The sequence below is a fragment of the Crotalus tigris genome, unplaced genomic scaffold, assembly GCF_016545835.1.
Source record: "Crotalus tigris isolate CLP2741 ecotype Arizona unplaced genomic scaffold, ASM1654583v1 scf7180000024429.2167931701:2281839, whole genome shotgun sequence".
Taxonomy (NCBI): Eukaryota; Metazoa; Chordata; class Lepidosauria; order Squamata; family Viperidae; genus Crotalus; species Crotalus tigris.
In genome coordinates, this window is record NW_024100596.1 from 1,775,539 (window position 1) to 1,847,627 (window position 72,089).

Below are 72,089 nucleotides of genomic sequence, written 5' to 3' on the forward strand. Positions count from 1 at the left end.
AACTTCATACACTTCTAACCAATGCAGAACTCTAGGCAGCTAATCCTCTCGCACTGCCAGAGCTCTTTTGTAGCCCACAATTTTGGGTGGTTTCAAACTAACTTGGTTCACAGTTCTGCACATTTAGCTAGCCTCATCTGAAATACCTGGCTTGATCTAAGTGGGTCCTACTCCTTGGAAATAATTTTTGCCTGGGGAAAATTAGCCTCCTTTTCATTGCCAGTTCCCAGCTCTTCTTTAATTATATGTAATAGTAGTACTATTAGTAATTTCAATTAAATGAAAATGAATGGAATCCCAACATTTCATTGCTTCATTATTTCTTCCAAGGGATATTCTGCAGCTAATTCATATATTTAATCAGTGCTTTTTTTCTTTAAAAAAAAAAAAAAGGTGCCGGAACTCACACACATCATACAACCCGCCTTGCCTACCCTACAAGGTTCCATCCAAAAAAGGTGCCGGAACTCCGTTCTGGGCGTTCTATGAGAAAAAAAAGCCCTATATTTAATTCTCACAAAGATTGTGAAGCAAGGCCTCTTGTGCTCCAATCCACAGAAGGAAAAGAAAAGATCAAGAAATTCAAGCTTCCACGTCTCACAAACACATCCACTTGGTAGCTACATACATGATCCATTGAAGAATTCTGTTAAAAAAAATAATTAAGGAATTTAATGTTAATATCACTGGCAAGAAAGATCTTGGAATATGCATTAAGTCATTGTTCAGTTTTGTCTGATTAAAATGGGTCTTGCTGCAATAGTTTTCTAACTGATACATGATAACTTTACCTTTTAAAAAAGTCATTAGGCCAATGCAAGGCTTCAATATACACTTTTGCATTGGCCTAATGGCTTTTTTAAAAGGTAAAGTTATCATGTATCAATTAGAAAGCTGTTGCAGCAAGACCCATTAATTTTTTTAACAGAATTCTTCAATAGATCATATATGTAGCTACCAGGATTTTATTTCTTCATTAAACAGTCTCCTGACTGGCTTTTGGAATGCAGGTGGATGCGTTTGTGAGACGTGGAAGCTTGAATTTCTCGATTTTTCTTTTCCTTCTGTGAATTGGAGCACAAGGGGCCTGCTTCACAATCTGTGTGAGAATTAAATATATGAATTAGCTACAGAATATCCCTTGGAAGAAATAATGAAGCAAGAGGATTGCATGATTTATGAGTAACCTGTAGCTTGTGAACTGTATACTAGACTCTATCCACATTCAATTAGCTGATCAGCTACAGGTAGTCTCAATTTAAGACCACAATTGAGCCCCAAATTTCTGTTGCCAAGTGAGAAATTTGTTAAGTGAATTTTGCCCAATTTTACGACCTTTCTTGCCACAATTGTTAAGTGAATCATTGTAGTTGTTAAGTTGGAAACACCATTGTTAAGTGAATCTGCCTTCCCCATTGACTTTGCTTGTCAGGTTGCAAAAGGGGATCACATGATCCCGGGATACTGCAACCGTCATAAATATGAGTCAGTTCCAAGCATCTGAATTTTGATCATGTGACCATGGGAATTCTGCAACCGTTGTAAGTGTGAAAAAGGGTGATAAGTCACCTTTTTTAGTGTTTTTGAACAGTCACTAAATGTATTGTTGTAAGTTAAGGACTACCTGTATTCGCAGATTACTCTTTATTTCCTGCTGTTAGTTTTGATCACGTTCCTTCACATCCCACCACCTTTCCTCTTCAGTTCTCCCCGGCAGTTTCCTCACACACCCTCATCCAGGAATGTTCCAATTGCATGCCTATTGTTGCTAGGTTCTTCCCAGGGGATTCTGTAGGCCTTTATCTATGGAACTGATATAGTGTTATGATTGTTACTAATATCACCGGTGGCCTGCTAGGTGGCAGCACTGAGCTGATAACATCTAGTTTTGGAAACCTAAGCAGCAAGATTTGGTCAGTGTTTGGAGGGGAGACCTTCAAGAAATCAGAAAATTCTATAAATAAAAAACAACAAAATCTCAGGCTAGTCACACCAAACCACCTCAGTATTTATGCTCCCAAATTAACATGGATATGTTAATGTAGTCCTTGGAATTCAAACTCAAATTATAAGGAATTTAATGTTAATGTCACTGGCGAGAAAGATCTTGGAATATGCATTAAGTCTTTGTTCAGCTGATTAAAATGGAATGTTCCAAATCAAATTGTTTGTATGCTCAAAATCAATTTACACCAATGTAAATTTGTGAACAACTGGCAGAGCGAGTTGCATTCAATCAAATATTCAATCAAAAATCTGTGGCCTGTTTAAAAGATATTCATGAATGCTTTTCAAATACGTAAAGAATATATAGATGGTCCTCGACTTACAACAGTTTGTTTAGTGACCATTCAAACTTACAACAGCATTGAAAAAAAGTGATTTATGACCGTTCTTCACACTTATGCCCATTGCAGCATCCCTATGATCACGTGATCAAAATTCAGATGCTTGACAACTGACTCATATTTATGACGGTTGCAGTGTCCCAGGGTCATGTGATCCCCTGTTGCAAACTTCTCACAAGCAAAATCAAAGGGAAGGCAGATTCACTTATTAGCTGAGCTACTAATTTATCAACTGCTACTAATTTATTTATTAATAATCAACTGCAGTGATTCACTTAACAAACAGGGCAAGAAAAGTCATAAAACAGAGCAAAACTCACTTAAATGTCTCATTTAGCAACATAAATTTGGGGTTCAGTTGTGGTTATAAGTTGAGGACTACCTGTACAAGTATTTAGCCATTCCAGAAGGACTATGATTTAGAAACACATAATATTTCCAAGTGTGTGTGTGTGTTTGTGTCTGTGTTTGAAAAAAATTAAATGAATGAATAATTCAAAAAAAATTAATGAATAAAAATAACATGAAAAATATATGGTAGAAAGATAAGAAAAAAGATGAAAAGATATAAGAATGAAAAAAAAGAAAAAGATACTAGAAAAAAGCTTCTGATCTTCTTCATAGCAGTTCTCCCACCCCCTATAAAATTTCATACATATTTCCCCACTCCTCATATTTAACAATTTTAATTAATAAAAACAAAAATCACTCATAACCCATACCACATCATTTTTAACCATTTTCACGAAAAACTCCAACTGCATATCTTTCCACCAGTAAAGTTGTCACTGGCTTTCTAATATTCTTCCCCCATTCCTCAAACATAATTTGTAACATCCCTGATGTAATGTTTTTTTCCTGATGTTTATTGGGTTAAGTGATTCTCTTTTCCCTTTTTTTCATTGCTTCCTTGATAAAGCCATCTTTCTCTTTTTTAAAATTTGTCCAACAAGGAAAAGAAACAGCCAAAATGGAGCCCTTCTTCCTTTACCCTTTTTTCTCTATGATCTTAATTCATTAGTGCCGTTCAACAAGTTCTATAGTGTATGCACTTTAATGGCAATCCCCGTTTTGTTTACAAAAAATGACCAATCATTTCATCTTGAAGAATCCAAACAGTCCTCTTTCCAACAAAGGTCTGCATTTTTTTTTAATTTAATTTGAAAATACTTTACAATAAGTTAGGGATTTAACTTCAGCCAAATCTTTTATCCATTTCTAATTGTCATAGTCCAAACTCTTAGAAAACCTTTCACTGTAGATTATTTTTAAATCCTTGTACTTATTTTTTTTGCATGTCCCCTTATTCATGCCCTGGATCATATTGTAGGAACACTCAACAAGAGGTCTCATTTTGCTGCTGCTTCAAAGATCTCTGTAGCCTTTAAATAAGGCAGGTGTATTTTACAAAGTGAAGTTAGGTCAGACACAGTGTCCATTACAGGCTTCGCTGAGGCTGCAAATGTCTATTTCTTCTTTGGCTTCTGGTGCTTTCTCCCAAGATGCCTGCAGGGTCTTTGCAGGCTTCCTTGTGAGGAGCTATCTTCCAAAGCACACGTGGCTGATCTCTTTGGCTTCTCCTTATCCAGAGAAATTCCACTAGTCTGAGATCACTGCACAGTCACAATTATCCACCTCAGTATCATTCCTGCTCTTCAAAGATGCATCGATTGCCACTTGGAAGCTCAGAAACTCATAATATTTCCATTTGATGGACTAGGAGGTAGGGAATGAAACTAAAACCCAAATTACATCTGATGTAAGATAAAGTACTCAGATAATCTCTGAACTGTTAGGTTTGCAGACATAGTATGCAAACAACCAGCATTTTATACAGTATGCACATTTAAATGCATTTTTATACAGTATGTGCATTTAAATACACAAGGACTGCTTATTTGAGCACGTGTTTGAATCACATCTAATCACTTATCTTATTTTAGTAGTGATGGATTTAGTTTATTAATGGCCAGAATGATGCAAGTGTTCCACAGACAGTCCTGTGGGGACCACTGAAATTAATTCAAAGAGTCGGGCTAACTGTATATATCACTACAATCTCACAGCCTGGTTCAGATGGAATAGACATAAAAGAATAAGTGTCAGAGAGGCACACAACTATTTGGTAGAATCAGATTTAAAGATGGAGAAAAGCAGTGAGAAGAGAATAAATTAGATATAGAGGTTAAGACATCAGGTACTGCAGGCTACTTCTGCTGACTGCCGGCTGATTGCATTTCGGCAATTCAATTCTCACTAGCTCAGTGTTGACTTGGCCTTCCATCCTTTCAAGTGGGGTAAAGTGGAGACCCAGACTGTTGGGAGCAATAGGCTGACTCTGTAAACCGCTTAGAGAGGGTTGTAAAAAAAGCACTGTGGTATATAAGTCTAAGTGCTTTTGCTCTCATGAGTTCTAGTCCTACCTTAAGCACAAAGGAGGCTGTGACCTTGGATCAGTCTCTCTCTCTTAGCCCTAAGAGGTAGGCAATGGCAAATTACTTCCAAAATCTTGCCAAGAAAACTTCAGGGATTTGTCCAGACAGTTACCAGCAGTCAAGACTAACCCGAAGGCTCGAAAAATAAAAAAAAAAACAATAAGAAATCCAGAATGACCCTCTTTTTTGTTGGTGATGGGGGGGTACAGTACCAGAAAATCTTCCTAAAGCACTTTTCCCATCCATAAAATGCAGAGTAAATTTACCTAGGCTGAACCGTTTTATTTACTGGCTGCTCAGTTACTATATTTGAATTATTGCCAGCTATTTGCAGAATAAATGTCAAGGCTCAGACAATCTGACCCAGATATTTACATTAATTTCACATGAATGTGGCTTATTCAGGATGCTACCTTCAGCAGCATAGGAAGTGAGTGAGAACATAGCTCAATCGTAAAGGCATTTAGTCTGGTTTGCAGAAAAAAAGCAGATTGGACGAGGGATCTTGTGAAGTATCTGAATGCTTCCCTAAACTTTTAGAACAAATGGGCTAATAATTAATGGATTTGTAAGTAGCGATCAGTAGGGTAGCAAACTTTAAAAAGAATGGATATCCTATGGCTCTCTAAACACTGCTGAACTAAAATATGTTTTTAATGGTTGGCCATTTCCTGCGAAGTTCAATATCTAGAAAACTACAGATTACCCACTCTTGCTTTAAAACACAAAGAATAATGAAATGCAGTATTTGCTCCATACAGACTCCTGCAAAGCAGTTTGGATAGATTTCTCATGCTTTGAGTAGCTGTTTGAAATAAACAGGGATTAATGTAACCTGCATCCCGTTGATTTCTAATAGTGGCTGAAAGGCTGAGTGTATAACAAGTAAGGCCTTTTCCTCAGTCTTCCTACTATGTCACTTCTTGACCCATGTCAGCCAAATGCCATTTTGTCTTTTGTTCCAACTTTTGTTCTAACTTTAATAGCCCCCTCCTCCCCATCTTGTTGCTGGGCCTAGTTTATGACAGCTCCTTTGTGAGGGGCAATGGGATCTTAATTTGTTCCGCCTCATTCCACATTCTTAGAAGAATTGCTAGAGAAAGCTTCACCTCACAGACCAGGATGACTGAGTGGCTGCTCTCTTTGCGTCTTATTGTATACAATCTCCTTGGATAAGAACTTTAAGGAGGGGGTCTCTGGTACAAGAGTTAGCCTAGCCGTAATAAATCCTTGAAGATCCTCACCAAGTCTTGAGTGTGTCAACATATGTAACTCTGATCACATTAATCTTTTGCTACTCGTGTCTTCTACTCCTTGGACCTTCTGTTCTCTAGGATTGATTTTAGATTGTGAAGTCCTTGAGGGCAGCTTGGCTCCTAATCTTTTCCTCACATAAATGCAAAGTATTGTGGAGGCTGATGTCGACTATGTAATCTACACTGGCAATTGTCATCCTGAAATGAAGATTGTATCAATACAATTTCAAAATATTATGTGCGGGTTGAGTCTTGTTATTTCAAAATGGTAAGCCAGCTTGCATCCTCCAAGTGAAAAACAGCACCAAGTACTCAACTTCTTGAAGTTTTTTTGCATGGAAAGGTATGCAAGATAAAATCTTTGCCTGGCATTGTACTTTCTCCCCATCGGTCCTGTGGAACCTTGAGCTCAATACCAGATTTGGCCAGCAGGGGCTGTTACAGGATTGGCTGTAATAATTATTATTATGGGTCTCATAGTCAGCCAGATCTTTACACTGTGTTTGACACTTTTGTCCACCTATCCCTATCCAGTCGTTCCCAAGGACCTGGGATAGACAAATGTTTCATGGTGTTAAAGATATTGTCACGGGATATAAGCTGTTCCAGGTACAGCTGCCTTTTGCAATTGACTGATGGTGAGTTTGTCAATGCCGATTGTATTCAAGGTGCCCCAGATTAATTGAAAATAATAATTATTCTTGTAATTCTCTTCTATCTCATCATCATCATTGTCATCCAAGGCCGGGAAGACACCCCCCCCCCATTTGACAAAATCTCATGCTGCATGTTGGAATTGTTCCTCTGAACAGTCAGTTGTCCCTTTGCATGAAAGGATCTTTGGGGGATGAAGAGCACTGAGAGAGGCAGTATCTCCAGTTCTGCCCTCCAGACTCAACATTTCTCCAAAATATCATTCCATTTCTTGAGTGCATTGTTCTCCTCCAAAGGATTTTCTCCCAAATACCACTCCATAGTTCTTAGAGAGGAATTAGCAGTAGGTATGAGTGAAAAGAGTAGCCAGACAAATGTTTCTTCCTCTGCTTATCCAAGAACTCTTGCAACCCTTGAGATGAAGATGAAATTTTGGGAGCCACAGCATGTTCCACAAATACTACCCTTTCTCTTCCTTCCACCCATCCATTCCAGGAAATGTAATTAAAAATACAATGAAACATGTCATTTTTAAATATACTTTATAAACATAAGCACAACCCAACCCTACCCCGCCTCCACTTTCTGCAAAAATTTACATGTGCAGAGTAAGTTAGAGTTGAACTTGATTCCTTGTGAATTCATGGACACATCTGTATAATTTTCTTGTCAATAATTTGGTACTGCCTTTTGACACACACATAAACACACACACACACACACACACACGTAGCAGACCACCCTGGGGTTTCTTGGTTTTTTATCCAAGTATCAGCACTGTTCAATTAAATTTAGTTTTTCAAGGTCAGCTAAGTTAGGTGGTGATCAAGTTTGCCTAAGTAAAACCATGTTTGATTGATGGTAGAAGGTCATTACCCTGACTGGAATTCATTGGCTTGGGTGACACCACAAAAAAAAAAAAAAAAAAAAGGACTCTCCCATTATCACAGAAAAAAAATGCTTCTTGTGGAAAACCGGAAGAATGGCATTTCTCAAAAACATTAAACTCTAAAAGCAGCTTTTAAGAGAAAAAGTAACTATACATACTGTATGTGTATCTTGGTGCATAATACATATACACAATTCTTCCCTTATTTTTCATATTATTCCCGTAATAAATAAACTTTGAATGTAAGATGCAGTAGGAGAAGCTTTCTCTCTTGATCTCAAGGTAACACAACCAACAGCTGAAAAGTGCTTTGAAGTTTTTATTTTCTGCAGCCACAGGGTGTTCTCTCAAAGGAAAGACAAAAATGATTTGCAAACACTTTTATCAAACTGGTTAAATACGTCATCTTACTGTATTAGTCATAAACAATATCAATTTAAGGTAAAAATAGCCTTGTTTTTGATCAGGCGTAGTTAATTTTAATGTGCTTCTTTCTCTGGGACTTTGAACAAGCAGCTTGCTTCTAATTCTTGGATAGTTGTTATGCGCAATTCATCTGTTTTTGTAATGGCTCCTAGCTTATTGTATTGTGCATCCTAAAACATCTGCTATTGTTTACTGATTTGGGGGTCCCACATTCGCCCCTATTGTTCTTATTGGTTTAAAAGCCATATTGTTTTGTTGTTGTTGAATAATTTACTGTTGAGTGTTTTTTACTTGTCTGCCTCATTGCTTTTAATGAATGCATTGATTATGCATGCACGATCAATGAATGGCCTGCATTAGCCTTTGAAGCTAGATTCAGAACCTCTTCTATTGCCTTGCCTAATATTTCCTTCCTTCCTTCCTTCCTTCCTTCCTTCCTTCCTTCCTTCCTTCCTTCCTTCCTTCCTTTCTTCCTTATTTTGCAGGCCCAGCAAACAATAATTTCAATTCATTTCCATTTGTGTGTATATGTGTGTATGTGAGACAGGGATGGTATATAGATAAACACACATATCTACATTAGACAGACCCAGGCCATCTTTTTTTTTTAGCCCATTTGTTTCAATAAGTTGTGGTTAACCAACAGAGAAGGGAAGGTGTGGTTCAGAAGTACAGAAAGAAAATCATAATGCAAGACAGGAATGTCCCTCATGGCAAGAAAACATTACTGACTGAAGTGCAACAGAGGCTTTGATATACAAGCTACACCAAGGTTCTGATTATTATTCTTACAAAAATTCCCTGAACCTTATAGCAGGATGGAAAAGACAAGAAAATCCCTTAAATCTTCTGCTTTCTCTCAAGACGTGAGCTCTTTATCTGATTAATCACCATTAGGCACAGTTTAAAGAAGTTACAGAAAAGGTACAGAAAAGAGCATGTAAAAAAACACATGTTTCTTCAAAAAGGGGAAAAAATGGATCCAGGAAACTACGGACCTATCAGCCCGACCTCAATACCTGGGAAGATTCTGGAAAAGATAATCAAGCAACGAATCAGCGAACACCTAGAGGCAAACAAAGTCATTACCAAAAGTCAACATGGATTTGTCAAAAACAGATCATGCCAGACAAATCTTTTTTTTATTCATTTTTTCCATACATATGATAGTAATTTTTCAAACAAAGTGCTGTCTGAGTTTACATGCTAATACATATTTAATTCCTAATCCTTTCTTCTTTCCTCCAACCAATGGTAAAATAAATCCCAAGTTTGATAATAGTCCGTTTCTTCTTTTTCTTTCAGTCTCATAGTCAATCTGTCCATCTCTGCGCATTCTAGTATTTTTTAAATTATTTCTTCATCTGATGGTATTCCTTCATTTTTCCAGTGTTGCGCAAATATAATTCTTGCCGCTGTTGTGACATGCAAAGTCAAGTATAAGCTTTGTTTATTAGTCTTTTCTGGCATTATACCTAATAGAAAAAGTTCAGGTTTAAAATCAACATGTTCTCCTAATATCTATTCTAGCCAAGTATGTATTTTTTTCCAATAATTTTTTACTTTATCACATGTCCACCAAACATAATAATACGTGCCTGACAAATCTTATTGCATTCTTTGACCAGGTGACAAAATTAGTGGACCAGAGGAATACTGTGGATATAATTTACTTGGACTTCACTAAGGCATTTGATAAAGTAGACCACAACCTATTACTTGATAAGATAGAAAAATGTGGGTTAGACAGCATCACCACCAGATGGATTCGTAGCTGGCTGACCAGCCGTACTCAGTGTGTGGTCCTCAATGGAACTGCATCTACACGGAGGGAAGCGTGTAGTGGGGTGCCCCAGGGCTCTGTTCTGGGCCCAGGGCTCTTCAACATCTTCATCAATCATTTGAATGAGGGGATAGATGGGGAACTCATCAAATTTGCAGATGACACCAAGCTGGCAGGAATAGCCAACACTCCAGAAGATAGGCTTAAGATATAGGAGGATCTTGACAGACTTGAACACTGGGTGCTATCTAACAAAATAAAATTCACTGGTGAAAAAAGTAAGGTTTAGGCATTTAGGCAAGAAAAAACAAATGCACAGGTATAGTATAGGTCGTACCTTGCTCAATAATAGTAACTGTGAGAGGGATCTTGAAGTCTTAGCTGACAATCACTTAAATATGAGCCAGCAGTGTGCTGTAGCTGCCAAAAAAGCCAGCACAGTGCTAGGCTGCATTAACGGAAGGTTAGAATCAAGAAGTGTTAATACCACTTTACAACGCCTCGCTAAGGACACGCTTGGAATACTGCATCCAGTTTTGGTCACCATGATGTAAAAAAGGCTCTAGAAAGTACAGAGAAGAGCAACAAAGATGATTAGGGGACTGGAGGCTAAAACATATAAAGAACGGTGGCTGGCATTGGGTATGTCTAATTTAGTGGAGAAAAGGACGAGGGGTGACACGAGAGCAGTGTTCCAATATCTCAGGGGCTGCCACAAAGAAGAGGGAGTCAAGTTATTCTCCAAAACACCTGAAGGCAGGACAAGAAGCAACGGATGGAAACTAATTGAGAGAAGCAACCTAGAACTAGTTAGAACAGTTAGAACAATTATCAGTGGAACAACCTGCTTCCAGAAGCTATGAATGCTCCAACACTGGCAGTTTTTAAGAAGAGACTAGACAACCATTTGTCTGCAATGGTATAGGGTTTCCTGCCTGAGCAGGGGGTTAGATGACCTCCAAGATCCCTTCCCACTTTATTATTATTATTATTATTAATATTATTATTATTATTGATCATCGCACAGTCAGCCAGATGTTCAGACTGGATTTGGCATTTTGTCTACCTATTATTATTATTATTATTATTATTATTATTATTATTATTATTAATCATCGCACAGTCAGCTAGATGTTCAGACTGGATTTGGCATTTTGTCTACCTATCGAGTCCTTACCCAGGACCTGGGATAGGCAGATGTGGATGTTTGATGGTATTACAGATATCGTCGCAGGATGGAAGCAGTAAGGCTGCCTTTTGCAATTGACTAATAGCGAATTTGTCAATGCCAATGGTGTTCAAGTGGTGCTCCAGTTGTTTTGGGATTGCACCCAAGAAGCCTATTACTATTGGTACTACCCTTGCTTGCTTTTGCCACAGTCTTTCTATTTCTATTTGTAGGTCTTTGTATTTTGTTATCTTCTCCAGTTTTTTCTCGTCTATTATGCTGTCTCCAGGCACTGCCACGTCCACTATCCAGACTTTTTTGTTTTTCTTATCGACAATTGTTAAGTCTGGGGTGTTATGTTGCAGGTGCTTGTCTGTTTGAATTCTGAAGTCCCAGAGCAGTTTAATTTTATCATTTTCTATGACTTTCTCTATTTTATGATCCCACCAGTTTTTGCTTACAGGCAAATGATATTTTTTGCAGATCTTCCAATGCACCATTGTTGCTACTTTGTCATGCCGCTGCTTGTAGTCAGTCTGTGCAATCTTCTTGCAACAGCTTACCAGGGTGGTCCACTGTTTCTTCAGCTTCTTTGCATAGGCGACACTTACTGTCTGTTGCTGTCTTCTCAATTTTGACTTTATATGCATTTGTCCTTAAGGCTTGGTCTTGTGCAGCCAAAATTAGTCCCTCAGTCTCTTTCTTCAATTTTTCTGCTCTTAGCCATTGCCAGGTCTTGTTAGTATCTGCTTTCCCAGCTATTTTTTTAATGTATTGGCCATGTGGTGCTTTGTCTTCCCATGCCTCTATTCTGTTCTTCATTTGGTCTTTCTTTTAGGCCAGTTTGGTCTCTCAGTAGTCAGTAAGCCTTCCTGATATACTAATTTCAGTGCATCTTCATCATTGTTCTTCAGATATTCTTCCAAAGCCATTTTTTCTTCTTCAACCATCTGATGTACTTGTAGCATTCCACACCCACCTATTTGCCTTGGTAGATAAAGTCTATCAATGTCACTGCGTGGATGAAGGGCATGATTCATTGTCATTATTTTTCTGGTCTGCCTATCCATTGCTTTTAGTTCTGCTTGAGTCCAGTCCACTATTCCAGCTGTGTACCTAATGACTGGGATTGCCCAGGTGTTGATTGCCTTTATGGTATTTCCTCCATTGAGTTTGGACTTTAAGAACTTCTTCACTCTTTTGATGTATTCACCTCTAATCTTTTTCTTGACTTCAGTGTGCTTGATGTTGTCAACTTGAAGGATACCCAAGTATTTGTAGTAATCTTCCTCATCCAGACTCCTAATGTTATTTTCGTGGGGCATCTTGATTCCTTCAGTTTTCACTACTTTTCCTCGTTTGATAGTAAGTGTGGCACATTTGTCCAAGCCAAACTCCATAACAATATCTTGGCTATATATATACGGACAGTGTGGAGCAGCGATTCTATTTCAGATGATGTTTTTCCATACAGCTTCAGATCATCTATGCAAAGGAGATGGGACAGTCTGGTAGATGTTTTTGATGTTTGATAGCCATTTCCTGAGTTATTCAGTATTGTTGACAGAGGAAACAGTGCAATAACAAATAGTAATGGTGACAATGAATCTCCTTGAAATATTCCTCTCTTAATATTAACCTCTCCCAGTCTCTCACCATTGCTCTGCAACTGTGTCTTTCATTGTGCCAACGATCTTTGCACAAATTTTCTGATGTTTCTACTGACTCCTGTTATTTCTAGGCATTTGATTATCCAGTCATGTGGCAGAGAGTCAAATGCCTTTTTGTAGTCAATCCATGCCACATTTAGGTTGGTCTTCCTTTTCTTGCAGTTTTCCAAGATCGTTTTGTCTATTAGGAGTTGATCTTTTGTTCCTCTGCTATTGGGGTGGTTTCCTTTCTGCTCAGGTGGAAAGAGATTGTTTTCAACTAGATGCTGTTGTACTGCATCAGCTACCACACCAGTTAGTAATTGTTGTTGTTGTTGTTGTTGTTGTTGTTGTTGTTGTTGTTGTTATTATTATGTTAGTTCAGGAATCCTCCCCTCAAGGCCTGTTATGCTGCCTCATCAGGCTGGAGATTGTTTCTGGGAGAAATGAGTGAAAAATATCAGGAATGCATACTAAGAATCTACAGAGAATCCTCGACTTGCAAATATGCATTTAACGATGGTTTTAAGTTACTACTCCCTTGGGAAAAGTGACTTACAACCTGTCCTAGAAGACTGTTGCACCACACCACAGGCACATGATCATAATTTGGGCACTTGGCTCTCATTTACAATGTTTGCAGTGTTTTTTGGTCATATGATAGTGTTTTGTGACCTTCCCAGCCAGTTTCTAACAAGCAAAATCAATTGGGAAAGCCAGATTCACATAATAACCATGTGATTCACTAAACCACCACATGATTCATTTAATAACCATGGTAAAATTGTCATAAAATCAGGTCCAATCACATGATGACTGTATTGTTTAGCAACCAAAATGACCATGTGATTCCCTAAACCACCACAAGATTCATTTAATAATCATAATAAAAATGCCTTTAATTGCTCTGTTCTTTATCTAAAATGCAATACATTATCTAAAATCTGAAGGATTTTAAACTTTTCCCATAGATCTGAAGACAAAAGCATACTATATAAGGAGCTTAACCATGGAATAGTGAAATAATAGGAAGGTTTCATGAAAGAGAAGACAACCATTGTTTCATCTAGTGCATGGGTGTCAAACTCAACCGTGTTACGTGATGCATCATGATGAATCGCAATGTTTTTGCTTTTGCAGAGCTGGGGTGGGCGTGGCCTGTGTGTGACGCATCTGACCCGTGGGCCGCTAGTTTGACACCCCCGATCTAGTGGTTAAGGCACCAGGCTAGAAAGCGGGAGACTGTGAGTTCAAGTCCTGCCTCAGCTATAAAAGCCAGCTAGCTGGGTGAATTTGGGCCAGTCACTCTCAGCCAACTCTCCTCACCGGATTGTTGTGGGGAAAATAGGAGGTGGAAGATGGATAGGTTCACTGCCTTGAGTTATTTGTAAAAATAATAAAGGTGGGATATGAATAAATAAATAAAATGAAAAAGGAGTAAAAAGTAAAGAATTCTCTATTTGAAAGAGAATGCAAGATAGAGAAACTGCAAACATAGACAACTATTAGCAGAACAATCACTGCACAAAACACCACAGACCTATAAAATACCCGAGAGTTGGAAGTTTGCAATCCAAAGGACCCAATAATAAAAAAATATTTTACTCAGTAGCATTTGGTGTCACAATAAGATTTAAAATGGTATTTTTAGGAACTGACATTTATCAGCAGTAGAGCCAATCCCTGTCAAGCAGGAGACAAACGTGTTTCTTACTGATTCCAATTTCCAGGTTTCAGCACAAGTAACTTTGCCTTTTTCTATAACTGGATGTTGCAATATTGGCTAAGTCCAGGACCATCCAGATATAAAAGCAAGAATAAGTTGTTGGAGAAACAGAAACTTTGAGTATGATAGCTCAGGACATTTTCCAAAAAGCCAGGAACAAGCTCAATTTAGGGCATCCAACAGAAGGCATATTTTCCCAGAACCATCCACAAGGGGGGAACCTGCACAGTTAGACAGATAAAAAAGGGGGGGTTGGGTGGAAAAAAAGGAATCAATAAATTGAATAGCTTGCCCATATGTTCTGGAGAAAAATCTAAAATCCAGCACCATAAACATCCACCTTACTTTAGTCTGGAATTGGAAAGAGGTTCTTCCACTTCTGTAGGTGGACAAATATTTCTTCAATATATATATATATATATATATATATATATATATATATATATATATATATATATATACACACACATATACATATATATATATATATATATATATATATATATATATATATATATTCAAATTTCTTTTTTGTTGACAAAGAGTTAAAGAGTTATATTCCTTTGTTGTCAGGCTAAATTTGGTTAAACCTTTCCCAGATTTCTATTGCATTCCCTGAAAGGTTGGCTAATAGGATAGGCAGGTATTTAGCCCAATCCTGCTTTTCATTGTTACCAGAGCTTTTATGAAATTCTTGTAACCCATTTCATTCACCCAGGAAATGGGGAGGGTGAAGGAAGTCAGTCAGGACTGACTTCTGGTGACTGGTCAAGTCAAGTCAAGTCTGTGCAGCCATTTTGGCAAGGTTTTTCAGAAATGGTTTGTCATTCCCTCCTTCCTAAGGCTGAAAGAAACAGACTAGCCCAAGTCGCCCAGCTAGCCTTATGCCTTAGAACTCATGGTCTCCAAGTTTTTAGCTGGAACTATACCTTTCCACTCAAGAAGTCTTATAAAGCTCTTTCCTTACCTATTTGATGAAATGTGTTCTTCTGTTACTATTTATACTTATATTTCCAATCACGTGGCACAGTGTTTACAAGATGGACCTGCTTTTCTACAAGATTTACCTTGCGATATCTCCTGTGAGAAAACATAGCAAAATCACTAGAAAAATATAAAGAGAAAAATATAAAGCAATCCACTCAGTGATCAAAGGTTTTGCATGAGATATTGCAGATGGTCAAGTGTAAAAATGAGCAAAGTATAGAGGAAGAATAATAGGGTCAAAGAAGAGGAAGAAGAAGAAGAAGAAGAAGAAGAAGAAGAAGAAGAAGAAGAAGAAGAAGAAGAAGAAGAAGAAGAAGAAGAAGAAGAAGAAGAAGAAGAAGAAGAAGAAGAAGAAGAAGAAGACAGTAAATGAAATGTAGAAACTCCTACAATCCAACAGATCAGAAATAAAATATTAAAGGATGAAAAGAAAACAAAAATGATATCACTAAGGTCTCATGTTTGATGAGAAATATTTTCAATCAATAATCCTTCAGCATATCTAAATAGATGCTATAAAACACAAATTCAAGCTATTTTCCAAGGTGCCTGAAGGCAGGAGAAGAAGCAACGGATGGAAACTAATCACGGAGAGAAGCAACCTAGGACTAAGGAGAAACTTCCTGACAGTTAGAACAATTAACCAGTGGAACAACCTGCCTCCAGAAGTTGTGAATGCTCCAACACTGGAGATTTTTAAGGAGAGACTGGACAGCCATTTGTCTGAAATGATATAGGGTTTCCTGCCTGAACAGGGGGTTGGACTAAATGACCTCCAAGGTCCCTTCCAACTTCTTATTATTATTATTATTACTACTACTACTACTACTACTACTACTACTACTACTACTACTACTACTACTATAGTTTTCATGAGCTTATAGTTCCCAGAATAAAATTTATAATGGACAACTCCACATAGGGACCAATTGTATCTGCATTCAGAGTGTGTGATGCTGCTCCTAATGTTACAATTCAAAACCTGGCTTTTCTTAGTCAAAATTGTTTTACCATACCCAAAATGATTAATTATGTGGAAAAAAATCAGTCTAGTTTTAGTTCAAAGTGAAGAAAAATGCTGTTCCGGGAGCAACTATGACCTCCTTTTGTGAAAGACCTTCTGATAATAAACACATTATTATTTGAAAACATTCTTTCCTTACAGGAATTCAAAATAAAACAGTACATCACTCTTTTGAAGTACCTGAAATAAAAATTGACTTAGCAGTGGGTATCCAATGGAATCTTAAAGGATCTTTGTTAATCTTGCTCAGTGAAGACGTGCTGTATTCCAGTTTAGTCATTTCAGCTGCAAGAATCCTGATACTTATTGTTCCCTATTATTTCCCCAAAAGTTGTACCTGTAAAACTGTAAGGAAAAGGTCTGTGTACAGTATTTGCATAAGCCTTTTTCTCACAATTTGTTCAGAATGAAAAGTGGTACTTCAAACACATATCCACACATGTTTTTTATATAGACCATATATAGACAGTATTACATTTTTCCTAAAGTAACATCTCTCATTTGCTCATTATGTGGTATGTTAAAAGAGCAACCTACAAATCCCCCTCTCCAGCCATACAACATAATATTAAAGTGCCTCCACCCCATCTTTTCTCAGTACATTATCTTCCAACTCTCAGCCAACACTAAATTCAGATGATTTCCTAATTTCTCCTTTTGTATGACAGCCTTTTACCAGTTCTAACTCATCATATTCCATTTTTTTTGTAGAAAAGGTGTCACAAATACACATACAGTACATAAGAAATGAAGACAACAACATATTTGACAGGAATTATAGCAGATAGACCTGACAAAGAGCCAGTTTGATCTAGTGGTTAAGGTGCCAGACTAGAAACCAGATTTTCTAATCCAGATTTAAGCATGAAAGCCAGCTGGATGACTTTGGCCCAGTCCCTCTCTCTCAGCCCACTATCAGGCTTGGGCATTAAGTTCACCTGCCAATCAATAGTTGGTAGATTAAAAAAAAAAAAGCAGATCCTGCTCTTGTGGAGAAACACTTTGTTGTTGTTGTTAATTGCGAAGTCGTGTCCAACCCATCGCGACCCCATGGACAACGTTCCTCCAGGTCTTCCTGTCCTCTACCATCTTCTGGAGTCCATTTAAGTTCACACCTACTGCTTCAATGACTCCATCCAGCCATCTCATTCTCTGTCGTCCCCTTCTTCTATTGCCCTCAATCTTTCCCAGCATTAGGCCCTTCTCCAGTGAGTCCTTCCTTCTCATTAGGGGGCCAAAGTACTTGAGTTTCAACTTCAGGATCTGGCCTTCTAAAGAGCAGTCGGGGTTGATCTCTTCTAGGACTGACCGTTTTGAACGCCTTGCAGTCCAAGGGACTCGCAGGAGTCTTCTCCAGCACCACAGTTCAAAGGCCTCAATTCTTTTGCGCTCAGCCTTTCTTATGGTCCAACTTTCACAGCCATACATTGCAACTGGGAAAACCATGGCCTGGACTATACGCACTTTTGTTGGCAGAGTGATATCTCTGCTTTTTAGAATGCTGCCTAGATTTGCCATAGCTTTCCTCCCCAGGAGCAAGCGTCTTTTAATTTCTTGGCTGCAGTCCCCATCTGAGGTGATCTTTGAGCCCAGAAAAATAAAATCTGTCACTACCTCCATTTCTTCCCCATCTATTTGCCAGGAATTGAGAGGGCCGAATGCCATGATTTTGATTTTCTTAATGTTGAGTTTCAAGCCAACTTTTGCACTTTCCTTCTTCACCCGCATCAAGAGGCTCTTTAGTTCCTCTTCACTTTCTGCCATCAGAGTGGTATCATCTGCATATCTTAGGTTGTTGATATTTCTCCCGGCAATCTTAATTCCAACTTTTGATTCATCTAGCCCTGCCTTTCTCATGATGTGCTCTGCATATAAGTTAAATAGGCAGGGAGACAGTATACAGCCTTGCCGGACTCCTTTTCCAATTTTGAACCAATCAGTGGTTCCGTGTTCAGTTCTCACTGTTGCTTCTTGACCCGCATATAGGTTTCTCAAGAGACAAATGAGATGGTCTGGTACTCCCATCTCTTTAAGAACTTGCCACAATTTGTTGTGATCCACACAATCAAAGGCTTTTGCATAGTCAATGAAGCAGAAGTAGATGTTTTTTCTGGAACTCCCTAGCTTTCTCCATGATCCAGCGTATGTTGGCAATTTGATCTCTAGGTCCTCTGCCTGTTCGAAATCCTGCCTGCACTTCTGGTAGTTCTCGATCCACATACTGCTGGAGTCTAGCTTGTAGGATTTTAAGCATAATTTTACTAGCATGTGAAATGAGTGCAATGGTGTGATAGTTTGAACATTCTTTGGCATTGCCTTTCTTTGGAATTGGAATGTAAACTGACCTTTTCCAATCTTGTGGCCACTGTTGAGTTTTCCAAATTTGCTGACAAATTGAGTGTAGCACTTTTACTGCATCATCTTTTAAGATTTTGAATAGCTCAGCTGGAATAGTGTCACCTCCACTAGCTTTGTTGTTGCTCAGATTTTCTAAGGCCCATTTCACTTCACATTCTAGGATGTCTGGTTCGAGGTCAGTGACCAGCTCATTGTGGTTATCTGGGATGTTAAGCTCATTCTTGTATAGTTCTTCTGTGTAGTTTTGCCATCTCTTCTTAATCTCTTCTGCCTCTGTTAGGTCTCTGCCATTTTGGTCCTTTATCATGCCCATCTTTGCATGAAACGTTCCCTTCATATCTCAAATTTTCTTGAAGAGATCTCTGGTCCTCCCTATTCTGTTGTTTTCTTCTATTTCTTTGCACTGTTCATTTAAGAAGGCATTCTTATCTCTTCTAGCTACTCTCTGGAATTCTGCATTCAATTGGGTGTATCTTTCTCTTTCTCCTTTGCCTTTCGCTTCCCTTCTTTTCTCAGCTATTTGCAAAGCTTCCTCAGACAGCCATTTTGCTTTCTTGCATTTCTTTTTCTTTGGGATGGTTTTAGTTGCTACCTCTTATACAATGTTGCGAACTTCCATCCATAATTCTTCAGGCACTCTGTCTATCAGATCTAATTCCTTAAATCTATTTGTCACCTCTACTGTATATTCATCAGGAATATGATTTAGTTCATATCTGAGTGGCCTAGTGCTTTTCCCTACTTTTTTCAATTTAAGCCTAAATTTTGCAACGAGAAGCTCATGATCTGAGCCACAGTCAGCTCCTGGTCTTGTTTTTACTGACTGTATAGAGCTTCTCCATCTTTGGCTGCAGAGCACATAGTCAATCTGATTTCTATGTTGACCGTCTGGTGATGTCCATGTGTAGAGCCGTCTCTTGGGTTGTTGGAAAAGAGTGTTTGTTATGACCATCGTATTCTCTTGACAAAATTCTATTAGCCTGTGCCCTGCTTCATTTTGTACTCCAAGGCCAAACTTGCCTGTTATTCCGGTTATCTTTTGGCTTCCTACCTTAGCATTCCAATCCCCCATGATGATAAGGACATCATTTTTTGGTGTTAATTCTATAAGGTGCTGTAGGGCTTCATAGAACCGGTCAATTTCATCCTCTTCAGCACCAGTGGTTGGGGCATAGATTTGGACTACTGTGATATTGAATGGTTTGCCTTGGATTCGAATTGAGATCATTCTGTCATTTTGGGGATTGTATCCCAGTATTGCTTTTCCTATTCTTTTATTGACTATGAAGGCTACTCCATTTCTTCTGAGGGATTCTTGCCCACAGTAGTATACCTGATGGTCATCTGAGTTAAATTCACCCATTCCTGTCCATTTTAGTTCGCTGATTCCTAAGATGTCGATGTTCAGTCTTGTCATCTCTTTTTTGACTATGTCTAGCTTGCCTTGATTCATGGATCTTACATTCCAGGTTCCTATGGAGAAAAAATCTTTACAGCATCGGACTTTCCTTTCACCACCAGATATATCCACAGCTGAGCGTCCTTTCGGCTTTGGCCCAGTCGCTTCATTCTTTCTGGCGCTACTAGTACTAGCCCTCTGCTCTTCCCCAGTAGCATATTGGACACCTTCCGACCTGAGGGGCTCATCTTCCAGCGTCATATCTTTTTTCCTTTTAGTACTGTCCATGGGGTTTTCATGGCAAAGATACTGGAGTGGGTTGCCATTTCCTTCTCCAGTGGATCACATTTTGTCAGAACTCTCTGTTATGACCTGTCCGTCTTGGGTGGCCCTGCCCGGCATAGCTTATAGCTTCATTGAGTTACGTAAGCCCCTTCGCCACGACAAGGCAGTAATCCATAAAGGGGGGAGAAACACTAGGAAAAAAATAAAAAAGCAGATAGACCTAAATCCAAGGAATAGGAATTAAAATAACAACAATTCCAATGAATCAATAATCATTTACCAACCATTCTTTCCAAGATCTTAATTAAACCAAAAAAGGCCAACCCACCAACCACATGTGATGGATTTTCTCTCGTGCTGAGTGAATGTTTATGGATGGCAGGAGTCTTTCAAATCCTGCTCTTGGTGCTAATTGTAATAAACCAAAGAAAGAGAAGTGCTTTAGACAGAACAGCCCTCAGTGGGTGAAATCTGTTAATCGTATGGAATGTGCACACTTGTTTTCCACCGAGTACTTAACAAAGAGAAGTTAACAGTGCATTGTGTTCCAGGAAACAATTCTACAATCCATATACTTTTCCCCTCTTCCGTATGCTAATGTTCTATTTCTCACTTCTCCCTGACTTCTTCTATAAGTATGCCAGTCCATCTTTCTCAAAATGTCCCTGTGCTAAGAAACGGCAATTTCAAAGTTCCTTTTTGCTATTTTCTCTCATACCACAGACTTACACCCCTTGCAGTGCCCCTACCGAACTACATGACTAAACTGAGTACTCTGCCTCCTTATCTCATTTTCACCATAGTTACCCTAACCCAGGGGTAGGCAACCTTAGCTCTTTTATGACTTGTGGCTGGCTCAGGAATTCTGGGAGTTGAAGTCCACGAGTCATAAAAGAGCCAAGGTTGCCTACCCCTGCCCTAACCACTGATGGAAATTACACCAATACACATGGGGGGAAAGTGCCTCAGAGATTATGTACTCTTAGGTGAGGTGATCTCAGATACGAAATACGCATCTGCTGAGCCAATTACATGTAATTCATGCTACAACACTCACTCTCCACTGGATGAGTTTGATTCCCAGTTAAGGGGGGCTTATCTGGGATAGTTCACCACACACACACACACACACACACACACACACACACATACACACAACACAAAGCATATATTTGTGTGATCATCTTAGTGAAGGAAGGTCAAGGTTGGTGGCTCCTTGGTACAGGAAACCATCAAAGGTCTATTACAGTGACGGCGAACCTTTTAGAGACTGAGTGCCCAAACTGCAACCCAAAACCCACTTATGCATCGTCGAGTGCCGGGTGGGTGTGGCCCATTGGCTGGGTGTGGCCCATCGGGTGGGCGTGGCCCATTGGCTGGGCGTGGCTGCAGTGGTAACAGCAGACTGAGTGGGACTAAAAAGTTCAATCAATCAATTCCAACTTTGCAAGATTTTTTTTCCCCACAAACAGTTGAAATTGACTGATTGAACCTTTTTTTTTTTTTTTTGCACATGGCGGCGGAGGCCTAAAGCGAAAAGGTTTTATAAAACCCAGCTGAAGGCCTAGGACTGGGGCAACGGCACGCATGCCCACAGAGAGGGTTCTGAGTGCCGCCTCTGGCACCCGTGCCATAGGTTCGCCACCACTGATTTATTACTTTTCTCTATTTGACATCTTGAGTATTGTACTTCCAATCCTTGAAGCACGATAGGAGAGGACCTCTTTGCTGTGCTCAGCCTTCTCCCTAACAAGCTTAGCAAGTCTTCAGCCTGGTCAGATGCTGGAGTAGCATTAAGGTGAGAATCAGCTAAAATCAGCAGCATCAATTCAGTGGACATCTCTTGATCCCAGCATCCTTTGTGAGGCCAAAGCTGCAGAAAAAACTTTCTCTCTTGATCTTAATCTAACTCCACCAACAGCTAAAGAGTACTTGAAAGTTTTTTATTATCTTTAGCTACAGAGTGTTCTCTTAGAGAAGACAAAAATGAGATGCAAACAAGTACTTTTATCAAACTGGTGACATATGTCATCTTCCTGCTTGCCTTATAAGGAACAAATAGTTGATTTTTAGGATAAAAACAGTCTTGTCTTTGATCATGCATAATTATTTCTAAGTTGCTTCTTTCTCTGTGAATTTCAACAAAGAGAGCCAGATTCTCCTTATCACTTATTCTTTTTCCTGCCAGATGATGCTACTGTAATGGCTTCTCCCTTATTCTACCATAAAACCTATATATGGCTTTAGTTATGTATGTGAATGCTTACTGTCCTTCAAGTCCCAAAGTGCTTTTGACACTTCATGTTGTAAGTGCAATTCATGACAGCTTAAGAATTTAATGAGAAGCAAATAGGCATGTTTTGATTTTTTTTTTAATTTTAAAAAGAGAAATACATTTTGGCGGGGTGGGCTCATACCACATTTTAAACATAATATCCTCAACCCTCACAGCAATTCCAATCAAATATGTAGCTGTTTTTGGATTACCCAGATTTCCTCTACAATGGTATTGTACGAAGGATTTTGATTATTATTATTTTTTGCCAGTACTTAAGTCACTTCTTAAAATGCCTAATGCTCCTCCCCAAATGTATTTATTTATTTAAATTATTTATATGGCTTCCCATCTTACTGCGACTCTGTATGGTGGTGAAAAATGAAAGTGAAACAAAAGAAAAATAAAGTACTTAAGTAATTAAAAAAGTTACAACTGTGATCAATTAATATGTCACATGCCAGAGGTCCCAAACTATCATTCTTTCAATCAGAAAAAAAAGCAAAAACCAAATCAACCAATCAAAATTACTAACATGGCTGACCAAATGTCTGAGGGAGTAACTAGGTCTTTAGTACTTAATGAAAGGCCAACATGGTTGGAACCATTTGGGATTGGGGGGGGGGAGAGATGCTGTTCAATAAGGCAGGCCATAACAGAGAAGACACATCTCCTGGATCCCACAAGATGGCACTGTTTAATGGAAGGAACCTGGAGCACGCCAATTCTTGTGAAATGAGCAGAAACAATTGGAGGGGGTGGGTTTTAAATAACTTGACCTTGTGCTATGTAGGGCTTTATGAATGATAACCAGCATCTTGAATTGCACCTGGAAATTCAGTGGAAGTCAACACTGATCATGGAGAAGCAGTTTTATATGAGTGAACCATAGAACACACTGCTGCACTCTGGGCCAGTAGCAGCTTCCAAAGTCTTCAAGGGCAGCTCATGACAGCATATGACAATAATCCAAGCAGGGGGTAATGAAGGTATGAGTTATCGTAAGTAAGATCTTCCAAACTAAAAATGGGAGCAATTGGCCCACAATGTCTTCGGAGATTCTCAATCATCGAAGTCATGGTAGTCCAACTGGACTTTCTTGGGTTTTTCCCCCTTTATATTTATATCCCTTAGCAATCATCTGGTCGTTAGCACTCTGCACGTAGGTCATTAGCTCTCTGAGAGTTCTTGAGACCACTTGGGGATTTATCTGTACCCTCAGGGTCACCTGAATCAGAGGTCTGTGGAATCAAATATATGTGGAATCAAATATGTATCTGCTGAAAGGACTGTGTTGCAGACTTGTGTATGTACGATAGATACACATTCTATCCTACAGATATAGCATGTTTCCACGAAAACAAGACCCGGTCTTTTGCTTTTGTTTTTTTGCCTCCAAAAGAAGCACTAGGTCTTATTTTCGAGGGATGTCTTTTCCACTCACCTCGCCGCAGTGGCGCCGACAGCCCAGCCAGCGCACTTCTTCTGCGGCTGAAGGAGCAGCTTCATTCTGCAGGTAAGAATGGAGTTCTGGCCTGCATTTCGCAGTCAGAGGCCTTTCCGGAAGGCCTCTGCAGCCAAGAATCGAGCTACAGATTACGAAATGCTGGGGGAAGCTGCTGAAGACGTGGGCCGGTGAGGAGAGGCGGGTGTCGATTCATGTAAGGCCTGGTAAGTAGGTGTGGGGCACATAGGGCAGCTTCACATCCCCACCTCAGCTTGATTTTTAGGCATGTGCCTTGTCCCAAAACTAGGGCTTATTTGGGGGGTAGGGCTTATATTAGGCCCACCCCCCAAAATCAAGCTAGGGCTTATTTTCAGGGTAAGTCTTTCAGGGAAACACGGTACCACCTATCTCCTGTCTACCACACAGTCCTTTCAGCAGTCCCAAGGAGATTCCATACCCATTTGCACTCTAATTCAGGTTTCCCTGAGGCTGGCCTCAACGACTCTCAGAGAGCTAATGACTAACCTTCAAAGCGCTATTGACCAGATGATTGCTAAGGAATATAAATCCATTTGCCACCATTCATCCAGAACTGAGAAAGCTTCTTGGATAAGAAGCTAAATGTCTTCAAGGAAAAAACCAAGAAAGACCAGTTGCCTTTTGAAAAGCACCTTTGGAAAAACTGGCCCACATAATTAAAGTGCAACAAAGAAGACCCCCCCCCCTAAATTGCATACCAATGATTTAGATGGTGTTCAGGTGAGTGCAACCCCATTTAGAATTGAGAATGGAAATATCCCAATCCTCAATCTTGCCAGGATTGAGTTGAAAACCTATTCTACCCCATCCAAACCCACATGCTGAAAAACAACTTTGAAAACATTCCTTGGTCAACATGGGACAAAGATGTATAATTGGATATCATTGACATATTGATGAAACTTCACCCTATATCAACAGATATAGTCACCCAGCAGCTTCATTTAGAAATTAAAAAGGAACACAGTAGAGCCCTAAGGCACCATGCAAATCATGCCTTAAGGTTTGATCTCTTTCCATATCAATACCAACTGGAAACAGCCCAGAGGAATGAAGGAGAAGCATTGCATCACCATATTTCTCATTGCCAATCTTCTACTCAATCCAAAAGAATACCATGACAAGAATTAGGAAAATCTCACCATTTTCAAGAGGAAAAACTACTTTTGCTTCAGGTTTGCAGAGGTGTAGCTGAAAATGTGAAAACAAAATGAGAAAGTGGGGAAGGGAATTTTTTTTTTATGTGCCATTAAGTTAGTGTTGAACCACACAGATAGGCCTTCTGCAGGATGATCTGTCCCCAATCTGGTTCTTCAGACCTCCAAACCATGCACCCATCACTTTTGCACTATGTTCAGATACAAGAACGGCCAGTTGGGGACAGACCATCTTGGAGAAGGTCTGCTTATATGGTCACTAAGCATTTTCTTCAACGTCCAGGAATCCTAGCAGTATCTCAAATTGCACAGCACCTCCGACAACCTGGGGTGGTAAATAATATTTTGCATACCAAAAATATGCATCCCTCCCACCTCTAAACCCTGAAGCTATTAGACACCGCAAAGCCTGATTCTTACCAAAGTCATCAAACATTAATTCCTCTCAAGGAAAGCTCTGTATCTCTAGAACATGTTAAGGCTCATCTGTTCCAACTACTGATCCACAGGAAACCTTGAAGACTGAGGCAGGATTACTTTGGGGAGGTAGACATCTATCCAATTGAGGAATAGATCCAAACAAATTTGTACAGGATGAACACACAGCTTCCCCATGGATTGGGTTTCCTAAGGGCATTTGATTGATTGACTGATTGATTGATTGGTTGGTTGGTTGGCTGATTGATGAGCTGCCCTTTTCACCTAGAGGTGACTCTGGGTGGCTTACAAATGTTAAAATTGGTGGACATTAAAATGGTAACACAATAAATAACAATAAGTACAGTTAAAAGATGGGGGGAGAGCACGAAGCACACAGAAAGAAGTGGGGGCTTTTCTTAATCCAATCACCACCTCCAGAATGTCGCAACCCCGTTGGGGCTCCAGGCCAACTGCAAAACCAGATCATCAAGGACCTTACAGAAGGTCAGCAGGGGGAGCACAGATCTTACTGGGGGGGGGGATGTACAATGTTCCAAAGGATAGGATTACAGCAGAAATGGCTCTTCTCCTGGACCTCATCAGCTGAAATTCCTTGATCGACGGTGTCCACAGCATGCCCTGTCTGCAGGCAAGGGCACATGGCAGGGCAGTCCTATTGGGGTAAGATGGTTCTTCAGATAACATGGACCTATGCCATGAAGGGCTTTAAAGGTGATAACCAACATCTTGAAATGCATCTGGAAACAAACTGCAGCCAATGCAGCTCACAAAATAGTGGTGCAACATGGACCACTCTAGGAGCCAAATTACTGCCCACGCTGCTGCAATCTGTACCAGATGTAGCTTTTGAATACTCTCCAAAGGTAGCCCTATGTAAAGTGTATTGCAATAGTCCAGGGGTGAGGTGACCAGGGCTTGAATGACTGTGCATAAGGACTCCCAATTGAGGAAAGGTTGCAACTGGTGCACAACAGTGTTGTGCAAAGGCTCTCCTAGCTGCAATTGCCCCCTGCTCTTTGAGCAGGAGTCACAAGTCTAGGAGAACCCCTAAGTTGTGGACTCGGTCTGTCTGGGGTAGTGTCACCCCATCCAGAATTAAGTTGGCTAAAGTTGTGGATCTTGAAGATCCATGCAGCCAGAGCCATTCAATCTTGCCAAGGTTCAGCCAAAGCCTATTGTCTCCCATCCAGGCCCCCACAGCCTCCAGGCACCATACTTTTATGCTGTTTACTGATGTATTGTTCTTTGTATATCGCCCAGGATAATGATATACAAAATGGGCAGCTCTACAAATCTTTTAAATAAATAAATAACTCATCAGCTCCTGCTATTAAATTAATTTGAGAAAATCCCGATTTTACCATCCTACTTGAGGCTCCTTTAAGAAAATTAAAAAGTGCCCTCAACATTTTCTGGTTATGGTTACGGGCTTCCTCAGACATTATCGTAGGGATAGCAGAGACAGTAGATTATATGATTGATTATTATGACATCAGCTTCTATCTATTGAATTCCAGTTTTGATACTGCTGGACTCCAAGTGACTCTAGATCATGGGTGTCAAACTCGCCATGTCACGTGATGTGTTGCGACTTTTTTTTTTTGCATTGTTGGACCTGGGGTCCATATGATGGCCTCCATATGATGCAACAGGCCCACAGGCCGGCAGTTTGACACCCCTGCTCTAGATGGTTCACGTATAACATAAAAACCAATAACCAAATGGAATCCAGGTACAGCATACAGATAAAAAACAAAGTAATAGACGTAACTCTATCTGTCTCACCAGGACATGGGAGAACAGCAGGGTGGAAGCCATAAAGATTTCAAGGGCAATCTCATTCCAAAAGGCAGGTGCTGCAACAGAGAAGGTGCACCTCCTGGGTCCTGATTCATGATACTGTTTAATGGAAGGGGTAAGTATCCACCAACTCCACCAGCATGTACAGGCTAGGCAGAAACCATGGAAAATAGGTGTTCTCAAGTAACCCGGTCCTTTGCTGTGTAGGGCTTTACAGATCATAACCAGCACCTACAATATAATCCGTACACTTTTTGAGTGAACTTAGAGTTGATTAAGAGCTTAAGAAAATGAAGCAGTCACATTTAATTCACTTCTGTGGAAGTTGACTACAAACATACAGTGATGACAAAAAAAAGTGCTCGGGGTGAGCTTAAATAACCCTTTCCATTTGTTTCGGAGCATACCTTAGATTTCATTTGAAAAGGATTATAGCCCAAGATGGGAAGAGTATATATTAAATGAGTATGAAGTTGCCATGATATTGTGAGAAATATTATGGTTTCACACTGAAAGATATACCTGATCTTGCAGGAAATAATTTTTAATGTAGAATATGGCATCCCTGCTTGGCTGGGACTATGCAAACAGATCAGCTCAAATATATATTTCTGAAGTTATGCTAAACATGTTAGAAAAAAGTAAAGCAGAACTCAAAGTTTCACAGTACAACGAAATGAGTGAAATTTAAGAGCCAATCTTAGACTCAACTTATTGGGCTGGCCATTCTGCCATGGGACTGATGCGTCTAAAAAAATAAGGCTAGCATCTTTGAATAGAAGAGTCCAAGGGAACATGCAATGCCAAATCAAGTGTACTCTGGAAAAAAAAACCCCAAATATTATGAGAAAGGATTTCAAGACAGTAACTGTATTCTGGCAGAGTAGGCATGATTTGTCCTTTGAAGCAGGACATATGTTTGTCTGCACAGTACATTCAAGCACATAATGAAGTTTTAAAAAGTGCAGGTTTCAGGCGATCACACTGGTGCAGTAATTAAAGTTTATCTTCATGATTTTTTTTTATTTGGGAAGCCTATAAAGCCGAGCAATCAGTGGTGGGATTCAAATATGTGAACAACCAGTTCTCTGTGTGGATGCTGCTTCCAGACATCCATTCTGGGTCTGGGCAAAAAAAAATTAGCTACCGGTTCTGCCGAACTGGTGCGAACTGGCTGAATCCCACCACTGGAGATGGTAGACAAGATGGGACAGAAACCCAAACTCTATACTTCAGTCTGTAGCATTTAAAACAATAATATGATAGTATGACATGTAATAAACTCTGTTCATTTAACTACTTCTTTTCACATAAACATAAATACGAGAAAGAGGGAAAACCCAGTGGAACCAAGGAAATTTATTTCTTAAGTCTGAAGGGAGATGCTTTTTTTTAAAAAAAAAAAAATCCTATCAAAAAAATAGAAGTAAGCATGAGGACGGAGCATTTGGGACTAGAATCCTGTCTTCTGGGTTGCTAAATCTTTATTTCCTTGTTCAAATCTAGAAATGCAAAAGGCAGCAATATCTCCCCTGAAGAATAAATTCATCCATCCATTTGACTGTATAATCTCAGGATTCCATCATTTCTTGTAAGGAATACCTATTGCTCTCAGACTTGAATCTCTGGAGCTTTAAAACTCCAAAAGACTCACATCTAGGATGCCTAAACAAGATTCCTAACTGGTTTCCTTCATTTATCTCTGCCACCCTCCCCCCTCTATCCCTGGTTTAATCTGATTAATGTAGATTGCTGGACCTCATTTCAACATTACACACAGTTCTTTGCACACTGGTATTTTTTGAAAATATGCTTAGCTACAGCAATAACATAAAAATGGCCAGAGACAACAACATCCCGCAACTTCGCTCTGGTTTTCATAATTCTCCTCCCCTAATCTTTATGTTGGATAACAAACTTTACCAATTCTCAATATCCAAAAAGAGGATTATTTTACTGCTAGAGGCATCAATCTTTCTACAACCATATTTGCTCAATAGTGGAGCAGCAGAAGTTCTATTTACAACCAGACCCTTCTCTTTTAAGTTGAGTTGCCAGCGCTGCTATCTGGTAGGTAGGGAAAGAAACACATGACAACATATGGGGGGGGGGAATGGAAGGTAGGAGCACCCAGGAGGGTGTGGCCCAGCAGGCATCTCGTCCAGTGTTCTATACCAGTGGTTCTCAACCTGTGGGTCGGGACTCCATTTGGGGTCGAACGACCATTTCACGGGGGTCGCCAAACAACGCAGTCCGCCATTTTTTCCCCTTTTCCTTAGCTGTGCTACTACCTTTTATTCTATTGGCTTTTGAAAGCCAATAGAATAGACTCTCTTGAATAGAGTCTAATTCTATTGGCTTTCAAAAGCCAATAGGAATTGTCCAGGCTGTCTCTGCCCTGCTGAGCCCGCCAAAAGTCCCATTCTGTAAACGGTGCTGCACCAGTTGAGTAGTCCTCGACTTACGAGCGGTTGAGTAGTCCTTGACTTACGACCGGTTGGGGGTCGCGGCATTAAAAAGGTTGAGAACCACTGTTCTATACTGTAACCTCTCCTTTCAAAGGGGTAGGCAACCTTGGTTCTTTTATGACTCTTGGATTTCAACTCCCAAAATTCCTGAGCCAGCCATACTGAGGGGAAAGGGAGAAGTTTCCAAGCTGAAACATGCTGGCTCAGGAATTCTGGGAGTTGAAGTCCACGAGTCATAAAAGAGCCAAGGTTGCCTACCCCTGCTTCAAACCAATAGCAAGAGGTCCTTTTGGCCAGAAGACAAAGGAAGAAACTGCAGGCTGTGTTAGGGTTGTTTGTAGCTTCTCTCTTTCACCAGACACACCCCGTATATGAGAAAAACTAGCAAATGCAAACCAGCTCCTTTAGTTCCAGCTAAGTCATAAACTGACCAGCTGCACTGATTGAAGGGGCCCGTTGTCCACCACCACTCTAAAGCCCTCTAAATCCTACACAATCCAAGGCAGCAGAGAGTTCAGAGTTTAAGGTAACTGCAAAGCCATAACTGCATTGTGATGTCATCAGTACTTCATTGATAATCACTAATAAACGTCTGTGGGCCACCCCATTGCTGTTTGGAAGGTTCTTCAAGGAATGGTAAACATAGCAAAGAGGTGTCCGGTGACTCAAATGCTTTCACAATGGCTGTTAATGTACAAGTAAAGGGGATGCCTTCATTCATCTCTTCCCCATTAAATCAGCCTGTCTCCATGCTGACCCAGTGGTGGTATTTCATCATTGCCAGCCATGTGAAGCTCAGACTGAGTTTTTCTGGAAACTGCACAGCTCCAGCCTTGTTCCAGATGTGTGGTGACTGTAAGAGAACCACAGTTTTTTCCCACTCAATCTCCACAGCAGAAGAAGCTTTCTGTGACAGAAATTCTCTATCAAAGAAAAAAAAAAGCTACATATACACAGGTGGTGCCACACTACGTTATAAGCCCTAATTTCCTCTAATATTTTGCCACAAAGGGCATCAAAAGAATGCTATGAAAATGATAAGCAGTTCTTCTCAGCAACCAAAGTTTTGGTGATCTACACGCCTACCTTCAAGAGCCAATTTGGTCTACAGATAATCCTTGCTGACTTGTTCACCAACCCAAAGTTACAAAACTGCTGAATGACGAGATTTAGGACCAATCCTTGTAGTTGTGGCTGTTGTAGAATCCCTACGGTCACATGATTGCTATTTGGGGACCTGGCAATTGGCTGTTGCAAATATAATGGTCATGGTGTACTTTGGTGATCATCATTTTCTAATCTTCCAACAAGGATGGGGAAGCCAGCAGGATGTCACAAATGACATTCAGTTGACATTGTGCATAACAACCATGCAGAATTCACTTAACAATAGCTACTGGAACCACCAGAACTATCACTATAAGTTGACATAGTCACATGACATCACATCATATGGCTTAGCGTTGGCATTACCAGTCCCAATTATCATTGTTAGGAAGGTCTACCTGTAGTAGTTAAAGCATCAAGATAGAAACCAGGAGATAATGTGTTCCAATCCTGCCTTAGGCAGGAAGCCAGCTGGATGACCTGGGGCCAGTCCCTTTCTCTCAGTCCTAGGAAGGTGACAAGGGCAAAGCGCTTCTAAAATCTTTCCACAAAATCTTTCTACACAGTCTTCTTCAGGCAGTCTCCAGCAGTGAATACCAACTTGAAGATGTGTGCACACATACAAGCTGAATGAAAAATCCCACCAAACATCATACTCATTAAACACAGATCCACCACTGACACTGGGACTTTTTCTAGTCCCCCTTTTAAAGCCATCAAATGGCACAATTGGCTGCCCCATTGTTAGCTTCATTTCTAAAGCAAAATTGGAGAGTCAGCCAAATCAGGTCTGGAGGAAAAAGACGATTTAAACCTTCCCTCTCCAATCCTGATAGGAACTATCCTTTTCTTGTAATCTTCCATATAGGGTTGGCAGAGAGCAAATTCCAGCTGGATCTTGATTACGACCACAAAGATGAAACAAATTTAAGGTTCTCTGCATCTGCCCCATTTCCAATACAAATGTCCATACCCTCGGTAGCTACTTGTTAACGAAAAATCAACCATGCCAGGTTGACTGACAAGATATGTTTAATTTGGTCATTTCCCCATTAGTTGCTGGATCAGGTCAATTACTGTGTAAACTACACTGCTGGCTGGCGCCCTGTTCCAAGCCAAACTGGTTTACATCTAGAGAAGCAGGTGGGACTTCTGAGCAAGTCATGATTTTAGGCTTGTTTCTTTATCATACAACTCTTTTAAAGTGGCAGAATGGTTAACGCTGATGGCCACAGTAACCCATGCAGGTTAGGTTGGGTTGGGGCAGGGGTAGGCAACCTCGGCTCTTTTATGACTCATGGACTTCAACTTCCAGAATTCCCAAGTCAGCACAGCTGACTGAGTTCTGGGAGTTGAAGTCCATGAGTCATAAAAGAGCCGAGGTTGCCTACCCCTGGGTTGAGGGATGTCAATACAACCAGAATGAGTTTATTTTATGAGAGTGATGATTTGAGACATTCTGAATGTTCTTAAAGCACTACTGACCAATCTGTAAGCAATCCAGAATATAGTCCTGGAAAACTCCACCCCAGAGCCTTCAGCCCTCAAATTCAGTACTGGGTCTCTTTTCCAGAGTCCAGGCGAAACGTTCAAGAGTTGGCTCTTCTCCGGTCCACTATTTTTAACTCCTCGCTGGGTTTTACTTTACCGGGACCAAGTCTAGGCCTGGAGCCTAAACCAGGGGTAGGCAACCTCGGCTCTTTTATGACTCATGGACTTCAACTCCCAGAATTCCTGGTCAGCTGACTCAGGAATTCTGGGAGTTGAAGTCCATGAGTCATAAAAGAGCCGAGGTTGCCTACACCTGGCCTAAACCCTACAGGTCACCTACTTCGGGGCAGAGGGCGAGAATCCCACCCTCCGCGCCTCGCCTTTCCTCTTGACTGACTCACACATAATCATCCCCCGCAGCTAAAAATAAACGGGTGGGGAAAAGGGAGGACGGAGGAAGCAACCGCTGCGAGCAGCGCAATTGCAACTAACTGCCTCGCGCGCCGTTAAAGCATCCCGCTCCGCCCCTGCTTCAAATCTCATCCGGGAAGGCCCCGGCTTGTGGGGAACCGGCACAGGCAAAGCCCACCAGCAAGCCTGCAGATTAGCCGACCCCGCCCTGGAAAGTCCCTGTCTTGCAGATGAAGCAGGCTGGGCGGTTTTTCCCTTCACGCCAGCTCGGCTGAGCGCTGCGCGAGGGGAAAACACGAGAAGGGGGGGGGGAATCAGGAGCTCCAGGGGCCGCGGCGCGCCCGGCCTCCAGCGGTCTGGAAACTTGAGGAGCGTCCCGTGGGCAAAGCAAATAATAAAGTTGCCAAACGCGGGAAACATCCACCCGCCGGTGGCGGCGCAACGCTTTTCACGGCGCATTAATGAAAAAAAGTTTGCCTCTTCTTACTCAGGATGGCTTCCTTGCTTAAGTCGTCTAAAATGATTTCAAACTGCGTTTTAGGCAGAGCTACCTCCAAGCTACACCTGCCCCGCGCGCGGTTTGCATGGGACTCTAGGGTGCTCCTGAGACTCGATGGGGAGGGTTGTATCTGGAGGGGGGGGAGGGAAGCGGGCTAATCGGCTTCGAATTCCATATTCTCATTTGCACGTGTACTTTCTGGCCCTGTGCGCTTAAGCCTCCAAAGGCAGTGCTGACCGTGATGAAATAGCCTTGCCTTCGTAAAAGAGTTTATATTTGCTTGTCATTTAATACTTAAGCCAAAAGCAGGCAAAGCCTGGACAGTCCACGAACCTTGCTTTGCAAACCAATCGTGCCGGCGCTCTAGCAAGCAATGACTCGGCCGCGCAGCTGGATCGCCGATCGGAGGCGCCAGCTCTGAACGCGTCAGCTGTTGCTATTCCACTGTACTTCGTCGGAAACCAGGCCACATTTCTGGTGCCTGCGGTACTTGCTCCAAGGCTTGCAAGCTGTAGTCTCGGTGCCCACGTGCCGGTCGAGTAAATTCTTATTTAGGAGCCATTTTCCTCCTCCCCGGACCTTTTGAACGTGCCCCCCTTTTATCTAGATGACTGCATAACAGTCCTAAGGAGAAACGCGTTCTCCTGGGTAAAATTCTTGCAATTCTATACAATGAATATAACGTTGGGAGCGCCAAGAATGTTTTTAAATGCTCGGACAATCGAGTAATATTTCCAATGGTACGGAAGAGGAAGACCGTAAAAAGACTTTCGCTTCGATCTTTTTTTAAAAGCAGAAAAGCGACTAATTGCCGGACCTTCTGTGCTTGTAAAGCGAGCAGGGAGCCCGTGTCCTTTTCAAGTTTTGCTATGGTTTTTCCAGCAGAGGATGAGGAAAATCCTCAAACGCTCGAGAACAAGCAAGCCCTTCATAGCTTTTTCCTGAAAAGACATTTGCAGGGTTGCTTTATTATTATTATTATTATTATTATTATTATTATTATTATTATTATTATTATTATTATTATTATTATTATTATTATTATTATTATTATTATTAAAAGCTAAAGGTTGCATATTCCACCTAGCCGAGGTTCAACACGTTTTAAAAGTTGAAGCTCTGCAGTCAGGAATAAACAGTTCCGATACAGGCAGAGGAACATTAGATAACTGTAGTAGACGATCTGTGGTTACTCCTCTATATTTCATTGTGAGATTTTGTACACAGCTTTTCGTGCGGGATGGAGTATCGAGGATCCCCATTGAAGGTTTTGAACCAGAGTTAGCACAGCGTATCTGTAAGAGAATCTGTGCATACAAGTACAGTATGTGTGTGTATCCCGGGAAGGGTGGCTACATATTCCTGGGCGCCTGGATGGCTATTGGAGGCTTATTACGCAATGAGCTCCTGCGGTTTAGAGTTTAATATCACTCTTTTACATTTCAGGCTGCTAGATACCATTTCTGCAAACGTGGGTGTAATGAGGCAGCGAGGGAGCACCGTCCCTCCTTCCCCTTCCCCTTCCCACGGGACGCGAGAAGCAGGACTCCTGCGAAAACGATGCTCATCCTAGGCTGCCCTTCGAAGGACGCTCCCAGCTGTTCGCTGCTGACACGCAGGGAAACCCCCCTTGCTTTCTCAATGGCTCCTAGTGGCCCGCTTGAAGGGGAGGGCGTCGTAGGTCTCTCGGGACAGCTGTTGGGGGGAGGGGGTAGACTAGATGGCCTTTTGATCTCGCCTCCCTGCATTGACTTTGTGTGACTCCCCAGCTCGGAAGGGAGGGGAAAGCCAAGGTGACCCACGCGTGCACAGGGTGGGACCGACGCCAGAGACGGGAGGAACTGCGAAGCAACCTCGGAGAGGGGGAATGGGAACCTGAAGCAGAGGATGAGCATTCAAGAGCGTGGAAGAGAAGCGCCTGGATTCGCAGCGTAAAAGGTAAGCGGGCGAGTTGAGACGTGAGAGATGAAGGACGAGAAAGCCCAAGTAAAATCTGCGGAGGAAGCGTGCAGAAACTTCCCCCCGCGAAAAGGGGGGAGGGGATCTGATGAGGACGAAGGTATCTGAAGAAAGTGACACCCCCCCCTCCCAAAGAAATTCCGACTGGGGACAAGAACAGAGAGGTCGTCGGCGGGAAGAGGGGGGTTCCGTGCCCGGCTTTGCGCTCGGGGAGGCTAGAGGCGCCGAACGCTGCCCGTGGGACCACGGCGGGACAGCGTTCACGCCCGTGGGTGTGGGCATTGCGCTCGAACCGCACCCGGAGGAATTGAACAGCTGCTTCCCGGCTTTGGCTGCCCCCGGATGGGGAGGGGAAAACCTCGCCCAGGCGAGGCTTTAGTGACTGCGAAGGAGCGAACGAGGGAAGGGGCAGGTAGATGAAGAGGAGAAGAAAGGGACCGGCCGGCGCACGGGTGAGAGGAGGGGAGGGCGTCCCGCCGGCTGCTGCGACGGGGAGCGCGCTCCTGCGTGGACAGTCCCGCAAAAGAAAGGGAAGAGGACCGCGCGGGCGGTTCTGTTAAATGGGCCACTCTGTGTTTTGGGAGGGAGATCTACCTCGCGGGGTCTCGGGAGAAGCTTTCCAGCTTAATCTGCGGAAAGGGATTTGGGCACGAGGTGCCTGGGAGGAAAGCTGCGATTGCTGGAGCCTCAAAGGAAGAAATCAGACAGGTAGAGTTCACTGCCTGGGTTCGCTGTTGTATTCCCATCTCTTCTCTCTTGTTTTCTTCTGGCAGGTCGCTTGTATCTTTAATAAGGCAGAAAACAGGCAGAAAAGCAACCAGTAAAATTGTCCTTCCATGTTGTACCACTGTACAGGGGATGTTGGTATCTAATGAATTTCTGGCTGTTATCCAGAGTTCATTCAAGAAAAAAAGGTTTGGACTCCGGAACAGATGGTGTCCATAGGATTAGGGTTATAGATTGGGGACAGCCTGCCTCCAAAAGCTGCATGCAGCAGGGTACAAAGAAGAACGTGTGTCTTCTTCTTTTTCTGCTTGTGAACATCTCAGGGGCATCTGGTTGGCCACTGTGAGAAGCAAAGTGCTGGACTAAGATGAGTCTTGGTCTAACCCAGTTGGGCCCTTGGATTCTTAAGGTCTTGTCTTTTTCACCTTTTGAGAAGAACTCTGTCCTACTCCTTTTTTCTTCCTTAGAAATCTATATCCAGGCTAATCTATGAAGCAGACATGGTTTAAATTGAATGAAAGAAGGGAGCTTCTGTTAGTAGCAAAAACAATGATTCAATATTGCTTGTAGAAAGCTGTGCAGAAGCCATGGTTTGACTTAAACTGGAGGGAATCCAATCCAGGAGGGTGAGGCTGGTCTTTTGTCTTAAGGGCCTTCTTTATTATTTGTTTTCATATTTATGAAAAGTTGCCATTGACAGCAAATGTTCTGAAAAGAAGCCTCCATAAGACATTCACGTACAATTATATAACAGTCCCTCACTCTAATGCTCCAAGAATAACCCACAAGAGGATGCCAGAATTGGGAAATGTTAATTTTTGGCTAGATGTATGTCCTCCTTCTGAAAGTTAAAGAATTGCCCATCTCTCCTTATTTTATCCTCATAACATTGTTTGAAGTAGACTGGGATGAACTCCATAGACATAAATTCTTGGTCCAGTCAATCCGTTCTCCATTACTCTGCACTACCTACCTTTATATACAATAGTACCCTTAGTTGAATTATCTGTTTCTTGGTTTGCACAAAATACAATAAACTAACCCAATATGCCACATGAAAACATATAGAAGGCTAAAACTAATCCGGCTTAATGCGCTGTCCACATGGGGCCACCAGGCCTCTCAATTGTCCACATTGTATGGGAGCCCAGCCACTGACTCCAAACAGCTTGCTTTCCACCTGGTTCTTAGCTTTCCCCTTTTGCAGGTTTTTCACCCCCATCCCTCCCTGGCAGGGACATGAGGGAGAGGGCGTCATCCAACCACACTAGAGAACCAACCCAACGCACCCAGATGGAGTTCAGCATGGCCCCGAGGAACCCCCATGTGAATACTTGCCTTTTTGCTGCTTGCCTCTGCCTTTGGAGAGGGTAAGTAACATGACTGTTGGGAGTTGAGGTGCCTATCCTGGAACAGGTAGCCTCAAGAGGATGCAGGTTTTGAAGTCGCTGTGAAGAACTTTGGGATCAGGGCAGAAGTCTCAAAGAAGAGCAGTCTACTCTAAGCACATTTCCCCACCTCCCCCTCTCTACAGAGCCAAAAATAGGGTGAGAACAGCCTCTGAGAACAGCCTCTGCAGCTATAGTCTCCATCCAATTATGCCCTTTTTATCCTTCCCCCTCCTGCTAAATATGAGCACAATTCCTAAGTGTCACAATTCCTAAGTGGGTTTGGAGTTTAAATTGAGGGAAGCAGAAAGTAGGGCTCCCAGAAGGTGATCTTAAAAATTATTCTTGGGATGAGCTGAAGCCTCTGAGCATGCTACAGAGAACCCTCTATACTCCAAGATGGTTAGAAAGAGAAGGGGGGGGGATCGTGGGAGAGGTGATTGGATGACAATTGATGCTGCTGTTACAGTTTTATTGTGGGAATAGTTAAGAAACGTGATTGGTGGAGTCCTCCAACCTTCCCATCAAGCATCACTTGCTGGTAGGACAAGTACCAATCACAGTCCCATCAGAGATTGGACCCAGATCGGGTGAGGGTAAAGGTGAGTGTTTGGGAGAATACTTTTATCCACCTGTCAGATCGTCAGGTGGGTTTCATCCATGAGCCAAGGATGGTTGCTATTGGTGCTGAATGTTGGGCAAGAGCTGTATATCATGTTTCTCCATCTCCGGTATCAGCAAGCAGCCATCATTAAGGGTGATTTTCATGTTGGCTAAAATAGATGCTGTAACAGCCCTGTGTATAACAACTATGGCAGGGGTAGGCAACCTTGGCTCTTTTATGACTCGTGGACTTCAACTCCCAGAATTCCTGAGCCAGCATGACTCAGCTTGGAACCTCTCCCTTTCCCCTCAGCATGGCTGGCTCAGGAATTCTGGGAGTTGAAGTCCACGAGTCATAAAAGAGCCAAGGTTGCCTAACCCTGAACTATGGGTATAGTTCTGATGTACATGTCTGGCTTCTCCTGAAAAGCCAGAAATTAGAATGGAGCTAAAATGGGCAGCTCTCATTAGCAGTGCTCCAGGATTAAGTAAGATATTTTTGTGAAACTTTCCAGTCTGCTTTATGCATTAATAGAGCCTTCCTCGCTCTAATCTCCCTTCCCCCCTCTCCCAGGTACTGGACTCAAAGTCTTATCATCTCTGACAAGTCCAGTGACAGGTAGTCTTTGAATTATGACCGCAATTGGGGTGAGAACTTCCATTGCTAAGTAAAGTGGTTGTTAAATGAGTTGCACTCAATTTATGACCTTTTTGCCATGGTTATTAAGTGAAACTGTCATTGTTATATGAAACAGACAGTCATTAAGCCGATCCAGCTTCCCCCATTGACCTTGGTTACTGGAAGTTGGTTGGGAAGGGTGCAGATGGTGATCATGTGACCTTGGGATATCGCAACTATCATTTGTTGCCAAGGGCCCAAATTTTTCATCATGTGAATACAGGAACATCTGTGACAGTAGGAAATGCGAAGAGCTGTCGTGAGTTACGCTTTCAGTCCCATCCTAACTTTCAACTGTCACTAAATGTACGGTTGTAAGTTGAAGACTACTCACATTGTGCTGGTTCAACACATTTAGCTACAAGGGCCAAGCTGAGGATTGGAGAAGGTTCCTGCTTCCGGCCTTGGAATGCTAACCCAGTGACCCCACTAGACTGGAAGGATCACTGGCCCAATGTCCTGTTCCATAACTCACAGGCAAGTGCCATCCTTTCCCTCCTGCAGACCAAGGACTTCTGCCTCTGAGAGTGGAACAGAAACCAGGAGGTTCCCTGTTTTAAACCCTTGCTGAAATTTGGAAATGGTGTGGCATGGGGATTTCTCCTTCTGTTTCTTTTCTTTCCAATCTTGAAAACAAGGCATTGCTTGTTAACCAGACAGACAGCAGATGAGAGGTGTGGATGATGTCAATTTGGAAGATCGAAGCTTTAAAGTTAGCAGAGAGAAAGAGGCGTAAGGCAACCATGTCTGCATGAAGTCACCTGCTTGCCGCTGTTGACTGACTAGGCAAGTGGCAAAGTGCAGTGGCGCATGAGAGGTCCTCTACTGGAGTGTTTTTTTGCAGAGGGCTTTCGAGAAAGAGGAATTTGCCTGATTCTTTTCTGATTTTTCAGGCTGCACAACAATTCAAGGGTCACCCTTTGCCTTTTGGGGGCACGTCAAGGGTTGCACTCCAAAAAGTGGGTAGATCTGGGATAAAATTAAATCTGCTTTAATTTAAACATAGTGATAGACATAGTGATAGCCATCTCCAAAGCACCTGAAGGCAGGACAAGAAGCAACGGATGGAAACTAATCAAGGAGAGAAGCAACCTAGAACTAAGGAGAAACTTTCTGACAGTTAGAACAATTAACCAATGGAACAACCTGCCTCCAGAAGTTGTGAATGCTCCAACACTGGAAGTTTTTAAGAAGAGACTGGACACCCATTTGTCTGACATGGTATAGGGTTTCCTGCCTGAGCAGGGGGTTGGACTAGATGACCTCCAAGGTCCCTTCCAACTTATTATTATTATTATTATTATTATCATCATCATCATCATCATCATTATCTCCTTTTGCCCATAAAAAAGAAAAATTTGGGAAAAGGTGGAGATTGGAGGTGGACTGTGTGCAACTTTGAGACCCAAGCTATGCCCTCCGCTGATGGCCTTTCCCCATCTCAGATGCTTTGAGGACACTCCCAACTTCAGAGAAGAAAAAGGTCCTTGCGGTCCTTTGGAGATCTACAGGCTCATTGCAGCTTCTGTAGGCTTTAATTAATGTATACAAGGACTGAAAGCTCCCCCCCCTTTTTTGGGGTGGGGGGGAATCCAATCCAGTGCATCGCACAGCCCTAATGGACAATACTAGGAGTGGAAGTTTTCCATTCTGCAGCAGCAGGAGTAGAAGCCATCGCACCACTCCCATAATCTATCACGTGATCACAAAAGCCCTGGGGAACTTAGCTAAGGTTTATGAGTAGCCACTAGATTATGATGAGCCAGTTGTAGCATAGTCCTCAGCTTGTTCACTCAGATGCATATTCCACTGGATTCAAACAGGTTTTATCCCCAAATTGTAGGAATGCAGTCTTCAAGTACAGGTCTGCTTCCTTAAGGGGTAAACCTCACTGCTTAATGTAGTTTACTTTCCAGAATGCAACCTGCCTTTTCGAATGCTGCAGCCGTGTTTTCTTGCACTACTGCTATGAATGAGAAATGTTTCTACGAATATGCATGTTCCGTACGCATATTCTTGTCCCGAGCGAAAAGTTGCTTTGGGGAGGGGTAGTTTGGTCCAGGGAGAAGGACTGAGGCAGTGCTTGATCTTCGGGAGAATTCATCTGTAGGCGTTTAGGAGGAAAGCATTTGTAGTTTATGTGAGATACTATGTGTGGTGGCAATAATAGGGCAGGCAGGAATTGTTAAAGCTATACATCCATTGCTATGAGGATGTCCTGTCTCCATGGGGTGGTTGCTATGGTGGCCTCTTCTCATCAGGAAACCTGGCTCCATTCCCTTTTCCCACATTCACATGTCTGTGTCTCCCACTGCCTGGGCTACTCCTACTCTATTCCCTCTGCTGCAGAGACACCCTGCTTTAGATCTGGGTGGGGCGCTGCCTTTTTGTCATGGGAACATCCTCCCCCTCCCCCTCCCCTATTTTTGGGTGCTGAGCCTTGGGGGGATACTTTTGATCTCCAACCTTGCTTTTATCTAGTGCCAGAGGGGGCCCAGGCAGGGAATTTCCCCTTGCAAACTCAACCACCCAGGTGCAGCCCTCTCCCATCGACGGTGGAGCCTGGCTGGATGGCCAGGAGGCTTTTGTACAACTCTGCACACGTGTGTTCGACAAAATGCACTTAGCCTGGCTCCGTGTGGAGAGAGAAGCCTGTGTGGAGTTAAAAATTAAAATGCAGGGGATCTGATTTTTCATTACCTATCTCTCCCCCACACCCTGTCCTTTGGCCTTCTGCCCCTATTTAAACCATCTAGAACAGGGGTGTCAAACTCGCAACGTCACGTGACGTGTCGCGACGTAGCGCGACTTTTTTTCCATGGCCAGCAATGGGGTGGGCGCGGTTTCGACATGACGCGTCCAGCCTGTGGGCCGGCAGTTTGACAGCCCTGATCTAGAAGCTTTTGTAATGGAACCAGGGTTGGTGGCCAGCACATCTAGATCCTCTTCTCTGTCATGGGCAGAGAGAAGAGGAAAATATATATGTATGCATGTATGTATGTAGGACGGTTGACTGTGGGAGGGCAGAGGGCGGGTAGACCGCTCACGTGCTCCATGGCTAGATTGTTAAACATCCATCTAGCTATATAAGCGGGTTTCTCTAACCACCAATTACCACTCTGATGATGTCAACAGAGGATTGACGAAAGCTAAGTTGTAGTTATTAAAAACATTTTTTCTATCCCGGAGTTCAGTGGCTCTATTGCATTTTTATGTATGTATGTATGTATGTATGTATGTATGTATGTATGTATGTATGTACAGGTAGTCCTCGACCTATGACCGTAATTGAGTCCAAAATGTCTGTTGCTAAGTGAAATATCCGTTGAGGTTTGCTCCATTTTATGACCTTTCTTGCCATAGTTGTTAAGTGAACTACCGCAGTTGTTAAGCTAGTAACACGGTTGTTAAGTGAATCTGGTTTCCCCATTGACTTTGCCTGTCAGAAGGTCACAAAAGGGGATCACGTGAGACTGCCACCGTCATAAATATGAACCAGTTGTCAAGCATCTGAATTTTGATCACATGAGGATGCTGCAATGATTGTAAGTGTGAAAAACGATCATAAGTCTCTTTTTTTCAGCACCGTTGTAACTTCAAATGGTCACTAAATGAACTGTTGTAAGTTGAGGGCTACCTGTATTTAAATTTATTGGCCGACCGACTTCAGTGGACTTTAGAATTTCAGAACAGTTCAACTTCATTCTTCAATTCTCACCCAAAAGTGGAGAATATACCTCCTATCTAAATTTGGTGAAAATACATGGAAAAGAAAGAATTTTGGTTCCTGGGGAAAGAGGCAGAAATGGTGCTGCTCCAGCATTTTGTGTGGCAAGTTACAAACTTCATTGGCAAGCCTTTCCTTCATTCACAAGCCTCTCCTTGTTGCTTGGTATTTAAACCAGAGAGCCTCTTCCATTTCCTGTTGGGTTAGATTATTTATATGGTAATACATTTATATATCCTCTAATAAAAAAGCATAGCACAATAAGCAGCTCCTACCAGCTATTACAGCTGATCACAACTATTCTGTTGTGTTCCCTGGTCTGGTGGTTAGTAAGAATTTGTGACTGGCCCTTAATTGGAGATCCTGGACACAGCCAAATGGCCATATTAAAGTAACATTCATCTGTTACTGCTGTGGTAGAAAAGTATTTCATGGAATGTACCTGTCCAGATTGATGAATCCTATTTTATCTCAGTAACAAGGGTGGCAACTGATGCTGCCATTACAGCTTTAATGTGGGAATAATTAAGAAATGTGATTGGTGGAGTCCTCCATCCTTGAATTTAAGCCTCTGGTGGCACAGTGATTAGAATGCAGTATTGCAGGCTGCCGACTGCAGACTGCCAGCAATTCGATCCTCACTATTCGATCCTCCATATTCAAGATGATTAGAGATAGGGGAGAATTGTGGGGAAAGCGATTGGATGACAGTGGATACTTCACTTACAGTTTTATTGTGGGAATAGTTAAGAAATGTGATTGATAGAGTCTTCCAACCTTCCCACTAAGTATCACTTGCTGGTAGGATAGCAAATACCAATCCTATTCCCATCAGGGATCAGACACAGTCGGAGGAGTGTAGGTGAGTGTTTGGGAGAGTACTTTTATCCACATGTGACATCCATCAAGTGGATGTCAGATGCACAGTCTATGACCCGTTGGCTAATTTTGAACACAGGTCTAGCATTTTTCTGAAAGAAAGCTAAACATATGTCCATGGATAAGGCAGAAGGGCATAGTATAGGGGTAGGCAACCTTGGCTCTTTTATGACTCGTGGACTTCAACTCCCAGAATTCCTGAGCCAGCCATGCTGAGGGAAAAGGGAGAGTTTCCAAGCTGAGCCATGCTGGCTCAGGAATTCTGGGAGTTGAAGTCCACAAGTCATAAAAGAGCCAAGGTTGCCTACCCCTGGCATAGTATAAAGCAGAATGGTCACTGATAATGAGCTACCTGCATCTTCATCTAGCGCTGCAATGGAATTCCAGTGATGGCAGCTAATCCAGTTTTGTTCCTGTGGCTGGCTGCACCTGGAAGTAGATGAAGATCAGCCGTGGTATTAGAGCAGAGCAGGCAAAATTGTGCCATTCCAAGCCTCAGGTAATTAAAATAGTAATAAGGACAGCCATATGAAATCCTTTGTTGGCAAAACAATGAAAAATAATAGTAATGTGGTAAATGCTGTAACATGCAGCTATCAGAACCCTGCTTTTTTTTCTTTTTTTTTTCTTTTTACACTGTAAATCACTTGAGAGCATTAGTCATACTGATCCGGAGCTGTTCTGAAAGAAAGCTAAACTCATGTTTAAAAAAAACAACAAGTATTTCAAAAATGTGCTAGAGCTTTACCTGCTAGGAGTAGAGTGCTGGTTAGATTTTTGAAAAGTGCTGGTCAAGCCATATGTGAGTAACGAAGTACCTAGATCAGGGGTAAGCAACCTTGGTTCTTTTATGACTCATGGACTTCAACTCCCAGAATTCCTGAGTCAGCACGGCTGGCTCAGGAATTCTGGGAGTTGAAGTCCACAAGTCATAAAAGAGCCAAGGTTGCCTACCCTTGACCTAGATCAATGTTTGATCACCTGAGAAGTCCACCCATTTTAAAGCGGCCAAATTGTAGCATCAACAATTTGTAGAAAAACACAGATGGTAGATGCCAAGTATCTGATCTTTCCCACAAACTAACCCAAATGGCTACTGTACTAAAGGCAGGCTTTCGGCAAGTGGCTGATAGGACCTTGGCAGATCCCAACTTGTCCGCATGCACAATCATGCTAGTGATGAATCATGTTAGATTGTATCAGTGGTCAAAATGGTTTCAGGAGAAGAACCTTTTCACTACTTTGAAATCAGATCAGCTAAAGATGACTCCAAATCACCTTAGCTCGGTGCTGAGGATGAGGCAAAGGCAACCCTGGTCTATGGTATGAGGGAATGGCCTTGGGAGACAGGGGGATGAGATGCTGCCTACGAAACAGTTAGATAAGGGGAGGGGGAGGGAGCCACTGTTGCATAACAGGCAGAGAAAAAAACTCAGAAAGGAACTCCTTCTAATGTACCAGGCTGTCAACAGAGGCAGCCAGAGATTTATACTTTCAGATTTGTAAGATTCTGTTAATGTTGCCTTGCAATAAAGTAGAATTGCCTCATCTGGTTGTGTTTCCTGTCTGATCTACCTGGAAATCTGACACCTTGGGAGGACACAGGATTAAAAAAAAAGTGGTTACCAGGCATGTTGATGCTACAATTAGGGTGTCAGCCTTCCCAGACAAACCAGATAAGAAATACAACTGGATAAACTAATTCTACTTAATTGTAAGGTTACATTAACAGAATCTTGCAAGTCTGAAAGTACAAACTTCCCACCCTCACTTTTAATGGCTTGATCCGTTAGGGCAGGCCTTTCCTAAGTTTCTTTCTCTGACCATTAAGCCACTGGGGGCTCCTGCCTCTCTTGTCTGATTTTTTCCAATGAGCGTCTTTTTCTCTCATTTGCCAGAGTGATCCACACACTCCATTAGGGAATGCACAATTGAACCTATTCTCTCCCTCTCCCTCTTCCCCCCTCTCTCTTCCTCCCTCCCTCCCTCCCTCCCTCCTTCTCTCTCTCTCCCTCCCTCTCTCTCCCTCCCTCTCTCTCTCCCTCCCTCCCTCCTCTCTCTCCCCTCCCTCCATCTCTCTCTCTCCCTCCCTCTCCCTCTTCCCCCCCTCTCTTCCTCCCTCCCTCCCTCCTTCTCTCTCTCTCTCCCTCCCTCCTTCTCTCTCCCCTCCCTCCTTCTCTCTCCCTCCCTCTCCCTCTTCCCCATCTCTTTTCCTCTCTCCCTCCCTCCTTCTCTCTCTCTCCCTCCCTCCCTCTCTCCCTCCCCCTCTCTCTCTCTCTCTCTCTCTCTCTCTCTCTCTCTCTCTCTCTCTCTCTCATTCCTAAGCCTAGGTCATTCTTGCTCTAAGATCAAGCAATAAAATGCTTCCTGACCATTTTCTGTTTTCTTCTCAAGCCAAGATTTCATTTTCCTTTTTCTCTCTTAGAATGCTGGGCCACAGTCCCTTGGGGCCCAAAGTGCTGGCGGAATCTGTCCTGAATTCTAATGCCATGTGCATGACCCTGCCCTGGCTGACCCGGCGCCAATTTGGACTCTGTGTACGCAGCCCAGAAGCAATGGCTTCAGCTTTACAGGGCATTCACCTTGCCCTCCATGAGTGCCGACACCAGCTGCAAGAGAGGCGCTGGAATTGTTCCGACCTGAGCAGTGGGAGCACTGTGCTTCTTAACAGTGCCATTCTGAAGAGAGGTGAGAAGAGGGTTAAGTGGGAGAAAATGCTGGGCTTGGGACAACCCTTTCGTTGGGGTTGGTGGGCAATAAAATTGGGAGTTGGTTCATCTCTCACTGCCCACGGTTCCCCTTCTATCCTCTCCTTTCCCCCTTTACTGATCTAGTGTCCACAGAAATGAAGTAACGTGGGATTACCGAAGAACAAGGAGGAATATCAGCATACCTGGGCGATTTGGCACGAATAGATCTATATTAAAAATGTAAATGCAAGCATCCCGAAGGAAGATGCTGTGGATCTTTGTGTGTAAAAAAGGAACTTGCAGCATTTTGTTTTCAGGTCTAGCTGGTCTTCATTTAGTTACTAAGCCTCATGGATAAAGCCCTTAAAGTCTTCAAATATAAGTTGCTTCCAACATTTGATTTGTTTCATGAAGGTTTGTTGTAGGTCATTAGAAATTTAAAAGGGCTGGTGCGTGAAATTGACGTGGCTTATGAGCATCTGCATCTAGAAAGTATTGTGAGAATAAGAATCAGAAATCTGTCCTCTTCATTTAAAAAACGAGCTTTTGATTATCCCTCCTGGGTTATTTTTAAAATGCTACAGTAGGTATTAAAAGAGCCGTGGTAGTGCAATGGTTAGAATGCAGTACTGCAGGCTAAGTCACTGCTCACTCCAGGAGTTCGATTCTGACTGGCTCAAGGTAGACTCAGTCTTCCATCCTTCTGAGATTGGTAAAATAAGGACCCAGAGGCAATATGTTGACTCTGTAAACTGCTTAGAGAGGGCTGCAAAGCACTGTGAGTAAAAGGGTACAATCAGGTGCCTTAGTGGGTTTAGGGCACCAATTTTGCTTCTGATCTTGTCCTCCTCCCCAAAAGCCTGGGACAGTTATGCTCTTGAAAACTGTGGATTTGTCAACACAGTTTAGATATTCTCTGGAAGCTGAAAACTGGATATGGTCACCTGAGCCTTGCGTTGCCACCCCTGATTTAACTATTAATCCAGTTTGGATGTTGAAACCAAAAATAGAGCATTCCAGTTGTCCAGTGTCTGGAAAACACTGAGATAAAGGGCTGACTTTTGGAGAACAGTAGGTAACTTTAATTGTACATCCTTCTTCCATAAACCAACTGAAGTCTGTGGGCTACAAGCCAAGGTTTCTTGAGGCCTGGGTAAGAATAATTAGCATTTAGGTCCATCACAGCTGAAAAGCACCAGTTGGGAATCTTGATCTAAGCCAGAAGTCCCCAACCTTTACTGCTAGGTAGCCCGGTGGGGGGAGGGGGAAAGGGGGCCAGCCGGCCACTTGTGCAAGCCAAGCACATGCACACTGGCCCGCTGCTTGTGCAACCTGAGCTGCGCGTGCACATACCCAGGCCAGCCACTCACGTGGCCTGGTTCTGAATAAGCCACAGCCTGGTAGTGGGCTACGGCCCAGGAGTTGGGGACTCCTGATCTAAGCTATCTGAAATGAATTCTTCCTTCATTGTACAATGTAGCCAACTATCTTCAGTTTGAAAGTAAAATTGGTTGCACCAAGAAGAGGAACAAGTAAAGGTGGTAGGGGCAGAATGTAATTCCTGTAGGGCTGCTGTCAGCAAATAGCATCTTTGAGCTGCTCAGAATTGCTTTGAACTGGGAGATGGTAAATTTGATGATAATAATCTTTGCCCCATCACCTCAAACTGGCTTATTGATAACTCCCACCAAATAGGAGCAGCAGCAGCCACCAGCTGTTCCTTTTCTTTACATCAGTAAGAATCCTGCTGCTAAGCCTGGGCTTCTTTGGTTGGCTCACTCTCATCAGCTCCTTCCTCTGTTCCTGTATCTGTGTTGCAGAGGGAGGATCCTTAGCTGTGAACTCCAACTCCTAGCATCCCTCGCCATTAGCTGGGAAGAATGCTGAGAGTTGAAGTTTAGCAACCTTAGGAGGACCATCATCCTTTTAAGGAATGGACAAACCTGACAATAACTGCTTGGGCACAGTCTTCAGAAAAGGGATAATTTGAAGAAGATTCTTGACCACAAGTGGAGTTGGGAAAAGGCACTCTTGATGGATTCCTGACTTGAAAGGGTATGAGCAAGAGGAATCCTGCCAAAAACAGCAGTAACAGCAATTCATTGCTTTTGCCTCTTTTCCCCCCTAGCTGGACCAACAACTGGGAGCAGTGAATAGCAATGATTCTGATGTCTCTCTACATCTGTGTTCTGTGGGTGGCATGGCAGCAAGCATCGGCTCCCAAGTGGAGGGAGCAGCTGAGAGCATTTTGCTAAGCCTGCCTGGTCACGGCTGCCCTTCTTTACTCCCCTGCCTTTCTTCCCAGGTGCTGCCTCACCCAGGCCTCTTGCCTTGGCTGTGTTAAGAGTGGCCAACACCTGAGTCCAGAGGCAAATTGGCAAGCAGCTCTTTTCTTTTGTCCTTTGCATCTCTTTTATTAATTGAGCTTTGAAGGAGCCGGTTCTAAATTTAAACCCGAGTTCAAAGCAAGGCCTCTGGGCAGGCAAGAGCTGGAGCAAGCTCCAAACCAAGCACCTGGGTGAGCCGCTGCTTGATGTGTCAGCTGCTGCTTGATGTGTCATGAGTTTGGTGGGGCTCATCTGTGTTCACAGGAATAGGAGAAGCATCAGGAGACTAAGGAAGAATGGATTAAGAAGGAAATGCCTAATAGGTACCAGGGATTAGAGGCATCGTGATGATAGATACCATGGCTAATTTACATTATAAAGCAAGTCTATCAATTTATAAACAACAATCAAGAAGAAAAATACCAACTCTAGGCATGTGTGATGCTTAGCAGTCCTAATGAGTTCAATGCAACATGAGTAGGAATACTCATGTTTTTCAACCTGATGTTCTCCAGACGTGTTGAATTGCAGTGTATTAACTCCCAACCTGCCCAACAGTGGTATCTGTGTGATTTTACAAAATGTTGAAGTCCAACATATCTGGAGGCATCAGCTTACAGAAGGCTGTAGACAAGGGCATATTTAGGCTATGGAGTAATTTAAGAGTAATTGTTTTTCCCAAGGGAATCCTGGAATTAGTGCATTAGTGAGGCAGGAAGATCCAGAAGTTCTTTAGGGAAGCAAGCTGTAACAACTCATTCAAACTGTGAAGATAAATTATTTTAGAGTAGATTTTCAAAGACCACCCACAGCTTTATTTCAGATTGAATTATTAGCTGTTTTATATGCACAAACATTTAATTTGATGAAAGGATGAGAATCCAGTTTTCTTGAATCTCAAATTGGGATTATCTCAGGTCTGGATTTAGGTATGAGAATGATGTAAAGTGGCAACTGTAGTTTTAAGTTTAAAAAAAGAACTGAAGGAATTGTGGTGGATTAAGGGAAACATTGACCTACTCTAAATGCCCAAGAGTCAACATCACACTGAACACGTGTACTTCTTATGTAAAGTCTTCTTGGCTTGAGCCTCTAGCAAATTTTATACTCTTCACTGTGTTTGCTTCCTAGGCTTCCGGGAAAGTGCATTTGTCTTCTCCTTGCTAGCAGCTGGTGTGACCCATGCAGTGGCAACTGCCTGCAGTCTTGGGGAACTGCAAAGTTGTGGCTGTGCCAGACAAGGCACAGAGAACCAGAAACTAAAACTCACCCAGCTGCAGTCTCTAAGCCGGGGCAAGAGCCTGCCCCCTGTGCCATCCTCGTTGTGGGGGCAACCTAGCCCGCAGGACACCTGGGAATGGGGTGGCTGCAGTGCAGATTTTGCCTATGCCCAGAGATTTGCCCGGCATTTTTTAGACCCACGAAGAAAACCCCGTGATGCTCATGCCCGGATGCAGCTACACAGTCACCGCGTGGGCAGAAAGGTAAGAGGCAGGGTTTTGGAGGATGGAAGGATGAAAGTCTATCAGTGGCATAATGAAAGAGTAATCATGGAGATAATCTTATTGCTACAATTCTGCCACAGTTGCATTACTTGGTGTTAGTGATAGTTAATCTATATCTGTTATCTGGTACAGTATTTAATATTCTCAGGATTCATATTTTTTTTAATGTTTATTGTTAATGTGTAGCTATCATAGACGTGGAGATGAGTTTGAGAACATAAAGCTGATCATACTAAATGTGGCTCGACTAAATTCAGATTATTTTCCCAAACCATGTGTTGAGACACTGTGGTGCGCAAGAGAAATACATTCGAACAACTTCCTACTCTCAGAGGGAAGGTGCCTGCTGTGTTTCTGCATGATTTATCATTCTCATTATGCCTGCTTCCATTCAATAATTCTACTGTATGTCTACATTAGATTTAGCAGAATTATTTGTGTTATTTATTCCCAGTATAGGGAGGCATTAAGATTTTCTTCTTTTGCATGAACCTCTGGTGGAGCTTGCTTCTATTAATCAGATAGTATGCTTGGAATAACTGATCCAACAGAAATGCAATCGCTTGGCTTCTCTAAATGAAAGTTTCTCATATGATAGAGTGAACTGTGCTTACATTGATGCAGATGACAATTCTCTTGGTAATAAGAAATTTGGGGGCAAGTTTATAGACCTGCTTAAAAAGGTGTCTGAATACATCATCATCCAAAATTGAAGCATTCTGCAAAATTCAAACAAGAAAACTGGAAAGTTAGTTATTTTCTAAAAACACGAATGTGGGCTTATTTGATTCCTATATGAGAATATGTTCTGTTGTAGAACACTTTCCAGATTTATCCTGACTTCTTATAGATCAGTGGTTCTCAACCTGTGGGTCGGGACCCCATTTGGGGTCAAATGACCATTTCACGGGGGTCACCAAACCATGCTGTCCGCCATTTTTTTCCCTTTTCCCTAGCTGTCCTACTCCCTCTTATTGGTGGCCACACCCACTTGGGGGTCACTACAACATGGGGAACTGTATTATGGGGTCACGGCATTAGAAAGGTTGAGAATCACTGTTATAGATGCTTTATAACAGCGGTTCTCAACCTGTGGGTCGGGACCCCATTTGGGGTCGAATGACCATTTCACGGGGGTCGCCAAACAATGCAGTCCGCCATTTTTTTCCCCCTTTTCCTTAGCTGTGCTACTCCCTTTTATTCTATTGGCTTTTGAAAGCCAATAGAATAGACTCTCTTGAATGATTCTATTGGCTTTCAAAAGCCAATAGGAATTGTCCAGACTGTCTCTGCCCTGCTGAGCCCGCCAAAAGTCCCATTCTGCAAACGGTGCTGCACCAGTTGAGTAGTCCTTGACTTACGACCGGTTGAGTAGTCCTCGACTTACGACCGGTTGGGGGTCGCGGCATTAAAAAGGTTGAGAATCACTGCTTTATAAGTATTCAGGCTATAATGGATAGAACTTGGCACAGCAATAAAATAGGTTTCAGAATGAATTAAACTGATCTCCAAAATCAACTGCTTTGGATAGACCTGTTCTCTATTAAGTTATCCAGTACCTTTACAAGTCACCCAGTAAGTGGCCATCACTATGTCTTGTGGCAAAGAATTACTCAGGTTCATTATTCACTATGAAGTCGTGCTTTCTGAGATCTACTTTAAATCTTCTCATCCACCTTGTAGGATAGCATTTGTAGCATTTTGAGACAAGATGAAGAACTTTTCATTATGCCATGGGTGTTTTTATTCATCTATTATATCCCTCTCTTTTTTTCCCCAAGCTAAAGAGTTTGGAAGAGTTTTGTCTTCATAGGGCAGGGCTTTTCAACCTTTTCGCCCATTGTACCACTTTTAGGATATGGCAACATCCGAGTACCACGTCACCTAGCAAGGTGTCAGAAACTTGATGACAAAAAAAGGAAAAAAGTGATAAAGTACAGGTAGTCCTCGACTTACAACTGTTCGGTTAGCGACTGTTCGAAGTTACAGTGGCACTGAAAAAAGTGCCCCCCAAGCCACAGCCGAGCAAGACACCTGCCTGCCCTCGTGGCGGGGTTCTTCCTCCTGTCCAAGGTTTTCATTGTTGTGAGCATTTCTGTTGAGGATTGGCAGTGGGGGTGGGGTGGGGGTGTTTGGTTTTTATTCCCCCCCCATCTGCTGGGTGGTTGCAGCAGGTTTTGGTCACTTCACATGACCCTGGGACATTGTGACCGTCATAAATATGAATCAGTTGCCAAGCATCTGAATGTAAATCACAAGACCCTGGAGATGCTGCAACATTCCAGCTGATCGGCGTTTCTTCTGGGCTCAGAAGGCCAGGATCAGTGCTACTTTCCAGCTGATTGATGCTTCTTCAGGGCTCAGCTGGAGCCTAGCGTTGATCCTGGTGCTTCCACTGAGCCCTGACAGCCCCGAAGAAGCGTCAATCAGCTGGAAAGCGGCACTGATCCTGGTGCTTCCACTGAGGCCTGACAGCACTGCAACTCCAGCCATCTCTCGCTCAGGCTTGTGGGGTGCTGCCACCAGTTCAGCTCATTCCCCTCCCCTGCTACCACTTTTCTAGGATGGTCACGTACCACCTGCCAGGTGTCAATGTACCACAGGTGGTACTTGTACCACTGGTTGAAAAGCCCTGTCATAGGGGATGTTTGAATTTATGTCCTCCTCTTAACATATTTTTTCCAGCTCTGTTATATTTTTCCCCAAATGTGGCAACAAAAGTCTATCCAGCTCTCACGCCAGATGTGTATATACTGTACATTTATATAGGGTTATGATAGGGTTAGCTTTTTTATTCTGTATCTTTTCTAATCCTCTCCAGCGTGAAATCTGTCTTTTCTATACTGAATAGTCAACACTTTCACTGAACTACCCAGTACAATCCCAAGATCATTTTCCTGGTTGGTTAAAGACGGCTCAAAGCCCACCAGCGTAAATGTGAAATTAGAGGGTTTTGTTCCAACATGTATCACTTAACACTCACTTAAATTGAATTCCATTTGCTGTTTGGCTGACCATTCACCCAGCTTGAAGAGATCCTTCTGGTGCTCATCACAATTCCACCTAGTTTTTAACCTCTTAGAATATGTCAGTGTCATCCATAAACTCAGCCAGCTCATTGCTTAGTTCTCAAGATTGTTCATGAATATCCTTGTGGGATACTCCACTTCTTTCCTCTTTGAGAAAATTATCCATTTAATCCTATTTTGGGGATTTTTTAAAAAACCAGTTAGTTTTTAAAGGGCACATCCTCTTATCCATTGATGCTAAGTTTACTCAAAAAGCTTTGGAAAGGAAATTTGTTAGAGAATTTTAATTTCTCTATTGGTAAAAAAATAAATCAGAAGCTCTCACAGTTGACTGCATTTAGCTGATTCAAATAACTTTATATTTATATAAAATTATTTAAAATACCATTCTTCTTTACAGCAACATAGCTTAACGAAGACTTCTTACAGAGACAGACCAGAGACAAAACCTTGAGACTGGAAATCCAGCTCCTAACTCAATACTCTTTTGCACAGACTCAGTAGCCCTTTCTTCTCATTGGCTGACTGAGTTACCACATGACTCTTCCTGTTCATGAATATTCCAACGCTCCTCCCTTCATGACAGGAAGAGACATCAGACCTATTAACTTAATACATTTTTTAATAGTGAAAAACCTTGCGCCACTAACCTGGCCTTATACTGTATATCATTATTTGGCGATACCTTTTTCTTATATACCACATATTACAAACCTTTACCTTGCTGGCAGAATACCTGTCAGGTGGAATTCTTTTATTACATCGCTCTGACCTACGAGGTATTAACTGCTCCTGTCTCTCAAGTCTTTCTGGTTTCATGTCTTGTTCAGCCTCTCCTCCCTGAACATTGACATCTTCTATACTCATTTTTTCATCATTAGATGAGTTATTGTCACTAAACAGATCACTGTCATTAAGTGAGACATACCCAGAATTTGCATTAATTCTGTCCCAATTTTGTTCTGCAAAATTAGCAGACCTTGAAATTATAATTCTTTTACTTCCATCGCTAAAGCGATATCCTTTTGACCCTGGCTCATAGCCCACAAACCTGAGCTTTCTTGCCTTTTGCTGTCCCTTTCTTCTGATTGCTTTTGGAATATGTACCCATGCAGTACTTCCAAAAATTCTCAAATGTGCCAGTGATGGCTTTCTCCCATATAGAATGGCATATGGAGTATTATTAATGGAGGAACTCCACAGCCTGTTAACTATATAATTGGCAGTCAATATGGCTTCTCCCCAATATGACCTGCTCATACCAGAATCCTCTAATAATGAATCTTTCATTGTTTGCAAAACACCATTCCTTCTTTCAGCTACACCATTCTCTGCTGCTGTGTAAGGATTTGTACGTCTGTGTCTTATCCCCAACTGCCCCAACCATTGTTGGAATTTAGTTGACATAAATTCAGTACCTCTGTCAGTTTGCAACTGACACACTTGTTGTCTGTACCTTCTCTCTACAAAACTTACCCACTGTTTGAATTGTTGTAGCACCTCTGTCTTACCTCTAAGCAAGTAGCAAAACGAATACCTGCTATAATCATCAACAATTACCAGTGCATATTTTGCTCCTCCCAAACTGGCTTGCATAGGTCCCACCAGATCTGCATGGACCAGCTCTAGAACTCTTTTTGTTTGTCTTGTGCTATATTTACTAACTGGGAATGCCTTTGACTTCGATGCTTTGCATACTGCACAGTCCAAATATGTTTTGCATCCCTTCAAATTTAGCCCTTTTGCAAAATCTTGCATTTGCTGCAAAACTTTAAAGCTTGCATGGCCAAGTCTTCTATGTAGAAGATGAACACATGAATCATGCTCTGCAACATTCTTAAATATATGGGAACATTGAACCTTTTGTCCCTGCAATACATATAGATTATCTTCCTTTATGCCTTCTGCACAAATATTCCCATTCCTTTTGATGAGACATTTCCCATTTACAAAAATGACCTCAAAACCTTGTTTGTCTAAATTAGACACACTTAACAAATTATGTTCCATCTCAGGTACACAAAGCACATTGGTAAACTTTGATTCCAAATATGGAATTTTTACATCGCCTTTTCCAATGACTTTTGCTTTCTGGCCATTTGCCAAAGCCACAGCTTCTTGTGCTACTGGAACAAACCTGCAAAATAATTCAGTTATTAACAATTGTTTGACTTGCCCCACTATCTATTAGCCACTTGTCTCTGTTGTTGCTATAGCAAACTTGTGCAACACCAAAATGTTCCTTTTGCAAAACAGTCCTTTTTGGTTGTACAAATGTCCTTTGCTGCAAACAGTTCCTTTGCAAACAGTTCCTTTGCAAATGTGTGCTGGCTCCACAAATGTAGCAATTCTTTTTTTTTGCAAAGCTCTCTGCTTGCAAAATCTCTCTTTTGTTGCAATTTGGTCTGGGTCCGATCTGCTTGTTTCTTCTTCTCTGGAGACTTGCAGTCTGGACCCCCTCCTCAGGAATTTCTCCTCCTCGTGGCTGCTTCTAAAATGGCGTTTTTCTTCTTCATTAAGCAAATATGCCTTTAAAGCCTCACACTTTAAGTCTTATTCTTCTTTGCACTCAAATATTGCAGAAACTGTGTCCCAGGTTTTATCTAAACTGTTCAACACCAATAAAACCTTCTGGGACTCAGGGAATTTAATCCCACGTTGTTCTAAGTCCAAAAATAAACTTTGCATTTTATTTAAATGCTGTTCCACAGATTCACCTGGTTGCAAACAGGCTCTGTAAAATTTTCTTGACAATTGCACTATGTTGCAAGCAGAAACATTCACGTGCACAGCTCTCAATTTTAACCAAATCTCCTTTGCAGTCTTTAAATTTGCAACATTTAGAAATTGGTCATCATCTAAATTCAAGATAAGCCATAGCTTGATCATGGCTTTTCTGATCTGCTGCTGCAAACACTTGTGGATTTTCAACAATATACCACAGCTCTTTTGCTTTCAGCAAACATTCCATTTTTGCAGCCCACACAATGTAATTCTTCTGGCCCAAACGAGGCACAGAGTTTTCCTCAAATTCCATTGCAGCCATTCTGCTAATTCTGCCTTGTTCTTATACTTTCTAAACACAGGCAATTTCTTCCAGCTTTAAATTACAATGCAGTCCTTAGTAAGCTCTGGGCCCATAACCTGTTAGAGAATTTTAATTTCTCTATTGGTAAAAAAATAAATCAGAAGCTCTCACAGTTGACTGCATTTAGCTGATTCAAAAAACTTTATATAAAAATATTTACAATACCATTCTTCTTTACAGCAACATAGCTTAATGAAGGCTTCTTACAGAGACAAAAACTTTGAGACTGGAAATCCAACTCCTAACTCAATACTCTTTTGCACAGACTCAGTAGCCCTTTCTTCTCATTGGCTGACTGAGTTACCACATGACTCTTCCTATTCATGAATATTCCAACAAAATTTCTCAAAGGTTTTTTTTTTTTTTTTTTAATCCCGGTATAGTGTGTTGACAGAGTCAGCTGTATCCACATGCCTCTGGTGGGTACTCTCAAAAACCTCTAAAAGGTTAGAGAGGCCAGTGGCATACATGACTACATGAAAGCTATATATTGCAAGTACGTGTAGTCCTCAGCTTACAGCAGTTCATATAGTGACTGTTCAGAGTTACTACAGCACTGAAAACAGTGACTTACGATCATTTTTCACATTTATAACTGTTGTAGCATCCCCCTGGTCACATGACCAAAATTCGGATGCTTGGCAACTCATATTTGTAATGGTTACCGTGTCATGTGATCACCTTTTGCAACCTTCTGACAGGCAAAGCCAATTGGGAAACCAGATTCACTTAACAGCCTGATTACTAACTGCAATTATTCACTTAACAGCTGTGGCAAGGAAAATCATAACATGGGGCAAAACTCACTTAACAAATGTCTCACTTAGCAACCTAAATTTTGGGCTCAATTATGGTTGTGAATTGAGAACTCTGTACTCTCTAACAGCTATGGCACCAGTCACTGCTTATATTCTGAAAACTGTATTTCTTGAGATATGATCAGACATTAAGAATCATAGCATAGTATGTGTGTTGCACATTAATAGATTATGGTATATACTCAAAGATAAACCGAGAATTCTTTCTTTTCCCCTTCTTTCCTGCACTCTTCCCTTCCCCCTTCCCTCCCCTATTTTTCCAACTATTTGTTGTTTGTATTATTTTTCTATTTTATACTATAAACCAATAAAAAAGAGTAAAATAAAAACAAAAAACCCAAGAATTCTAAGTGCCAAAATGCACTCAGAATTTGGATTCTGTTTATCCACAGATGGGCTTATCCATGAATACACTGTTTGCTGTAATACTTTTTAAAAAATACTCATATACCAACATATACTCACGGATAAGCCCATCCATGGATAAGCTCTCAATTTTTTAAACTAAAATATCATAAAAAATAGATATTGTAATGCATGGATTGCCCAAGGATAATCCAATTGCGGAAATTAAAACATACCAACATTTTGAGCATTAGCTTATCTATGAGTGGCTCATTTTTGATTAAAATTTTGAGAGCTGGTTTATTCGTGGATGTGAGTATACGTGAGTATATACATCATTTTGGTATTAGAAGCTCAACTAGAAAGGTGGGGGAATTCTGGGAGATTCCAGACTAAAAAAAGACTGGCTTGCTCCATAGACTAAAGACAGTTGAGTTAACACTTCCAACTTATTTGGCTGATGCTTTCTTAGCTTTCTTATGTAAGTGCATGGCTTAATGATGGATTGGCTTGATAAAAGAAGTTTATCAAATATATGCTGGCCTTGGATTCTCTGAAAAACTTAGATATAGTTCAGTCAGCACCCCTCATCCCTTTCCATAGGTACTGCGCATTTCAACTCAGGGGATTTCAACCTTTTTCTACAGCTAACCTTCCCTTCTGATCTCTCTTGGCAGGTGGTGTCAGAGCTGAGCAAGCGCAGATGTAAATGTCACGGCCCCTCTGGGAGCTGCCAGTTTCGGACATGTTGGTTAGCAGCCCCAGATTTCCACCACGTGGGTTCCACCTTACGGGACCGAATGGACTATGCCACACTCTCACGGCTGGACAACAGAAACTCGGGAGCCTTCTGGCCACGACTCCACAGCTCCCATCTGGCCAAGCACCTCATCTTCTACGAATCCTCCCCTGATTTCTGTGAGCCAGATCCAAGCCTAGGTTCCTCAGGCACCCACGGTCGCCCTTGTGTCAAGAGCAGCCCACGGCCAGATGGCTGTAGCAGCCTGTGCTGTGGCCGTGGCCACAACATGCTGCAGGAGGTGCGAGCTCAGCGTTGCCAATGCCGTTTCCATTGGTGCTGCCATGTGCAGTGTGAGGAGTGTCCTTCCACAGAATGGGTTAGTGTCTGCAAATGAATAGGGAAGGCCTAACCCTTTACTCCGTGCTCCAGCCAGCCATGTGACAAGTGCCAGCTGCAATATCAGCCATAATGATTAGAAGACGAGCTTTGGGCTGCTGACCTACTTACTGTGGGTCCCTTGCTCCATCCTGGAAACATACTTGGTCCTTCCAAGAGAAGACTTGCTTTCAATAGAGGGTGAGCAGCAAGGAAGAATTCCTCAAAGAGATACCCTTTTGTCTTCTCTTGACCGCCAGCTTGGTCCTATCTCAGTTTATTGCAAACTGCCTGTTTGATTTAATGGGTGGAGAATAGACTTGATTCTGTCCTGCCACTTCAGGAAGAAACAAACGGAACCAAAGTGGCAAAAATTCTATATTGGGGTTAGATTCTTTTACAGGCTAGAGTCAAGGAAGGGAGACATGTTAAAACCAGCATGGTCCCAGAATCTCAGAACTTCTATATGAGGACTTGGAACATTAAAGCTTTAGTTGGAGGGTGTTTGCTGTTTGCAGCTAGTAGGAGAAATAGACGGTCATTTGGGGACAAAAATTAGCAGTAGATTTGCAAGAGCTGCAGTTATTGCTAATAGCACAGCCCACTGGCAAAATTGAAACTGGAGTGCTGTGTTGATTGCAAGGTTAATTTATTATTTTGCTCTTTTACTGATCTATATTTTGTAAACATGTTTGGTATAGTTAATGGGAGGAAAGATGGTCTCTAGTTTTATCTGGGAAATCAAATTCATTCATTGACTTTTATCTATTCCTTTTGTCAATCTGCATATGTTATATGCTTCCCCTCAGTAAACATGAGTTCTCCACCTCAAGCCCATATCTTCTTGTGTTTGATTAAAGATTTCAGAGTCCATTGGCCAAAACATTTTTTTTTTGCTACCTTTCTCACTTACATTAGTTTCTTGGTTAAAATAAAATGATTTTCACACCAAACACTACTGGCTAAAGGAAGAAAACTTTGGTTTCGTGGATCACGGACTGCATTTCCTTCGCGAAGGACTCTTGGCAAGGGATGGGCTACACCTGAAGAAAACAGGGGAAAATGTACTCGGAAAAAGACTGGCCCAACTCATCAGGAGGGCTTTAAATTAAAATTGAGGAAGGGTGACCAATCTTCAGAATCTCTAGAACCCAAAACCAATCATAAATCCCAAGAAAACAAATCAAACAATGAGGTGGGCAGAGATGAGAAAAAAGAAAAACTCAAACAACATTTAGAAGGTGCAGGAAATATACCCATGCACAGGCACAAAAGCCTTAAATGCTTATATACAAATGCCCAAAGCTTGGGGAACAAACAGGGCGAACTAGAAGCAATAGTACACAAGGGAGGGTATGACATAGTTGGTATTACAGAAAACTGGTGGGACGAAACCCATGAATGGATGGATACAAATTGTTCAAAAGAAACAGGTCTACAAAAAGAGGAGGGGGAGTTGCACTATATGTAAGAGAACACTGCATATCTATAGAAATGCACATGATCAAAGATAAAATCTCTCCAGAATGCATATGGGTCAATATAAAAGAGAAAAAAAGTGACATTACCATAGGTGTATATTACAGACCACCCAACAATCAGAAATAGATGAACTCTTTGCCAACCAGTTAACAAATGTATGTAGGAAGCATACCACAATAGTAATGGGAGACTTCAATTATCCAAATAGTTGACAAACTCTGCAGCAAGTGGGAGATCAAACAGATTCCTAACCATCCTAGCCGACAACTTTGTCATCCAAAAAGTGGAGAAGGGAACTAGACGTAAAGTCATACTGGACTTAATTCTAACTAATAAAGAAGAAGTGATAGAAGGCATTGAAGTTGCCGAAACCTTTGGCAAAAGTGACTGTTGAATCTTTCGTTTGCATGTGAATGATGAAGACACATGGTAACTGTTAATTACTCTTTATTCTCCTTCTCCAACAACCAAGCAAAAACCAAAAGGCACACAGGCCTTTTTATATGGCCAGATACCTGGACAATGTCAACCAATAGGAACAGAGCGTTTTCGCACCTAACGCATGCGCACAAGGCTGGCGCCGCTCTGTCTGGTCCCAGGCAGCTTTTGGAATGCCCTGGGACCAATGCAACATCCCGAGCCTGCTTTTGCAGGCTTAGGACACAACAGTGACCATGTCATACAAATACTAGCAACAGAAAACAATCCAACCAGTGTCTTGAACTTCAAAAGAGCTGACTTTAACAAACTCAGAGAGAACCTAGGAAAGATCCCATGGATAAAATCCTAAAGCGGAAAACAACCCAAGAAGCGTGGGAAACTCTCAAAAATACGATCATAAAAGCCCATACCAGCACAATACCACTGAAAAAGAAAAACAAGAAATTCAAGAAGAAACCAGCATGGCTGCACAAAGATCTTTCTGACAAACTGAAAGACAAAAAGGACAAATACAAAAAATGGAAAGAGGGGCACATAACTAAGGCCGATTATCAGCAGACAGACAGAACATACAAAGATGAAGTCAGGAAAGCAAAGGCTTAGAATGAACAAAGACTTGCAACAGAAATCATGGATAATAAAAAAAAAGTTTCTTCCAAAATATTAACGACAAGGAAAAAGTCAAGGAAACTGTAGGTGTACTAAAGAGAGAAGATGACAAGGAAATAACAGGCAACAGGGAAAAAACAGAGCTGCTTAACTCATACTTTACATCAGTCTTCACACAAAAATAAACCATAGCCCAACATACCAAAAAAAAAAAACCACTGCAAAAGACAAATTAGAAACAAAAATTAAAATAAAAAAGAAAATGATAAGAGAACATCTATCCGACCTTGACTAATATAAATCACTGAGGCCTGACAGATTACATCCCAGAATTCTGAAGGAGCTGACAGATGTTATCTCGGAACCACTGCACCACATCTTTCAAAAATCCTGGAGCACAAGAGAAGTACCTGAGGATTGGAAAAGGACTGATGTGGTTCCCATCTTCAAGAAAGGGGAAAAAACGGACCCAGGAAACTACAGACCAATCAGTTTAACATCAATACCTGGGAAGATCCTAGAAAAGATAATAAAAAAACAGATCTGTGAACAACTAGAAGCAAACAAAGTTATAACTAGTAGCCAGCATGGGTTTGTTAAAAACAAATCATACCAAACCAATCTTATTTCATTCTTTGACAAAGTGACTAAACTAGTAGACCAGCGAAATACTGTGGACGTAATATACTTAGATTTCAGTAAGGCATTTGATAAAGTAGATCACAACCTACTCCTTGGTAAGCTAGAAAAAGGTGGAATAGACAACATCACCACCAGACGGATCTGTTTGGCTGGCAAACCAAACTCAACGAGTAGTCCTCAACGGCACTACATCCACATGGAGAGAAGTAAGCAGTGGGGTACCACAAGGTTCCATCCTAGGCCCAGTACTCTTCAGTAGTTTCATCAATGTCTTAGATCAGTGTTTCTCAACCTTGACAATTTTAAGGCACGTGGACTTCAACTCCCAATGCTGGCTGTGGAATTCTGGGAGTTGAAGTCCACATGCCTTAAAATTGTCAAGGTTGAGAAACACTGTCTTAGATGAAGAAATTGAAGGGGAATTCATCAAATTTTCAGATGACACCAAACTGACAGGAGTAGCCAACACCCCAGAAGACAAACTAATATCTTGAAATCCAAAAATATCTTAACAGACATGAACAATGGGCCCTATCCAACAAAATGAGTTTCAATTTGGAGAGAAGCAAAGTTTTACATTTAGGCAGGAAAAACCAAAGGTACAAGTACAGATTGGGTGAGACCTGGCTTAAAAACAGTAACTGTGAGAGGGATCTTGGAGTCCTAGTGGATGTTCACTTGACTATGAGCCAGCAGTGTGCAGCAGCAGCCAAAAAAGCCAATACAATCCTGGGTTCTATAAACAGAGGCATAGAATCAAGATCATGTGAGATATTAGTACCGCTTTATAAAACCCTAGTAAGACCACACCTGGAATACTGCAACCAATTTTGGTCACCATATCACAAAAAAGATGTTGAAAGTTTGGAAAAAAATCAGAGAAGAGCAACTAAGATGATCAAAGGCCTGGAGACTAAAACATACAAAGAACAGCTGCAGGACTTGGGTTTGGCTAGTCTAAAGAAAAGAAGAAATAGGGAAGACATGATAGCAGTATTCCAGTATTTGAATACTGGAAAGTATTCATCAAAGCATCAGAGGGCAGGACAAGAAACAACCTGGAGAAACTTCCTGACAATGAGGACAATTAACCAGTGGAACAGCTTGCCTCCAGAAATTGTGGGTGCTCTATCACTGGAGCTTTTTAAAAAGAGGCTAGAGAGTCACTTGTCTGAGATGGTATAGGTTCTCCTGCTTGAGCATGGGGTTGGACTAGAAGACCTCTAAGGTCTCTTCCAGCTCTATTCTATTCTAGTCTACTCGTTCCTAACATATAGCACAGTGGAGTATTTTATTGTAACTGCATAATCAACCCTGAGATTCAAATCCACACTAACATCAATGCAATTAGTAAAAATACAGTTTGGTTTTAGGAAATTGCTTCAGTTAGAATTCAAAAGATAGAGAAGATGTTTATTTTAAAACCTTCTGTCCATGAAATCAAACTATAGCTTAAGTGGATTGGAAAGCTGGATTCCAATGTAGAAAGATAAACAAACCAGCTTCCATGAAGATAGATCATATTACCTGGAGAACAAACTATTGGGGGGAAAAAACAGTACCTATACAGTTAAACTCCAGAAACTAAGCTGGATCAAAATCTACATTTCTTCTATACTAGAGGGTTTCTGATCTGCCAGGACTTAGAAGCCAGTCAAGGATGTTTGTAGAATTCTTTGCAATGGAGAAGAGTTTCCTCTGCAGTTGTACCCATTTTTCAGGACACACACACCCAGTCATGGAGCTGAAGTGTTGTTCACCTATCCTTTGGTCAACAGAAACTTGATAGGCATAGTATTTGTCTTCCCATTCATCTTTATCCTGCCTCTGTTTCAAATCACTGCCATCCCATAAATTCCCTTCAGGGGAATAGGTGACAAAGCCTAATAGATTTTGCAGACAGGAAACTTATCCTGGGATGGTGTCCGAATAAAAGGGGAACTGCTCCATTAGCAGCTGAGGGTGGATTAAGCTCGTCTCACAAGCTTACAAGGGGCATCCGTGCTGTGGTTAACTGTGAACCGGAGAAGTTCTTAGTTTGAAAATGTCTGAGAAGTGAAGTCTTGAGCAGAAGGCAATAAAAAGGTTTGCAGACAGTTTCTAGAGCAATGTTTCTCCACTCAGCAACTTTAAATTGTGTGGACTTTAGCTCCCAGAATTCCCCAGCCAGCATGGTAAGTCCACATAACTTAAAGTTGCTGAGGTTAAGAATCTGTTCTAAAGTAACATTAGCACAGATGATGAGATGCCACTGCAGGTAAATACTGGAAAAGGAAAAAAAACACACCCTATACAAATAAGAAGCCTGTGGCTCAAAATATATGTTACAATTTGAATGCAGTAATGCAACCAAATTGGCTTAGGAATTATGGGCACATGCCAGGAAGTATTTGCCATCCAGTAAGTGTGGGAAAAGCATGGACTGTAATAATATATGTGGTTCGTATGATGTGTGTGTATATATGTGTTTGCAATTAGCTTGATATACAAATGCATTCATTTAAGTGCCAAAACATCGCCTTTGAGTCCAAACCATAGCCTGTTCGAAATTCCTGTTGAGTTCTGTCAGACCTGGCTCTGGCCTCTGAGAAAGGGGCTTGCTGCAGCCAGGTTCATGGCGTGATTTACTACATGGCTACTTCAAGGCTGCAGCACCAGTCAGCTTGGGATGCTGTAGTTACCTAATACAGCAGATGCTCCCCAAAAGCTAGAGTAAAGCATACTTCACTTGCACAAGAACATGTTTGGATTGTAGTGGTGTTAGTGCGAAATTACTAGCTACTAAATGTAAACATACAATAGTCTGAGGCTCTGAATGAAATGCAGCCCCCAGAATTGCTCCAAACATTGCCATCCAAATCTACTTTTTAATACGTAACAGTAATAATGCCTATCCCATGTTCCTTGTTGAGAAGGAGATCTTGCACAAAGTTGGTCCTTTTGATCTCTCACTGGCAAACCACACTCCTCCCCTTTCTTGCTACGCAGTGCATCTTCTTGTAGCTTTGTAAGGAGGACATATCTACCAGGATTGGCCTATGCCCATGATGGTGAACTTTTTGGGTTGGCCTTCAAAAATTCAAAAAATTCCTAATTTGACAGTGCTGGCATGTCACATATACACATACACACCCCAAACAAAAGAAAAACAGTTCTCTATCTTCTCTACCCTCAACATCTATGCCACCCAGAACAGTGGCACTCAGCAGCAGTGCCAAGGCTGGGCCTGAAGTAAAGGCTCAGGCCACTGCCATTCAAAAAAGGTTGCCTTGTGCCATTCCCCAAGGTACACGAGCCTTGGAGAATGGTGCAATTGATTTACAGTCCAGCCCTCCTGAGGATCTGCCCTATGCTGCTTATCTTTAGGTGGTCTTTCTGTTGACAGGCCCTTGTGGTCTACCTGAGACAGCTCCAGATGTCATGAAGCCCTCATTCTTGAAGTAGCTTTGGAGAATGCTTTTCTGCAGCCTTTGCATCCAAAAACCATGTGAAAACACCCCCTATTCTCACATGATTTGGGGGGGCTCTGGAAGCCGTGCAAGAGCACATGCTCTTCTAGTGCAGCTTCCACAACCTCCAATAATTACATGAGAACAGGACGTACTTTCAAGAATAGTTGTTGAGAACACTGGTGTGTCACCCAAAATGTTGTGGTATATTACTTTTGCCACACGGATCATTGGTTTGCCATCACTGGCCTCTACCAACTCTCTTAAGATCTCATTTATTTAGTGGGAGCTGCTCAGAATATCCCTATAGGGACTGTGTCATCCAGTTCAGAGAGACTCTGAACTAGAAGCGAGTGTTAAAAGAAAAATCTTCATCAGGGTCCAGTCCAAGCTGGGAATAAACAAAATAGAGACTGCTTTAGAAAGAAGGTTCTTGTTTATTGAGTTGCCAGAAAGTTCAGTGACAGCAGCATGTTTCTGAGGTGGCTGACCATATGGAGCTGGAGTGGTGGGTTTTTATACCTTCTTGGCCTTTTGTGTTTGGAGTTGTTCCTGTTTGAGCCTGTTCCTGTTCCTGTGGCATGAACTTTGACCTGAGGTTCAGTGTGCCCTTTTAATATTCTGATAGTGGTGGATTCATCCTATTATGTCCTAAAGGTGATGTCCTGCTTCCTTGGGGCTGTGGCTGATGGCTATGTCCTGTGTTGGATGGGTGAGGGACTGCTGGTTCTAATCTTATCACTCTGCTATCGTTAGCTATCAATTTGCTGCAAGGGATTTCAAAATATTTTGTCTTGAATGGGCTTTTGCCTGGTAGTGTTTGCTCATGAATGGGGCCTGAGTCTTTCTGAATGGGATTATCAAATCTGCATTTCTACAGAGCTGACCTGCTTAGTTTCTGCTTGGGGTTATTAAGAAAAACTGGGCCTGCTTTTCTGCCTTTAAGATCCTTTGGGGAAATATAATATTCTGCCTTTTTAATATTTGCTTCTCTGGGTGGGGGGGGGTTGCTGTCTTCCTACACAAGGCAGGTGTCAGGGTGGGAGTGGTGGGACACCTCAGCCCTGCGCATTCAGCCCCCACTGTCCAACTTCGTTCTCCAGCTCTGCCGCACATGTGGGGCGGGCCTCCTGCCTGCTTCCCCTTCTGCGGTGGCCCCAACAAATGGGAAGGGTTGGGAGGATCCTCCCTAAAAGGCAGTCTGACTCCACAGCCTGCACAGCACAGGTGGGTCAAAGTGCCGCAACCATTGGACCAGCCCACAAAGCAGCAGGCAAAGGCAGAAGCGCAGGGGGGAGGCACACAATCCGGTCTCTCGGATGCACCAGGCAGCCCCATGGCTGCCTGGCCTGTCCCAGCCTTGGCGGCTGTGGGCAAGCAAAGACAGACTGTGGGGCTGCAGCAAGGCAGCTCAGCCAGTCGCCATCACTCTCATGCTGTGGGCCCTGTGTGCTTCACTCCCGCTGTCCAACCTCATCTTCCAGCAAGCGCTCCAGGAGCTCAAGGGCTGGACCAGGTGTCTACTGCCCAGAGCCCGGGCAGCCTGTGCTGCCGTCCAAGGGTAGCCTGCACAGCTCACGAGGATCAGTGAGGCTCCTGGTGGATCAGGCCCCAGGACCCACCCCAGTCCCAAAACCCTCTGCCAGAGACCCCTGGATCCCCGAGCGCCACCTGGGCCTCCACAGGCGTCCCCTGACTCGAGTGACATTGAGCAGGCAATGCCCACCCCGGCCGCACCTACCCAATTGGCTGAGACCATCCTGGTTGCTCTCTCCCAGCTCCCCAAGGGCAACCACAATGCTGATGCATCCCTCAATGAAATCAAGTTTGACATCCTGTTCTAGCAGATGGTTGAAAGTTTAGAAAACCTTAGAGAGGGTAAAATATTTGTGTACTTGTAACTTTTGTTAAGAAGACCAGAAGCCACTTCTTTATAACTTTTTTATTTTCTTTTTCTTTTTTCTGTTTTTACTTGTTGTTTTATTTTCCTTACTTTCGCTTTCAAAATTTGTATTGTTTTTATTCTCTACAAATATCTTTAATAAAAATTTTATATATATGCATTATATAGAGAGCCACTTTGGTCAAGATGGGTGGCATGTAAATATGATAAATAAATAGTATATAGATACATATATGCATATATTAGAATGTATGACTGGATAGAGCAAGTTCTTTCTGTATACAAAAAGTAATGAGAAAAACATGGGAAAAGCAGTATGTCGATAGAAACAGATTCTGAAGGCAGACTTCTTTATAGGCTACAAATTGATGCTTTTTCCCTTTCTCGCATCTCACAGTGGCACTCAAGAACTAGCTGCTGACCATCTTTAGTTCCTTAAATTAATAAATTTCATGTGCTAACAGACCCTGGAGGCCAAGTCCATTAAGCCAACCAGAGGAGGCTCTTTATGAAAGAAGGCAGAATTCTTTAGCATTCCCCAGTTTCCTCATTCTAGTCCCAGCCCAAAAGGGACCCACAAGCTGTGAGTCAAGCTGGACCAGGTCTCCTTGCTGAACTCAGCTTGGTCTCCACCCATGGCCATGACTTCATTGCACAACTTTCCCTGCACTTCAGCAGGGAGTGGTTTGGGTTTGCACACAGTCAACTATGTGTGACAGGGGGTGCTTAATAAGAAAGAGAGGCATTTTAATGTAGGCGACACAAAGAGACAAGTTAGTGTATGACTATAGAGAGGGACAGAACTAGCTTGTCAACCAATGACTGCATTGGGATTTTGTCTCTGGGCTATCATGCCTATATTGACATGTTTCCTAACTGCTTTGTAGCTGACTAGATCACTACAGGCTGCCTTTTCCCAACTGCAGCTACGGTAGTAGTAACAAGTGGCTTTGAATGAAAATCTGTGCTGTATCTAACAGGCTTTCCCATTTTTCTTGTGGTGATAGTCTTTTTTCTGGAGTGACTGCATCTATTCTATCATGAGGTGTGTCATTACACTTATGGGGAACAAGGAATGGGGCTTACTTCCAGGTAGACTTTTTAGGGATTTATCTGTTTCAACAAGACGTTCAACATGGTGGAAATTTTAAAGGCTACATGTAGTTGTGAGAGAAGAATCACTTCCTGTGGTTTGCATATACATATTTCTCACCCACTAACTGTCATCTCTGGTCAAACATGTTTTGCAGGTTTTAGTGTTGTCTCAAAAACATTTTAGTGCAGGTGAAAGTGAGATAGGTGCAGACAAAATGAGCAATTATCCAACAGAAATAATCTTCAATTCTTTGAAAAAGAAAATTCTGGTACAGATGAGTTTCTTTATCTGTCTAAATATTTGAAACCACTTAAGAGAATAAAATCTGGCTATAAAATCTTATGGTGCAATAGATTTGTGAGAATTTATATCATTCCAACATTGCAGATCTTCTATTTTGATAATACTATTGTCCTGTAGTCCAGGGAACAGTACGTTGTGATGAGTAAGAAGAAACAATTCAGTGAGGATCTGTGGGAGAACAACTGTCTTTTCTCCTTACTACATTTCTCAGCATCTTTTTGTGTTAGCTGTGCAGGATGTAACGGTATAACCCCAAAACAGAGTGAATTTCAATATTAAAGCCATAGCCTGCAATTTTATGCATGCTTGGGAATAAGTAAAAGCTCAGTAGGATTTTCTTTTAATAGATTTCTCTAGAACTGTTCTGTCAATCATTAATTTGCTATAAATTCGATTGTTCATATTCAAAATGTCACTAATAGTGAATTAGTCAGAGTTAAAGATATATGTCAATAATTGGATTTATCCATTGAATCCAGTTGCTATTTCAGCTGCTTATCTCTACATTTTTGCCTGCTTCACTGGCAAAAGCCAAGTATATCTGTGTCTGGGCATTATGCCATAAGGAAACTGTATATTAATTTTGTGCTACAGAATTTGACATGCAGGACATTATTCTATTTATGTCTTCCTAATCTGTCGACATCATTAAATGTCGCTTCAGAACTTCATGACAAGTAAATAAAGGTCTCTGCTAATCAGTTGTCAGAGTCACTGGACCTTCTCCACTATATCAAATCCAAATCTTGCCACTGCGGCAGGAAGAATCTAAGACTTGGAACAATGCATCCAGCTGCAATAGATCAACAGGGAAATGGTTCAATCCACTTCGAACAATAATCTAAAGACATGTCTAGTGATGTCTTGTGAGATGTTGCTGCATCTTAACTATGGTGAATTCATGCTTTAAACCATAGTTGAGGAAGAGGAAAGATCCCAGTGAACACAGGAAGTAATAATCTGTGACACAACAGAACACTAAATGTATTCAGTTTTAATTAAACTCAGCATATTTCAAACAAGGGGAACATAAAGCATTTAGAGCCCCTACTTGCTATTTATCCACACATTATTTCAGCATTGTAATACAGGCTGTTTTTGGACTGATCCAAGACCTATTATGTTCATCCCTTCTTAATAGCATGAAGAAATGAAATGTGATCTGATGTAGTACTATAATATTATTTTTTGATGTGGAAAGTAGAAGGAAATTCAATCAAGTTTTTCTTTCCAACATCACTGTTAAAGCAGATATAAAGCTACCAGGCTGATGGGTGCAATGCTCGCAGTCTTCTGTGGCATGCATATATGGAATCAATTTCTCAACTGAGGCTGTCTTCTAAACCATCTATGTAAGTCCAGTTTTCCTGGTGACTGTTGCTTTCTTGGCCACAATGTAGAAGTAGCTTGCCACTGTCTATCAACTCAGAAAGTTTAGACTGTCCCAGGAGCTGTTGATTCAGTTCTACAGAGGAATTACCGGTATTGAGTCAGTCATTTGTATTTCTATAACTGTCTAGTTTGGTACAGCAACCAAACAGGACAGGTACAGACTTCAATGGATAGTTAGGACTGCATATAAACCAATTGCAACTAGTCTGCCTTCCATTGAGGATCTGTATACTGCATGGGTCAGAAAGAGGGCTGAGAAAGTATCTATAGATTCCCTCATATCCTGGACTGTTTCAATTCTTCCCCTCAGGACACCACTATAGGGCATTGCATGCCAAAACAACTAGACACAGAGACAGTTTTTATATGAACTATCTTCTTCTTCTTGTGCCATATCCGTTATCGGATGTTGGTGATCATGTTGGCAATCCTGTTTTTATCAGCAGCCGCACAAAAAAGTGCTGCTGAGTTTTGTCCAAACCAATCCCTTAGATTTTGAAACCACGATGTTCTTCTTCTGCCTGGACCTCATTATGAACTATAAGCAAATAAAATAAATAAACTCATGACTCCTTGGGTCATCATTTCAGAAATATTTCTTTACCAGATTCTTCAGTGCCTTCAACAAAGGCAGAGCTTCTAATGTACTTGAAAAGTTCTTTAAAAACCAGATAGAGATTCAGAGATGCATCTCCCTTGAAACTAGCCCATGTTGAACAGTACAGCACAGTCAAACATCAGAAAATGTTTTGTGTACATTTTGTATTATTCATAAAATGCCTTATGATAATTTTTATCACATTTTTTATAAAATTTCATGGTTCCTGGATTTTAGATGCATTCTGTAAATTAACCCATTTGAGTTACCTTGGTTGAAAAAGTTTTGTCTCATGATACACAGCCCAGTTAGTTACAGACATGAGTTTTAGTGATACTAAATATAGATAAGACATCATCTTTTATTTTTCACTCTTACGGGTGTAATTCTTTACATAACTATTCAAAGTCTGATTAAATTTAATGGGGCTTATTGTCTGATAAAATTTAATATTGTGACCAAACAAAAACATGTCAGAAAAGCTCCTGGGTAACAATTTACTGGTTGCTTGAATTTACCCATAAATCAGATCACTTTCCAACTTAAAGACAGATTTGGCAACAGAATAAGAACACTAGGATTTTCTAACAAGAGATGTAGAATCTATTTTCATCTTATATTTGCCCTGGATTTTTTTTTTTACTAGGTTTTTAAAAGTTCTCCCCCTGGCTTTAAATTAAACTAGACTAGTTCTTTCTTAAAGAAAATAAAACCATTATGTAGATCTCAGCCCTGTCCCAAATGATTGTGCAGTAAGGGTAAATAATTAAAGGATTAAATTGGCTAAACAGACTGCTTGAAGGATTCTAAACTGAAATGTGTCACATTGTTAAAGCTGAAGCAAACAAAAATATCCTAAAATGTAAAAAACCAAATGAACACAACTGTATGCTTATATGTGAAATTTGCTGATGAAATGTAGAAAGTAAAAGTAAAAAAAGAGAGAGTAATTCTCAAGTAAATATTGAGTTTTAGGGAAAAACCAGGAGCAAGAAGGAGATGAAATGAAAATAAACTGAGAACAATTGGATGAGGAGAAAAAAGAGACATATCTAAGAGAATTACAAAAATCAAGGGAACATTCATATAAAGATGGCAGCAATGAGCAACTCAATACAGTAGTTAAAAATTGGGAAAAAATATTTGAAGGTTGTTAGGTTAGGTTAAATTAGGTTAGGCCAGGGGTAGTCAACCTTGGCTCTTTAATGACTCGTGGACTTCAACTCCCAGAATTCCTGAGCCAGCTAAGCTGGCTCAGGAATTCTGGGAATTGAAGTCCACGAGTCATAAAAGAGCCACGAGTCATAAAAGAGCCAAGGTTGACTACCCCTGGGTTAGGCTGTATAAATAATAAGAAATGTTGGAACAGGAGAAACTGAAATTCAACCTTAACAATCTCTGATATGCTGATTGTATCATTTTGGAAGTGAAGAAGAAAGACTGTTTGGACACATAAAGCATTGGATGGGCCCCAAAACTTAAAAAAACTAAAAGTAGATAAAAAACAGAGGCTGACAGCAGACAAGGGAGTTGGATAATATAATAGATGACACAAGTATAAGCTTAATTGATTATTTGCTATCAAGTCAGTGTCAACTCTTATCGAATACAAAGAGTGATCTGTCCCCAGCCTGACCTTTCAGATCTTCCAAAAGTGCACCCATCGCCACTGTGTTCAGCTTCAGGAGAAAGGATAAGCTGACAAGAATAAAAAAAAACCCTAATCATTGGGTCAAAAAAAATTGGTAGAGACCAAACGATTTTATTTTTTT

The 72,089-nt window shown here is 41.7% G+C and overlaps 1 protein-coding gene across 2 annotated transcripts; it reads left to right on the top strand.

The window, feature by feature from the left end:
• Nucleotides 1–35,114: 35,114 nt before the first annotated feature.
• Nucleotides 35,115–59,220, top strand: WNT10B (Wnt family member 10B). 2 transcript variants are annotated; one of them, XM_039330567.1, is made up of 5 exons: nt 35,115–35,460; nt 37,415–37,577; nt 45,909–46,171; nt 49,632–49,984; nt 57,963–59,220. In XM_039330567.1, the coding sequence occupies exons 2-5, from the start codon at nt 37,447–37,449 to the stop codon at nt 58,419–58,421; spliced, it is 1,206 nt and encodes a 401-aa protein (XP_039186501.1). In that variant the 5' UTR covers nt 35,115–35,460; nt 37,415–37,446; the 3' UTR covers nt 58,422–59,220. The 2 variants fall into 2 exon arrangements, with proteins under 2 accessions (XP_039186501.1, XP_039186502.1); XM_039330568.1 differs by lacking the exon at nt 35,115–35,460 and adding an exon at nt 36,071–36,189.
• The last annotated feature ends 12,869 nt before the right edge of the window (nt 59,221–72,089 follow it).

Coding starts and splice junctions, on each gene's coding strand:
- WNT10B (XM_039330567.1), top strand. CDS start 37,447: ATGAGGGAGAGGGCGTCATCCAACCACACTAGAGAACCAACCCAACGC. Junction 46,172..49,631: donor CAGTGCCATTCTGAAGAGAG/GTGAGAAGAGGG, acceptor TTTGCTTCCTAG/GCTTCCGGGAAAGTGCATTT. Junction 49,985..57,962: donor GTCACCGCGTGGGCAGAAAG/GTAAGAGGCAGG, acceptor CTCTCTTGGCAG/GTGGTGTCAGAGCTGAGCAA.